Here is a 72,089-nt window from a genome sequence, read left to right on the forward strand (position 1 = left end):
GGGCGAGCACAGACACTTTGCGGGAGTTTAACTACTTTTAAAATGCGCTGATACAACCATGTCTCACTTTTGTTTGGATCAGTCAGCAAACGCTTTTTGGAAACCCCAAATTCTCCACACCTCCTACCTTTCGCGCTGCCCTAGTCTCGAAGCTGCCGACACCCCTCCTCAGGCCGCGTCGTCATGGGAGGCGGGTCTGCGTGCTGCTCCTCAAGCCGCGTCGTCAAGGGAGGCGGGTCTGCGTGCGGACGCACGGCGAGCGCGCAGAAGTCCTCGAGCCCCGCCCCCACGGGCCCGCCCGGAGGCTTAAACCGCAACCCCGCGGCTCGGGAGGGCGTTGATGCCCGCGCCAACACCAGGCCGCGCGTGGGCTCCGGAGCGCGGCATGGAGGGCCCGGCCTAGCTTGGGCCCGTGGCCCTATGTCTTCGGGCCGCAGCCGCCGGGCGGTGGGCGCCCGAGGGGCCGGGAGGCGAGCCGGGACCCACAGGAGGATGTGGGCATCCTGTCTGCAGCCAGCGTCCCCGAGGCCGCGCTCAGGCCATGATCACTCGGTGAAGCTGCGCCCGGACAGCGCGGCCGACTCCTTCTCGCGCTCTGAGGACCTGTGCGCGCTGCAGGACTCGGTGCCTCTGCCCTCCGTGCGGGCTTCCCTGAGGGAGGGCCTGCTGGACTTAACGCCGACTGCCGCCGCGGGTAGACTGGGCGCCGCTCCTGAGCACCCTCTGCCCCTGATCTGTATCCAGAGCTTCTTCCAGCCACGGCTTGTCGAGACAGGTTTGTACTTCCCGCTTCCAGGGGCCCTCGTGTGGGCGGTGAGAAGCGGGGTTTTAAATGGTTAACGGTGGAGGGTGGGCACTAGAACCGGTGCCCAGTGACCGGGTGTACGTGCACTGGACGGGGCGTGCGGCCTAGGACTCCTGCCAGCTCGGTGACCCCGGCCGAGTGCCTTAAGGCTTCAAGGTCTCAGTGTTCTCATCTGTAGCATGGGCTTCACAGGACCCAGCCTCTGTGGCGGTTACAAGGATGCACTGTGTTAATGCTTCTAGACTCTACAAAGTAGAACACTTAGCACAGTTTGGAGCATCGTTAATTGTTGCACAGATGTTACCTGGTCTGTTGAATGACTTTGCCTGGTACACACCAAAGCGATTAGGAAATGGATATATCCCAGCTTCATTTCCTTTCCATTCAAACAGGGCTCAGGAAAAAAAAAATTTTTTTCAATAGTTGTATCATATATAGTGGAAAGAGCACCGGTGTCAAGGCAGCTTAGGGTTTGAATTCCAGGGCTTATGCTCTCTGTGGCCCGGACAGGTTTCTTTTGCACTACAATCCCCACACTTGTGAAATGACATTAAAAACCACTCTTTCTGTGGGTTCTTAGAATTAATTAAGCAGGTTATGTGTGTAAAGTATCCTGGCACTTGAATGAATTGTCAGAACCAAGGGCTGCTGGAGACGATGCTTCTGCCCTAGGTAATCTTCCCTTCTACTGGGCAGCAAGTAAACACAAGCACAGGAGTCAGTGCTCTGGAAGAAGTGAGTTCTGCTGCTACAGAGCACAGAATCTCTTTTTTCTTTGATTCAATTTTTATTCTATATTGGAGGATAGTTGATTTACAATATTGTGTTAGTTTCAGGTGTACAGTAAAGTGATTCAGTTATACATATATCCATTCCTTTTCAGATTCTTTCCCCGTACAGTTTGTTACAGGATATGGAGTAGAGGTCCCTGTGCTATGCAGTAGGTCCTTGTTGATTATTTTATATATAGTCGTGTGTATATGTTAATGCCAAACTCCTAATGTATCCCTCCCCGCCATCTTTCCCCTTTGCAGAGCACAGAAACTTGGAAGGGAAAGTTCAGGGTAGGATTCTTGGAGGAAGTGCCATCCTTTCTAAGGATGTGTAGAAGCTCCTGGGGTGGCAGGAGAGAGCAGTGTGTGTTGAAGTTTGAGAAATGTAAGAAATTATGGCAAAACTAATGTACAGGACTGGAACTCAGGGTTTGGGAAAGAAATGAGAGTCGATACTGAAAACTTAGCGGGGCCCAACAGAAAGGCGCCTTGTTTGTCCTGTCAGAAGTTTGGATGTTTATCCTGAAGGCTGCGGGAAACACCAAAGAACAGTGATTTGGAATTCTGGTTTAGAGGCTCACTTGGACCTCCATGTGGAAGGCAGTTGATTGGGTGCTGGGTGAATTGTAATCTAAGGGTCCCACTTAAGTTATAAAAGGTGGGACCGGGTTTTGCAGATCTGAGAGAGAATGGGTGAGGCCTGGTGACCAGTTAGAAAAGGGAGGGCAGCAAGCGTGGGTGACAGTTTACAGCTGCATCTTTTTGAGAGATACAGAGCACAGTAGAAAGGGATTGGGGGTGGCGAGAGGATCTTCCTTCATCTTCAGTGCTTTAGAGGGGCCTGGTAGACAGGTCTGGGCCCAAGGTACAGATGTGGGCTTTTGGGAGGACAGGTGTTTGAAGGCATGGTAGAGACTTAGGTTATCCACAAGAATATCCAAAGAATCATAGGTCTGAGAGTTTTTTTAAGTGGGTATATTTGAGGATGTTTATAAGCTGAGAGAAAGTAGCCAACAGAGGAAGGGTGTAAAGATCTAGGAGAGGAAGTGATTGTTCATTTGTTTGTGAAAAGCTGAACACTTATCGTGTGCCTGGCCCGTTTCTAGGATCTGGGGTTCACACCATCTGTTATCTTTTCTGCAAGGACAGTTCAATTCATCCCCTGGTGAACAGAAGTCAGATTATTCTTTGCATCCCATTCAGATGTAAGAAATGTTTTGTACCTCTGAAGGGAAGCAAGCTGTATCATTTGGTCACCTGCTGATGATAATAGCATTGGCTGAGACCTGACCATTTACAATGAAGGCACTTCTGTAGGTAATAAGTTCCAGGAGGGCCCAAACTGAGTATGTCTGTTTCAGCATTTAGCATGGTTTAGCATCTGAGAGGCCGGTACATTATTGGCATATAGTAGACTTAAAAATGAATATTTGTGGATTGTCTGAATGAGTGGATGTGTGTGATTCACATCCTATTTGCAGGTCCTATGCCCTGCAATGGATTTTCAGTGTCAGGTTGTGACAGTATTTATGACGGGGATTGGCATTGTTCCCTATCTAATGGATAAAGATTACACATGAAAGGACTTTACACTGACATCCTAAAAGCCTCATAGGAATTACTTAACAAAAAAATAAAATTGGATTCTGTATAATTTCTAATTTGTAAGCTGGCCAGAACACTGGTATTTCAGCCAGTCCTCTGGTAGTTCCGATGACGTCCCCATGATCACCCAGGCATAATCAGAATGGCTTTAGGATTTGGGAGCCAAAATGTTCCTCAGTATTTACGGCTTTGCTAGTCCATTTAAGAAAATGGACTATTGAAAAAATAGCTTCAGACACAATATGGCATTTTATGATTTAGCATGAAATCTGAGAAATATAGAGGTTATCGGAAGCCTGCAATGGTAAAGTTCCCTCTGCTATTGAAGTTATTGTCTTTAAACAAAGATTCTACATCACTAATGCTATATATATATATTTTATGATATTCAGGTTAATTTCCAATTCTAAGGAAGTAATTGGTTGGTTGGTATGAGAGATGGTGTGGCTTCCAAAGGTGAAAAGTATTATTTTGTTGTAATTTCCGGCTACCTAAGGATGGGAGAGGCCCAGGACACTGCAGTCAGTATATTATGTGGAGCAGGTTATATTGTGGTTTATTTATGAACTTCTACATGTTTATTTTCTTCTTTGCGGTATGCGGGCCTCTCACTGTTGCGGCCTCTCCCGTTGAGGAGCACAGGCTCCGGACGCACAGGCTCAGCGGCCATGGCTCACGGGCCTAGCCACTCCGCGGCATGTGGGATCTTCCCGGACTGGGGCACGAACCCGTGTCCCCTGCATCGGCAGGCAGACTCTCAACCACTGCGCCACAAGGGAAGCCCACATGTTTATTTTCTATGCAAGTTTGTGTGCTCCTTTTTGAGTTTTGGTAGATAAGTGTTTTGTAACTTTGGAATACTTGGAGTTATATACATATATATATATATATATATATATATAAAACTTATATATATATATATTTTTTTAATGTAGTAGTTAAAGCCGTGGAGAGTGTACTAGTCTACCTAGTTCAAATTCTGGCTTTACCCTATGACTTCCCTGTGGCTTCCTCTGCTCACCTATTAAAAAGGAGGATAATAAGACTGCTGTGGTGAGTTACGTACTAAGTGCTATTTAAGCATTTGCTATAATGATTATGTATACTCGAAGGCAAGGAACTTGCCCCTTGATCGTCTCTGTATTCCTAGTGCTTAAGAATTCCTAGTGCTTTCCTAGTGCATTGTCTTAGGATAGAGATAGCTCAGTATAGTTCTTCTCACTATAAAGTACTGTTAACGTTGAAAGTCTTTGCTCGTGTACTAATAATCTATGACATATCTGCTGAGGACAAGGAAAGGAATAGTTTTAAAACTGCAATGGATAACAAAAGATTGTATGATGTAATGCCTTTATTATGTAATTATAAAACTAACAAATGATCATGGTAGAAAATTTGAAAAACTCCTAGACAAAAGAGAGGTCAGCAAAATTTGGAGTAACTTTCAGAGTGTAGAGTTGTCCATGAATATTAGTGCTTTCATATTTTCCAGGACTTTAAGTAGACTCTGCTTCTTAAGAGTCTATTCATGATATTTTACTTTAATGATGTTTTCATCATGGGGACACACACACACAGAAATCTGTCAAAAAAAAAGGCATGTAAATCACTGATGTTTCAGATAGCCACATGAAATAAAGTGAGAAAAGGTCAACAAGCTGAAAGAATGTGGAGTAGCATCTCCTTAATTGCTTACATAACTCTGATAATTACCTCTTTGTGGATAAAGTAATTAATGGGGAATCTAATTCAAGAAAAATGTATGAACTTCAAGCCTTCTCAAAGCCAAGTATTTCTTTCCACAAAAGGTTACTTTCCACGGCCATTCTTCCTTATTACCAGACAGGGAAAGTGTATTGTATGGCAAAGGGTCTTCCTGAAGGAGGGTGCTTCCCACACTGATTGTCATAAATGACTTCGGAATTACTGTTGCTGTATTACCAAAATCTTAAACTAGGATATTTTTGACAAATATGGTCCTTAGTTAATTTTTAGAGCTACAAACTGTCAGATGGCTCTGAAATGACAATTGTCTGGCTATTCAGGGTGATCACAATATGGTAATGACCTTGAGGTATCACTAAAAAGCAGGAAGGTGTGAGTCTTCCTTTGGTGCCAGAGTGAAATGCGAGTTGGAGTTGGAGTTGGAAAAGAGGCCCACAACCAAGTGATAGAGAAGGAAATGTGAGGTCATTGGTGAAAAACCAGGTTGAAGTTAAGGTGAAGAGGCATGAGGAAATGGTCAACGGTTACAGTATTACAAAGATCATCAAGAAGCATATCCATGAATGTAGTTTGTATTGCAATCTGCTGAAAAAGAGACAAATATCCTGGCCTGGCCTTCATGGAGATTATATTTTATTGATTCTGATAATAGATTATTGTTGAAAAGGGCCTCCTATAAATTATAACCATGCAAAGGCAGCAAGATAATTTATTTTTCTTTATGTATGTGTTTCATTCCTACTCACTTCTCTCTTAGGGGAAGAGAAAATCACACACAAAAAAATGTCAAGTCTCAGCTATTCCTTTTCAAAATATTTTTTTTCCAAATTCCAGTGGAGGCAATAGGTTAACTGTTAAGATTTGTAAGGCTCAAAAAGCTAGATTTTTACAAAGTGTAGCCAAATTTCATTCCATAAATAATAGCTTTGGAAAGAATATGTGGTGATGCAAAGTTGGAAAAAGCTGGTTTTCCTTCCGTGAATGGCTTCACTGTCTTGGGAGAAGAGGCAGAGGAGAAATCAAAGTAATTAAACATAGGGTGAGTTTTCCTGATAGGGGACTCTAGTGCTTTAAAATAGACTAGATAATCCTAGGGATGATCTGAGGGTAGAACAGACCAATGCCTCATTTCCAATCTGGTACCCTGGAAGAAAACAGTGTATTTCCTTTGAGGTCTTGAGAGGTTTTTCTTCTGCTTTGTTTTGGTTTTGGTTCATTTTGTAATCAACCTTATTAAGGTATCATTTACATACAATAAAATGCAGACATTTTTAGTCAAGGGTTCAGTGACTTTTAATTAATGTATACATTTGTTTAACTACCACCCCCATAAAGATAGATAACAATTCTAAAACCCTAGAAAGTTTCCTCCTAGGCTTTTGCAAAAGTATCCCCATCTCCCACCCCAAGGCCACCACGGATCTGTTTTTTATCTTTAGAGATGACTTTTGCCGAGTTTACAATTTCATGTAAGTTGAATAATACAGTAGGTGCCCTTCTGATCTGGCTTCACTTGCTCAGCATATGGTTTTTGAGATTCATTCACGTTGGGATGTTTTAAACCAGGACTTTAGCCTGGGTGGCTGATGTTGTCTGAAGGCACCTATAGGTACATCTGAGTCTCTGGCATTGTCACTGTCTGTTCTTGGCTCAGTATTTTCAACTTTACTAAGAAGCACAAGGTTGAAGTAAGGAAGATCATTGTCAGTATAATGGAGGTGAAGTGGGTTCTGTTATATAATATTCTCAGCAAAAATTGACCTGCTTGGAATCATTGTGTTGATAATCGACAAGGATTCTCTTCCTCCAAAAGCCTTGATACTATAAACCTTCTAAAGGACGCTGTCCTAGGACCCTTCTTTTAGTTTTCATATTTTGGGAAACATTTCTGGAAAATTCAAATGCTCACAACCTGAAAGAAGCAATTATTCACCTGAAGGCTAACTCTGCTAAAGTTGAGTTGTCTGACCTTTACATGCTGATAGAACCCAAATAGCCTTGCAAAACAATGCTCTCTTATTGGATATAAGCATATAGATTGTTTAAGGTGGACGTGTGTATGCAGTAAAGTGAAAAAACAAAGAATCTTTGAGTTTCCCTTGCTGGTTTTTTTTAGTTTTTCATTTAAGTTTCTATAGTGTATGCTAATGGCTCAGGGAAACCTCAGGTTAGTTTTAGGTCCACTCTTTACGTAAATGTTGAAGTACTCCATACCCACCTTTTTTCTACCTTCCTTCTTTTCTTCCATCTTTCCTTTCTAACTTCTTATAATCCATTATACTTAATCCTGCATTTGCTGAGGTGGCAATTAGTGTAGGAAAATACTGTGAAATTTTGCTGTTCAGAATGCCTGTTGACCAAATTCTATACTGAGAAAAGGTCTGAATTTACCCAGAGTAACCCTTTCTCAGCGTCTTTGAATAAACGCCATAGAAAGTGGGCTATATATAATATCCTGACAGGTATGTAGAACTCATAGCAATTGCCCTAAAGAGCTTACCTAGCGTAGATGCATATGAATGCATTTAATGATTGTTTTATTGGCAGCAGTGCCAACCTACACAGTCTGTTTGGTTTTATATCATTCTCATTACCTGCTGTTTACCACTGTATACATTGCTAATGGCGTGGTTTCTATGGCTTGTGAATTTCACGGCCAAATAATATGTAATTTATTGCACACTTCAGTGTAGAAGATGGAGACTCCATAACTTTTCGTGTGCTCTTTGCCCCTTTGGAAAGTATTACACTGAGATCAGGCAAAGTAATAAATTTATTTCAAATGTGCGTGATAGCTAAACATCAATTAGGACTGATGGGCAATATTTCTTCTTCCAGCAACATAACAGTTTTTAAAGACTAAGCCACTGAACGTGGAGTCACTGAACATGGGACTCAGTTCACTGGGATCCTTCTTAGAAAAATAAAGGACAACTTGAATTGGATTTGTGTGGCTTATTCAAGTAGTAACTAATCAGCTACATCTTGGTGAACTTAATTTGTCACAGTCGTTTGGTATTTTATTAACTCCCTTCCCCTTCTTCCCCCGACTCTCAGGAGAACGGATCATGAGTATCTTAAAACATATTAAGTCATCTTCCATCCCTGTTAATCTAACTACAAAAGCACACTTTCCTTATCCAATGTAACTTACTGTCTTTTAGAGTGGCTGGGGTTTTAATTCTCCACAAAATTTAAACCAGCAAAGAGAAACATTTTCAAGGAGCCACCACATGGTAGCGCTTTAGAAAGAAAACTTTAGAATTAAGGGCAACTATATCATTTTATAGCTAAAGCACCTGAGGCCTAAATTAGGAAGGTAACCATCAAGGTCAGGGAAGGGGTGGAAGATCAGGTTTCAAGCTGAGGAAGAGTCTACAGGGACTCAATCTGAGCAGGTCAGAAACTGAAAGGAGACCACAAATGTTCTGGGAAGGCTGGCATCTGGCCTCCAGTGTGGGGTTCAGACAGGGAGTGGGCCCGGTGGGAACTGCGCTTCTGCAGTAGGCAGAGAAGTCCACCTCCCCTCCGGAAAGTGCCACTGACATCAGGGAGTTGAGGGGAAAGAGCAATGAATTCCAGTCCACCTGAGAAAGCAGGCCAGTCTGATTAACTCTGAATTTAGGCTTATTTCAGATACTTCTTGAGAAAGAACTTGGACAAGAGCAAGTCCCACGCAGCCTCTTTTAAATCCATGCCCAGTATTTTCTGGTGGAGCTGCTTAAACCCTCCAAGTGACTCCAGTATTTTAATTTCACTCTGTATTTAATTCCGACAGTTCTGTGACTGATTATTTAATGGGCAAATAAGTAGGGTCACAAAAGAGTGTGAATGTATTTTACAGGATGAAGATGGGTGGAGTGGAGCAGTCTGGAACAGGACACCAATAAAAAGGGATCTTGGTAAAGAAGAACGTCTATTAGAAATGGAGAGGAATTCGCAAGGAAATTAGTGCCTGACACCACGCCCTTCTCTCTGCATGTTTAGAAGCTAGTTTCTAATTTTATTTTCATAGGAGATGTGCCTGTGATGAATTGTCTTTTACCTCCACACTATTTGTCACATGGACATATTGTGAAGTTTGTGTGAGAGAAAGCAAGTATTAGAATTTGTTTTGCACGGAGCTATAATCACTTCCTGGAACAATACAGGGTAGAAGGAAAAGGAAAGGAAGGTGGAAACAAAGGAGAAAGACAGCTAATGATGCTGGAGTCTCCCGCTGGGATTTGTGGTATCTCTTTTTGAAACTAGGTACAGAAAGTCAGAACTTGACTGATTGTTTCTTGTTCACGGTTTGTTTTCATTTTTGTTTTTTTTCTTGCTCTCTCATCAGTTACTCCAGCCAGTGCCATGTCAGTTTCAGTTTCAGTAAGCATGCCTGTCTTGTTTCCATTTGCATTATTCATGCAAACGTTGATTGAACTAATGACCCCGAGTTATCACGGAAATAAGTGGATAAAACTAAATAAAATCTAACAGCACAAAAGAGTAATAATAAAATATATCAAAAATTAGAATGCATTAAAACAAGTGGAAGAAGAAAAAGTAGTAAAAGAAATTTAAGATCTCAGCATTGCTTGAGAAGCAGTACAAGAGCTAATAAGTCATGGTACATGTGTAACTGCTACTTGTGTAAAAGTAACAAGCTAATATAAGGGAAAATGGAATTTGAAGAAATGTCAAAGGAAGAAATAAGAGCAAAAGGAACACAACAAGGTGGGACAAAGAGTAAACAAGGAGTAAACGGTCTGTAAGAAAATACATTTACTGTAAATACTCAAAGGACAAGGATTATTGAAACAAACAAAAAACCTAATTCTATGCCACCTACAAGAGACAAGAGTCAGGTTGAAAATGAAAGGATTCAAAAATTATGTCATAACAACAATAAGTAAAACTGAAGAAGATTTTTTAATGTTAACATAGATTTGAAAGCAAAATGTATCACTGGCGATAAGGCAGGATAATAAAACCCACTGTTACTTTACAAGGAATATATTATAAGTCTAAACTTCAATGCAATATATGAAGGGAAATTCCAAAAATCTAAGTAGAAATAGAAAAATCTAAATTACCTAGATCAGTAACATAGAACCACAACAACAAATCAGCAGATTATAGAAGATCTGAATACCATCATTAAGAACTTGGGCCTAAATTTACATAAAACACTGCACCAACCATGATGGAATATATATATTATGCAGAAATTTTTAGGTGCACATGGCACATTTATAAAATTGCCTATATTCTGGTTATAAAACAAGACTCCGAATAAGCAAGAAATTTAAAACTATATAACCAATATTTTACCAAATAGTTGGATATTTAAAACATACTTCTGATCATTATGTAGGTCAAAGATAAAGTCACAATGGGAATTAGAATTTTATTAATTGGATGGTAATGAAAATATGCCATAACAAAACCTGTGGGTTGCAAATAAAGCTGTGGTCACAGAGAAGTTTATGTATTCCAATTATACTTTCTAAATGTAAAATGGAAAGGAATAAAGCAACTAGAAGATAACCTATCACCCTGAGGTAGGCAGCTCCTGAACTGTACCTGGTGGAGAAGGCAGGGCAGAACTTCAGGAGGCCAGCTGAGAGCACGGTGAACACCATGTCAGGAGCAGTCTCCAAGAAAGAGAATTTAATGTACAAAGGGATGACTAAAATATATTTAAGAGCTAGCACCCTGACCCCTCTTAAGGATGACTTATGTTGCTGGGGAAAAAATAAGAAGTGCTCGATGTAGAAGGTGAATAGCTTTATAATTCCCAGGAGAATCTTTGTACCAGGACCACACAATGAAGAACTTGGAGTCCCCATGGCTAATCCAGCAGAGAGAAAAGGAGAAATAGAGATGCGAGAGAAAATAAAGGGAACTCTTGGTGCAATTCGGTGCTGCTGCAGGCCCAAGTCCAGGTATGTGCTCTCTATCTCCACATCTTAAATAAAAGCCACCATGTTCCTCAGTCTTTCAGGTACTTAGAATTTCTCTTTAGAACCTGAAAATGGGGTCAGGTTTCCTGTCTGCATTGCTAGAGTACAAAATAGAGGCAGGATGTTTGAAATAGTTCTCCATCTGGCAGAGGAGGCCTTGAAGCTGTGAGCCACTCGCTGCAAACCAGCAGGACATGAAGGATTCTTGAGATGATCTGAAGCTACTGGGAGGCCTTTGAGGAGTTAAATCCCATAGTAAATACTGTACCTTCAATGGCCCCTTCTCCCTCTCTGTCCAGTCTTCCTCCACTCCCGTGGGGGCCCAAAGGGGTTTAATGAGCACTCTTTGACTTGTACTTGGTGGTCCCAGAACTTGACGTGGGCTTGGAGACTTCCATGAAAAGTCTGCCTTCCATCTACTGGCTTGGGTTTCTTGGGCTCTCTGCTCCAGGCTAATCCCTTCAACCTGCTTTTTCCATTTCTGCCAATAATCCCCCTCTCCAGACCTTCCTAATGCTCTTCTGGAGCGGGAGGAGACTTACTGAGGGCAATGTTTATTTCTAGAGGGAGAGGTGACCACATGACTTCACACTGGTCGTCCCCTTGATTATTCAGTTTCTGTCTAGATTAGTCGTGGGTGTTTGTGCACCCCAGCCTCACCCCCAGGAGGCTTTAGAACACTGTCCTTATCTCAGCACTGAGCCTCTATCTAGCCTCCTTCCCTCTCTCTCCTTACCCATCTTTACCCACAGACTCGCAGGCTTTCTGGACCTCTGAGGAAGATAAGCACTTCACAGAACCTCTGCTACAGAACCAAACATATTGAAATGACTCTTTACCAAGATACTGAAACAACAGAAAAAGAATAGATGACGATTGTTTCTCCTGAGGGTTCAGTTACCTAGGGGGCCTTTAGCAATCTTTGATTGATAAATCTAACCTTTCCTTCCTTGGCAATAGTTGATCACACTGTAAGGAAAACAAGTTGGAGAATGGAAAAATAATATTTGGATTTCAATGAAATAATAAAGATGCAGGGGCTATCTTTGACTTTTGCAAGGTGAGAAGAGAGTTTACATTTTGATTATTTGATGGCAGGAATCCCTTTTAAAACAGGGCCAGTCTGCATGATGCATTTAAAAATCAACCTTTTCAAATATAGCCATAACCCCCACAAGATTTCTTGATTTCTCTGGGGTCTAATAAACCATCACATCTCACAGTGGTGCCCTGTATATTAAAGTGATAAACATAACCTGGAAGCACGGCAGTGGCTAAAAATATGGAGCTGGAAGCCATTCGTTGAAATGATGTTTTGCTTTTAATTCATTGCATAAAATGCTAATGTCCAAATTCAGGCAGGTTGATCTTATCAACCATCAAGAGCTTCAACCCTGCTAACAGCTAAGTATGCACTTTTAAACCCTACTTTGACTGCTCCAGAAACTTACTGGGTTTCGTTAATGCCTCTGTTACTATTTCCTTTGTGTCATTTTGTTTTTCTTTAAAAACACAGCTGTGTGATCTTGGGGAAGTTACATTATTTCCTTGAGACTTGGTTGCCTTCTCTGTGCATATCTGGGTATAATTTTAGTATTGCACAATAGAATTTTTGTTGAAAATGAAAATATTCTATATCTGTACTATGTAAAGCAGTATTCAGTAGCTACATGAAACTAATAAACATGTTTGAAATATGGCAAATGCAAATGAGGAACTGAATTTTTAATCTTATTTTTAAATTTGTTTAAATATAAATAATGCCACGTGGCTAGCATCTCTTGACAGTACAGATCTACAATATTTTAAGGACACTTTCCACTCAAAAACTCTACCATTCATTAACTCAACCTAAATATTTTTGCCCTCTGACAAACAAAAAATAATTTATGCTTCCCTTGAAATTATCTGTCAAGACCTTTATCAGTTTGGGGACATTATATTCTTAAAATTGACTTTGCTTTATGAAACTTTAATAATGTTGGAATTCCCTGCCCTTGGTACCACCTTTGTGATGATGGGAAATATTGCGGATAATCAAGGACCATTTCAAGAGATCATGGAGAGAAACCTCCTTCTGGATTTAATTTCATTATGAGGATGTCAAAATGCTAAATTACTTAAAATAAAACCCATACCGTTTTTATGCTAAGTTATATGCTACATGTAGCTGGAAAAATGTTAAAAAGATTTTTAAAGAACTGCGCATCTATTTTTGAAGCTGATTTGGCTGTTCAAGGCTTGCTAGCACTTTATCCATCTCAGTACTATTTCACTTAGTAAACAAATGCAGTTGCCATAATTGCTGCATATGTGTCTGTGTTCCCTTCTAGGCTGTATGTTTTTGAAGTTAGAAACTATATTTATATCACAGCCCCTATGTATAGCACAATATCCATTGCTAATTCAGATTGTGTTTTAAGATGAGACAAAATTTAAGACTTTTATTATAGTCATAAACATCTAGCAAACCAACCAGAAAATAAAAACTAATTTTCAGTTGGTTGACCAAGAACAAAAAAGAGAGGAATACCTAGTGCAAAATCATATCTCTAATATCTACTGTTGGATTTAGAGCACACACATGCTAAACTTATTTTAAAATATCTTCTCATCAAAGATTTGAGGTTAGACCTGAAAAAATCATATCAGAAGTGAAAATAATTATGTGGTCTGACCAGCGTGGATCACACAAAGTGTATACAATATATAAAGTACATAAACTATGAGGTCCTACTGTATAGCACAGGCAACTATATTCAAGACCTTGTAATAACCTGTAAAGGAAAAGGATCTGAAAAAAGAAATATATATATCTGAATCACTTGGCTGTACACCTGAAACACAACATTGTCAATCAACTATACTTCAAGTAAAACAAAACAAAACAAAGTAAGTGTAAAGGGAAGTATAGTTTTATAAATTCACCTCTGATATCCAATGGCCCAACTGAAAGACAACAGAAAGTACAACTTTCTAGGAGACAGGACATGGCCAGCAAACCAGGCCGTTACCCTCGGTAACGGTCATAACTGCCAAAAAATATACAGACTAGCCTGCATTCATGAATACATAGGAATTCTTCATTTATCTGGCATTATTAGGCAATGAGGTATTGTATGTTAGGAGAAGTTTTTTTTAAATGACAAATTGAAGAGGAGTTATTTTAACCTTCACTTGGTAATTTTTTCCTAAAATTAAGAAATGTATCCACTGGTGTATTTAATGTTCCCGTGATAAATCGGGGTCATCAGTTCAATCAACGTTTGCATGAATAATGAATAATGCAAATGGAAACAAGACAGGCATGCTTACTGAAACTGAAACTGACATGGCACTGGCTGGAGTAACTGATGAGAGAGCAAGAAAAAAAACAAAAATGAAAACAAACCGTGAACAAGAAACAATCAGTCAAGTTCTGACTTTCTGTACCTAGTTTCAAAAAGAGATACCACAAATCCCAGCGGGAGACTCCAGCATCATTAGCTGTCTTTCTCCTTTGTTTCCACCTTCCTTTCCTTTTCCTTCTACCCTGTATTGTTCCAGGAAGTGATTATAGCTCCGTGCAAAACAAATTCTAATACTTGCTTTCTCTCACACAAACTTCACAATATGTCCATGTGACAAATAGTGTGGAGGTAAAAGACAATTCATCACAGGCACATCTCCTATGAAAATAAAATTAGAAACTAGCTTCTAAACATGCAGAGAGAAGGGCGTGGTGTCAGGCACTAATTTCCTTGCGCATTCCTCTCCATTTCTAATAGACGTTCTTCTTTACCAAGATCCCTTTTTATTGGTGTCCTGTTCCAGACTGCTCCACTCCACCCATCTTCATCCTGTAAAATACATTCACACTCTTTTGTGACCCTACTTATTTGCCCATTAAATAATCAGTCACAGAACTGTCGGAATTAAATACAGAGTGAAATTAAAATACTGGAGGCACTTGGAGGGTTTAAGCAGCTCCACCAGAAAATACTGGGCATGGATTTAAAAGAGGCTGCGTGGGACTTGCTCTTGTCCAAGTTCTTTCTCAAGAAGTATCTGAAATAAGCCTAAATTCAGAGTTAATCAGACTGGCCTGCTTTCTCAGGTGGACTGGAATTCATTGCTCTTTCCCCTCAACTCCCTGATGTCAGTGGCACTTTCCGGAGGGGAGGTGGACTTCTCTGCCTACTGCAGAAGCGCAGTTCCCACCGGGCCCACTCCCTGTCTGAACCCCACACTGGAGGCCAGATGCCAGCCTTCCCAGAACATTTGTGGTCTCCTTTCAGTTTCTGACCTGCTCAGATTGAGTCCCTGTAGACTCTTCCTCAGCTTGAAACCTGATCTTCCACCCCTTCCCTGACCTTGATGGTTACCTTCCTAATTTAGGCCTCAGGTGCTTTAGCTATAAAATGATATAGTTGCCCTTAATTCTAAAGTTTTCTTTCTAAAGCGCTACCATGTGGTGGCTCCTTGAAAATGTTTCTCTTTGCTGGTTTAAATTTTGTGGAGAATTAAAACCCCAGCCACTCTAAAAGACAGTAAGTTACATTGGATAAGGAAAGTGTGCTTTTGTAGTTAGATTAACAGGGATGGAAGATGACTTAATATGTTTTAAGATACTCATGATCCGTTCTCCTGAGAGTCGGGGGAAGAAGGGGAAGGGAGTTAATAAAATACCAAACGACTGTGACAAATTAAGTTCACCAAGATGTAGCTGATTAGTTACTACTTGAATAAGCCACACAAATCCAATTCAAGTTGTCCTTTATTTTTCTAAGAAGGATCCCAGTGAACTGAGTCCCATGTTCAGTGACTCCACGTTCAGTGGCTTAGTCTTTAAAAACTGTTATGTTGCTGGAAGCAGAAATATTGCCCATCAGTCCTAATTGATGTTTAGCTATCACGCACATTTGAAATAAATTTATTACTTTGCCTGATCTCAGTGTAATACATTCCAAAGGGGCAAAGAGCACACGAAAAGTTATGGAGTCTCCATCTTCTACACTGAAGTGTGCAATAAATTACATATTATTTGGCCGTGAAATTCACAAGCCATAGAAACCACGCCATTAGCAATGTATACAGTGGTAAACAGCAGGTAATGAGAATGATATAAAACAAAAGACTGTGTATGTTGGCACTGCTGCCAATAAAACAATCATTAAATGCATTCATATGCATCTACGCTAGGTAAGCTCTTTAGGGCAATTGCTATGAGTTCTACATACCTGTCAGGATATTATATATAGCCCAGTTTCTATGGCGTTTATTCAAAGACTCTGAGAAAGGGTTACTCTGGGTGAATTCAGACCTTTTCTCAATATAGAATTTGGTCAACATGCATTCTGAACAGCAAAATTTCACAGTATTTTCCTACACTAATTGCCACCTCAGCAAATGCAGGATTAAGTATAATGGATTATAAGAAGTTAGAAAGGAAAGATGGAAGAAAAGAAGGAAGGTAGAAAAAAGGTGGGTATGGAGTACTTCAACATTTACGTAAAGAGTGGACCTAAAACTAACCTGAGGTTTCCCTGAGCCATTAGCATACACTATAGAAACTTAAATGAAAAACTAAAAAAAACCAGCAAGGGAAACTCAAAGATTCTTTGTTTTTTCACTTTACTGCATACACACGTCCACCTTAAACAATCTATATGCTTATATCCAATAAGAGAGCATTGTTTTGCAAGGCTATTTGGGTTCTATCAGCATGTAAAGGTCAGACAACTCAACTTTAGCAGAGTTAGCCTTCAGGTGAATAATTGCTTCTTTCAGGTTGTGAGCATTTGAATTTTCCAGAAATGTTTCCCAAAATATGAAAACTAAAAGAAGGGTCCTAGGACAGCGTCCTTTAGAAGGTTTATAGTATCAAGGCTTTTGGAGGAAGAGAATCCTTGTCGATTATCAACACAATGATTCCAAGCAGGTCAATTTTTGCTGAGAATATTATATAACAGAACCCACTTCACCTCCATTATACTGACAATGATCTTCCTTACTTCAACCTTGTGCTTCTTAGTAAAGTTGAAAATACTGAGCCAAGAACAGACAGTGACAATGCCAGAGACTCAGATGTACCTATAGGTGCCTTCAGACAACATCAGCCACCCAGGCTAAAGTCCTGGTTTAAAACATCCCAACGTGAATGAATCTCAAAAACCATATGCTGAGCAAGTGAAGCCAGATCAGAAGGGCACCTACTGTATTATTCAACTTACATGAAATTGTAAACTCGGCAAAAGTCATCTCTAAAGATAAAAAACAGATCCGTGGTGGCCTTGGGGTGGGAGATGGGGATACTTTTGCAAAAGCCTAGGAGGAAACTTTCTAGGGTTTTAGAATTGTTATCTATCTTTATGGGGGTGGTAGTTAAACAAATGTATACATTAATTAAAAGTCACTGAACCCTTGACTAAAAATGTCTGCATTTTATTGTATGTAAATGATACCTTAATAAGGTTGATTACAAAATGAACCAAAACCAAAACAAAGCAGAAGAAAAACCTCTCAAGACCTCAAAGGAAATACACTGTTTTCTTCCAGGGTACCAGATTGGAAATGAGGCATTGGTCTGTTCTACCCTCAGATCATCCCTAGGATTATCTAGTCTATTTTAAAGCACTAGAGTCCCCTATCAGGAAAACTCACCCTATGTTTAATTACTTTGATTTCTCCTCTGCCTCTTCTCCCAAGACAGTGAAGCCATTCACGGAAGGAAAACCAGCTTTTTCCAACTTTGCATCACCACATATTCTTTCCAAAGCTATTATTTATGGAATGAAATTTGGCTACACTTTGTAAAAATCTAGCTTTTTGAGCCTTACAAATCTTAACAGTTAACCTATTGCCTCCACTGGAATTTGGAAAAAAAATATTTTGAAAAGGAATAGCTGAGACTTGACATTTTTTTGTGTGTGATTTTCTCTTCCCCTAAGAGAGAAGTGAGTAGGAATGAAACACATACATAAAGAAAAATAAATTATCTTGCTGCCTTTGCATGGTTATAATTTATAGGAGGCCCTTTTCAACAATAATCTATTATCAGAATCAATAAAATATAATCTCCATGAAGGCCAGGCCAGGATATTTGTCTCTTTTTCAGCAGATTGCAATACAAACTACATTCATGGATATGCTTCTTGATGATCTTTGTAATACTGTAACCGTTGACCATTTCCTCATGCCTCTTCACCTTAACTTCAACCTGGTTTTTCACCAATGACCTCACATTTCCTTCTCTATCACTTGGTTGTGGGCCTCTTTTCCAACTCCAACTCCAACTCGCATTTCACTCTGGCACCAAAGGAAGACTCACACCTTCCTGCTTTTTAGTGATACCTCAAGGTCATTACCATATTGTGATCACCCTGAATAGCCAGACAATTGTCATTTCAGAGCCATCTGACAGTTTGTAGCTCTAAAAATTAACTAAGGACCATATTTGTCAAAAATATCCTAGTTTAAGATTTTGGTAATACAGCAACAGTAATTCCGAAGTCATTTATGACAATCAGTGTGGGAAGCACCCTCCTTCAGGAAGACCCTTTGCCATACAATACACTTTCCCTGTCTGGTAATAAGGAAGAATGGCCGTGGAAAGTAACCTTTTGTGGAAAGAAATACTTGGCTTTGAGAAGGCTTGAAGTTCATACATTTTTCTTGAATTAGATTCCCCATTAATTACTTTATCCACAAAGAGGTAATTATCAGAGTTATGTAAGCAATTAAGGAGATGCTACTCCACATTCTTTCAGCTTGTTGACCTTTTCTCACTTTATTTCATGTGGCTATCTGAAACATCAGTGATTTACATGCCTTTTTTTTTGACAGATTTCTGTGTGTGTGTGTCCCCATGATGAAAACATCATTAAAGTAAAATATCATGAATAGACTCTTAAGAAGCAGAGTCTACTTAAAGTCCTGGAAAATATGAAAGCACTAATATTCATGGACAACTCTACACTCTGAAAGTTACTCCAAATTTTGCTGACCTCTCTTTTGTCTAGGAGTTTTTCAAATTTTCTACCATGATCATTTGTTAGTTTTATAATTACATAATAAAGGCATTACATCATACAATCTTTTGTTATCCATTGCAGTTTTAAAACTATTCCTTTCCTTGTCCTCAGCAGATATGTCATAGATTATTAGTACACGAGCAAAGACTTTCAACGTTAACAGTACTTTATAGTGAGAAGAACTATACTGAGCTATCTCTATCCTAAGACAATGCACTAGGAAAGCACTAGGAATTCTTAAGCACTAGGAATACAGAGACGATCAAGGGGCAAGTTCCTTGCCTTCGAGTATACATAATCATTATAGCAAATGCTTAAATAGCACTTAGTACGTAACTCACCACAGCAGTCTTATTATCCTCCTTTTTAATAGGTGAGCAGAGGAAGCCACAGGGAAGTCATAGGGTAAAGCCAGAATTTGAACTAGGTAGACTAGTACACTCTCCACGGCTTTAACTACTACATTAAAAAAATATATATATATATAAGTTTTATATATATATATATATATATATATATGTATATAACTCCAAGTATTCCAAAGTTACAAAACACTTATCTACCAAAACTCAAAAAGGAGCACACAAACTTGCATAGAAAATAAACATGTGGGCTTCCCTTGTGGCGCAGTGGTTGAGAGTCTGCCTGCCGATGCAGGGGACACGGGTTCGTGCCCCAGTCCGGGAAGATCCCACATGCCGCGGAGTGGCTAGGCCCGTGAGCCATGGCCGCTGAGCCTGTGCGTCCGGAGCCTGTGCTCCTCAACGGGAGAGGCCGCAACAGTGAGAGGCCCGCATACCGCAAAGAAGAAAATAAACATGTAGAAGTTCATAAATAAACCACAATATAACCTGCTCCACATAATATACTGACTGCAGTGTCCTGGGCCTCTCCCATCCTTAGGTAGCCGGAAATTACAACAAAATAATACTTTTCACCTTTGGAAGCCACACCATCTCTCATACCAACCAACCAATTACTTCCTTAGAATTGGAAATTAACCTGAATATCATAAAATATATATATATAGCATTAGTGATGTAGAATCTTTGTTTAAAGACAATAACTTCAATAGCAGAGGGAACTTTACCATTGCAGGCTTCAGATAACCTCTATATTTCTCAGATTTCATGCTAAATCATAAAATGCCATATTGTGTCTGAAGCTATTTTTTCAATAGTCCATTTTCTTAAATGGACGAGCAAAGCCGTAAATACTGAGGAACATTTTGGCTCCCAAATCCTAAAGCCATTCTGATTATGCCTGGGTGATCATGGGGACGTCATCGGAACTACCAGAGGACTGGCTGAAATACCAGTGTTCTGGCCAGCTTACAAATTAAAAATTATACAGAATCCAATTTTATTTTTTTGTTAAGTAATTCCTATGAGGCTTTTGAGATGTCACTGTAAAGTCCTTTCATGTGTAATCTTTATCCATTAGATAGGGAACAATGCCAATCCCCATCATAAATACTGTCACAACCTGACACTGAAAATCCATTGCAGGGCATAGGACCTGCAAATAGGAGGTGAATCACACACATCCACTCATTCAGACAATCCACAAATATTCATTTTTAAGTCTACTATATGCCAATAATGTACCGGCCTCTCAGATGCTAAACCATGCTAAATGCTGAAACAGACATACTCAGTTCGGGCCCTCCTGGAACTTATTACCTACAGAAGTGCCTTCGTTGTAAATGGTCAGGTCTCAGCCAATGCTATTATCATCAGCAGGTGACCAAATGATACAGCTTGCTTCCCTTCCGAGGTACAAAACAGTTCTTACACCTGAATGGGATGCAAAGAATAATCTGACTTCTGTTCACCAGGGCATGAATTGAACTGTCCTTGCAGAAGAGGTAACAGATGGTGTGAACCCCACATCCTAGAAACGGGCCAGGCACACGACAAGTGTTCAGCTTTTCAAAAACAAATGAACAATCACTTCCTCTCCTAGATCTTTACACCCTTCCTCTGTTGGCTACTTTCTCTCAGCTTATAAACATCCTCAAATATACTCACTTAAAAAAACTCTCAGACCTATGATCCTTTGGATATTCTTGTGGTTAACCTAAGTCTCTACCATGCCTTCAAACACCTGTCCTCCCAAAAGCCCACATCTGTACCTTGGGCCCAGACCTGTCTACCAGGCCCCTCTAAAGCACTGAAGATGAAGGAAGATCCTCTCACCACCCCCAATCCCTTTCTACTGTGCTCTGTATCTCTCAAAAAGATGCAGCTGTAAACTGTCACCCACGCTTGCTGCCCTCCCTTTTCTAACTGGTCACCAGGCCTCACCCATTCTCTCTCAGATCTGCAAAACCCGGTCCCACCTTTTATAACTTAAGTGGGACCCTTAGATTACAATTCACCCTGCACCCAATCAACTGCCTTCCACATGGAGGTCCAAGTGAGTCTCTAAACCAGAATTCCATTTCACTGTTCTTTGGTGTTTCCTGCAGCCTTCAGGATAAACATCCAAACATCTGACAGGACAAACAAGGCGCCTTTTTGTTGGGCCCCACTAAGTTTTCAGTATTAACTCTCATTTCTTTCCCAAACCCTGAGTTCCAGCCCTGTACATTAGTTTTGCCATATTTTCTTACATTTCTCAAACTTCAACACACACTGCTTTCTCCTGCCACCCCAGGAGCTTCTACATATCCTTAGAGAGGACAGCCCTTCCTCCAAGAATCCTACCCTGAACTTTCCCTTCCAAGTTTCTGTGCTCTGCAAAGGGGAAAGATGGCGGGGAGGGATACATTAGGAGTTTGGCATTAACATATACACACGACTATATATAAAATCATCAACAAGGACCTACTGCATAGCACAGGGACCTCTACTCCATATCCTGTAACAAACTGTACGGGAAAAGAATCTGAAAAGGAATGGATATATGTATAACTGAATCACTTTACTGTACACCTGAAAGTAACACAATATTGTAAATCAACTATCCTCCAATATAGAATAAAAATTAAATCAAAGAAAAAAGAGATTCTGTGCTCTGTAGCAGCAGAACTCACTTCTTCCAGAGCACTGACTCCTGTGCTTGTGTTTACTTTTTGCCCAGCAGAAGGGAAGATTACCTAGGGCAGAAGCATCGTCTCCAGCAGCCCTTGGTTCTGACATCTCATTCAAGTGCCAGGATACTTTACACACATAACCTGCTTAATTAATTCTAAGAACCCACAGAAAGAGTGGTTTTTAATGTCATTTTACAAGTGTGGGGATTGTAGTGCAAAAGAAACCTGTCCAGGCCACAGAGAGCATAAGCCCTGGAATTCAAACCCTAAGCTGCCTTGACACCGGTGCTCTTTTCACTATATATGATACACCTATTGAAAAAAATTTTTTTTTCCTGAGCCCTGTTTGAATGGAAAGGAAATGAAGCTGGGATATATCCATTTCCTAATCGCTTTGGTGTGTACCAGGCAAAGTCATTCAACAGACCAGGTAACATCTGTGCAACAATTAACGATGCTCCAAACTGTGCTAAGTGTTCTACTTTGTAGAGTCTAGAAGCATTAACACAGTGCATCCTTGTAACCGCCACAGAGGCTGGGTCCTGTGAAGCCCATGCTACAGATGAGAACACTGAGACCTTGAAGCCTTAAGGCACTCGGCCGGGGTCACCGAGCTGGCAGGAGTCCTAGGCCGCACGCCCCGTCCAGTGCACGTACACCCGGTCACTGGGCACCGGTTCCAGTGCCCACCCTCCACCGTTAACCATTTAAAACCCCGCTTCTCACCGCCCACACGAGGGCCCCTGGAAGCGGGAAGTACAAACCTGTCTCGACAAGCCGTGGCTGGAAGAAGCTCTGGATACAGATCAGGGGCAGAGGGTGCTCAGGAGCGGCGCCCAGTCTACCCGCGGAGGCAGTCGGCGTTAAGTCCAGCAGGCCCTCCCTCAGGGAAGCCCGCACGGAGGGCAGAGGCACCGAGTCCTGCAGCGCGCACAGGTCCTCAGAGCGCGAGAAGGAGTCGGCCGCGCTGTCCGGGCGCAGCTTCACCGAGTGTTCACGGCCTGAGCGCGGCCTCGGGGACGCTGGCTGCAGACAGGATGCCCACACCCGCCTGGGGGCCCCGGCTCGCCTCCCGGCCCCTCGGGCGCCCACCGCCCAGCGGCTGCGGCCCGAAGATATAGGGCCACGGGCCCAAGCTAGGCCGGGCCCTCCATGCCTCGCTCCGGAGCCCACGCGCGGCCTGGTGTTGGCGCGGGCATCAACGCCCTCCCGAGCCGCGCGGTTGCGGTTTAAGCCTCCCGGCGGGCCCGTGGGGGCGGGGCTCGAGGACTTCTGCGAGCTCGCCGTGCGTCCGCACGCAGACCCGCCTCTCCTGACGACGCGGCCTGAGGAGCGGTGTCGGCAGCTTCGAGACTAGGGGAGCGTGAAAGGTAGGAGGTGTGGAGAATTTGGGGTTTCCAAAAAGCGTTTGCTGACTGATCCAAACAAAAGTGAGACATGGTTGTATCAGCACATTTTAAAAGTAGTTAAACTCCCGCTAAGTGTCTGTGCTCGCCCCGCCCAGAAGAGAGCGTGAACTCCGTGAGGGACACAGGAAAGGCTGAGTGAACGTCTGCCTGTGGTCCCTTACCTGGTGCACGGGTGTGTGAATTTCTGCGGAGAGCTCTTAATTTCTGTCGTTTCTGCTGGCTTGACACGGTGGTTGGCAAACGGTGACGTGTTCCGTGCATTCAGGACATGATCGTGGTTCCTAATAATCACTTTTTTTGTACTGACACCTCCACAGAGAATTTACTACTGAATATCCACTTTGCAGAAGAGAAAGTGAGGCGTAGGAAGTGAAGTGACTGAGTAAGAGGAAGGACTCAGACAATTGGTGTTAGTAAATTAACCCTGCAAGGAGGCCATTAGCCTGCGGTGGCTCTAGCGATGCGGTCGCCCACTTAAACCAACCCAAATCTAAGCCTGTCAGCGCCTCAGGGTGACGAACACCGCTGAGGACACCCAGTCACAAACCACCAACTAGGCGTTAAAGCCATAGCAAATCACTCGTTTCCTTGCTTTGCTTCTGCCCTTTTAAAATAAACATCTCTGCAGCTCCTGTGGCTGGAGTGCTCCTCACCTCTTCCGCTTTGTGGTGCGTGAATTGAATCTATTTTTGCGCACATAAAGTGTTAAAATTTTAAATATGCCTCAGTTTGTCTTCTAGGATTGGCCGTAGAAGTTGGATTTGTGTCCAGTTTCTAGAGCAATGGTCGTCCTCTGGTCAGGCCTTAGGCGTTACGTGTACAATGTTCCTCTTCTACCACCACCTTCTGGATGCCTCCACCCACTACCAGCTCCCACTCATCAGTTCCCCTAGATGTGGTCAGCAATGGCTTTTACATGCAGCGTGCTCACATTATAACATCGCAGACACTCCTCCGTCCTCCAGCCAGTGTGTGAAGTGAAACATTACCATTCCTGTTGAAGAGTCTCTGGTGTGACCACTTTCCCAAGCACAGCAATTCCCCAGCTGACCCTGGGTAACCACTCTTCTGAACTTGGTCTCCATCAGTGGCATGGATGTCTTTCTATGTAGGCTACATGTTTAAGTATTCTTAAACTGCATATCGTATTTTATTTTGTTTTCTCTTGTTACTTGCTTTATTTAGCGTTATCTTTGCAAGGTTCATCCATGCTGACACGTAAAGATCTGTCTAGTTCATGTACTTTCCTCGCTACGTAGGATTCCCATGTAGGGAAATCCAATAATTTATATGTGCATTTTCCTGTTGATGGACATTTAAATTGTTTCGAATTTTAAGTAAGATTTCTTTTTTAAAAAAATTTTATATCTTTTTTAAAGGTTACTTTACATTTACAGTTATTACCAAATATTGGCTATATTCCCTGTGTTCTACAATACATCCTTGAGCCTGTCGTACACCCAGTAGTTTACATCTCTCACTTCCCCACCCCTGTATTGCCCCCTCCTCCCCCTCCGCACTGGCAACCATTAGTTTGTTCTCTATATCGGTGACTCTCCTTCTTTTTTGTTATATTCGTTCAATTGTTGTATGTTTTAGATTCCATTTATAGGTGATATCCTACAGTGTTTCAGAGTTCAAAAGACTCTCACGACAGAAGCCAAAAGGTAAGAGCCATTTTACATTGACAAAAAGCATTTTAACTATGTAGAAGCAGAAAATGAAAAGAATAAACTTTGCATTACATTTAATAAAAGCTTAGGGAGATCTCTGTGGTATATTAGTGAACTTATTTGTGGAAATTTAGCCATGTACATTGTGTTGGAGAGGCACCAAGAGTTCAAGAACTCTCACAATTTGAGTACACAATTGCCTTACTTGTAGGCATGGTGGCAGCCATTTACATAACAATGATTTGGAGGATGTTGTGTTAGTCAGTTCTTGCTGTGATAATGCTTTGGAACAAATCGACCCAAAACTCAGTTCCATAAACAAGAATTTATTTTTCTTGGACCTATTGGCTAGCTGCAGTGGCCCTCTTTTAGACCTCTAGATGGCTGGTTTTGCTCCGTGTTTTGGGTCAGTTTGAGGTCTGTAACACACATCTTCCTCTGGAGCCCAACTGTGAGGCCGCAGCTCCCAGGCCCTGTCTTCTCACAAAGTTCACTGAAACATAAGAGGTGAGCCCAACTGCACAAGCCCATTTAAGGCCTCTGCTGCTCATTGAAGGCCATCATGTTTGCTCACACTTCATTGGCCAAAACATGTCACAGATCTAAGCTGTATTTAGAATATGTATATTTGTTTAAAGTTGGGTGCCCTCACAGAAGAATATTGCATTTTGGACAGTGTTACCTTAGCATTTTCATTGGCATTTGCAAACGTGATAAACGCCGTGTGCACTTTTTCACCTTTGAGAACTTTCTGAAATTGTGGGACCATTTCTATTGGAAAAGAGGAAGGTACACTTTAGAACTCAACTCTAGTTACGGCATTGTTGGGAGAAGAATTACTGAGATAAGGTCAATACAAGTGAAAGATTTGGGATCACATATTCATCATTAACATTAGCATTCTACAGAACATTCCTGGAGAATTGTGATGCTTGCTTTATGTGATTTCTATCATAAATCATTAGAATTTGACCAAGACACTTCAGTGAAACATACATCATACAGCACATCGCATTTTAGTTTTTCCTACCACTCCACAACTTATCATCAATACTTCACCATAACTCAGAAAGAGAAACTGAGTGAGTTCATTGTTAGCAGACGGGCTTCACAAGCAATACTAGTGGAAGTTCTTCAAATGATAGCAGACAGTAACTCAAGCCATAAGAACAAAACAAAGAATGCTGACTAGAGCAGTTGTGTAGGGAATTATCAAAGATACTGTAATTTCAAATTTCTTCTCCTTTCTTCTCTTAACTAATTTAAAAAGTAAGTGCCTAAACAATATGACTATATTTGGATTGTTCTCTATATAACATAAAGAAATATCATATCTTTGATGATATGGCACAACGAAGGCAGTGAGAACAAAGCTGTGTTAGAATAAAAATGACAGTAGATCATAAGCTGAATCCGCAGGAAGAAAGGAAGAGAACCAGAAATGGTAAATAGATTAACCCGACAAACTCAAAAATATTTATTTGCTCAACTTTCTTCTCTAAGCTCTTTGAAAAAATAAGCTTGTGAGAAGTAATTATTATAATAATATGTTGTTAAGTATGTAACATATATAAATGTAATAAAAACAAAAAAGAGGGGAAGGCATACAGCTCTATAAACGTACAGTTTCTGTTTCTATCTGGAATGAACCTAGTAAAAATCTGAAGAGATTCTGAGATGTATTACATAAGCCCTAGTGCAGCCATTACTCAAACAATGTGGTTAAAAATCATTAAAGGAATTACATGTTACAGTAGAAAATATCTACTTACTATAAAAGGAAACTGGAGGAACAATAACAAAAAAGCAAAAACATGAGACATGTAGAAAACCAAAGGTAAAATGATAGACATAAATAAATCCTACCATATCAATAATAAAAACTAAATGTAAATGAATTAATACAATCAAAAGGCAGATATTGTCGAACTGGGTATTAAAAACTGTTTTCTATAGGAGACACTGCTTGGATTCAAAAGTCTAATGTGTACAAAGTAAAAGGATGAAAAAATATACATCATGCAAATAGCAACCGTAAGCATTGCTGAAGTGGCTATACTAATACCAGAAAAAATAGACTTTAAAACAAACAAAAAAGTTACTAGCTATGAAAAGGGACATTTTATGATAAAGAAAGGGAAGATACAAAAATCTTTACCATATTTGCCCTGAATAAGGTAAAACCAAAATAAACAAAGAAGAAAATACCAAAATCCATGAAGAATTGAAGGAAGAAATAGATAATTGCACAACATTAGGTAGAGGCTTCAGTACTCCACAGTCAAAAATGGATAGAACAGTTAGGCAGGAGATCAACAACGATATAGAAGACTTGGACAAGACTATGAATTAACAAGACCTAATAAATGTTTACAGAACACTCAACCAAACAGTAAAATACTCATCCTGCTCAACTACATGTGAAACGTTTTCCAGCATAGATGACATGCTAGGCTGTAAGAGGAGAGATTGAAACCCACATACATTGCTGGTGGGAATGTAAAATGGTGCGGCCATGTTACAAAACAGCTTGAGAGTTCCTGCAAGTGTTAAACATAGAGTTACCCTATGACCCAGCAGTTCCACTACTAAATATATACCTAAGAGAAATAAAAACTTATGTCTGCACGAAAGCTTGTACGTGAATGTTCATAGAAGCATATTTCTAAAAACAAAAGGTGGAAATAATTCAAATGACAACCGGATAAATGAATAAACAAAATGTGGAATATCCATACAATAGAATAGCATTCAGCTATAGAAAGGAATGATCTATTGATCCATGTTACAACATGGATGAACCATGAAAGCATTATGTAAAGTAAAAGCAGCCACTCACAAAAGATCACATATTGTACGGTCCCATTTATATGAAATGCCCAGAATAGCAAATCTGTAGAGACAGGAAGTAGATGAGTGGTTGCCTAGGGCTGAGAGGGTTGAGGAGATTGAAAAAAGCTTGTTAATGTGTAATGGGTTTTTTGTGGGGGGACAGAAATCTAAAATTGGATTGTTGTGATGCTTACACAAGTCTTTTAGTGGTTACACTGAGAACCACTGAATTGTATACATTAAAGTGTTGAAATTATGGTATGTAAATTACATCCCAATAAAGCTGTTAAAATTATGATAATTTATAAATGTGAAAATTCATCAAAAATGACAAATTCTTTAAAAATGCAAGCTAACAAGACTAACCCAAGAAAGAAAACATATCTCAAAAACCTATATCTACTGCAAAAGTTGTTTGTATAATTAAGTACCTTTACAGAAAATGATTTCCAGGGATAAATGGCTTTCCAAGTAAATTCTTCCAAATATTTAGGGAAGAAATATTGGTAATCTTACATAAAAATCTTCCAGGAAACAGAAAAGTATATATTGCTCAAAATATTTATAAGGCCAACATAAGCTTCAGGTCAAAACTAAAAAGAATATTACAAGAATAGAATCACAGGCCAGTTTCTCTTTTGAACATGCATGCAAAATGTGTAAACAGAAGCACAAACTGTATCCATGGTATGTACAACAATCATATATCACAATCAAAGTAGCTTTATTCTAGTAATGCAAGGTTGGTTTAATGTTCAAACATGAAACTGATCCCAGGAATGAATTAGAGTGGGAAAAAAAGTCATTTAAAACAGAAGTCTTGGGACTTCCCTGGTGGTCCAGTGGTTAGAACTTGGCGCTTTCACTGCTGGGGCCCTGGGGTCCAATTCCCGGTCAGGGAACTAAGATCCTGCAAGCCATGAGGCAGGGCCCCCCCCACCAAAAAAAAGGAAAAAAAGAAGACTTAACCAGGAGAAGCACAAGATCGAATAAACATAACAGATAACACCTTATGAAAAGTAGGTGAAGATTATGGAATATTCTAAAATTTTAAAACAAAAAGAAACATTTAAAGATTCAAGAGGATGTGACAAATACTGTACATAGGCAAAAAATAAAATAAAATAAAATATACGGATGATGGGAGCCCAAAAATCCAGATGCCCATGTCCTGTCTCTGAAGATTCTCATTCAATGGGTTATGGATTTCCTCTTATGTTTAAAAACCTACAGGTGTTATAAAGCAGAAACTAACACACCATTGTAAAGCAATTATACTCCAATAAAGATGTTAAAACACAACCAAACAAACCTACAGGTGATTCTGATATGATGCACAGACAATGTAAAGCTTCTGCTTTACAGGAAATAATACCAGATTATTTTGTTATTTTATAGTTATAGTAACAGGTTGTACTGTTGACCGGTAAGTCTGATGTCAAAATGCACTCCCCACTAGGGATATAAGAGGAACTAATAGTCTGTACGGCTGCTTGGTGGCAGCATGCATGTATTGCAAGGGCAATTATTGTAGGAATCCAAATGAGTGGAACATTTTAGAATTGGAAGACTACATACAGATCATCTAGTCAAGCTTCCAACTATGATAGTTGTGAAAACTAAGGCCCATATAAAAGAAATGATTTATCTCCAAAGAGCGTTAGTGAAAGAGTATGAAATTAAAAATATCTCTGAACTTTTAATTTAGTGCTGTTTTTATTAATCTCATGTATTAGCTTAAACTTCAGTGTGACAGATTTGGGATTGAATTCTTGCTCAGATTTACTGATTGCGTGCCTTTTAGTAAGTTACTAAAACACTTTTTTACAAAAAAATAGATTTATTTATTTATTTTTGGCTGCGTTGGCTCTTCCTTGCCATGCGCGGGCTTTCTCTAGTTGGCGGTGAGCGGGGGCTACTCTTTGTTACGGTGCGCGGGCTTCTCATTGTGGTGGCTTCTCTTTGTTGCTGAGCACGGGGTCTAGGTGTGTGGGCTTCAGTAGTTGTGGTTCACGGGCTCTAGAGTGCAGGCTCAGTAGTTGTGGCGCATGCTCTTAGTTGCTCCGTGGCATGTGGGAGCTTCCCGGACCAGGGCTCAAACCCGCGTCCCCTGCACTGGCAGGCAGATTCTTAACCGCTGCACCACCAGGGAAGCCCTACTAAAACACTTTTAACTTCGCTTTTCACATATGTAAAATGGTGAGCCTTGGCTGATATAGAATATGAGATAACCTAGCACTGTTCTTAACACATACACGTAGTTAACATTGTTTGGCTCTCATCCCTCTTAAACAGCCTCTATCCTCTTAACAATGAAAGTGTGTTTCAGCTAGCAAAGCACCCCAGAGCTGACCACATTCTGGCAAGAGATACAGGATTCTTTTTCTTGCTGGTGGTTCTTTATACCTGATATTTGAACTGCACTGAAACATGAACATTTCTTGTTTATACTATATTAATGGATTTGATAGATGAATTTTAAAAAGTAATATGCAGAAAAAAAGTAATATGCAGGAATTGAGCTGCCTTACTCTCAAGAAATATAATTCGATAGTGGTGGCTAAAACGATAAACAGTGTTTGGACAGGGAGTCCATATTGGATGTGAACTACCTGTACTCCCATTCGTCTATTAAGAATAAATAGAATCCTTTCAAAATCTGTTTTAAAGCGCAGTTATTTCCTTCTGACTCATTTAAGTTACCTGCAAGAAACAGACAATCTCCTGAATCCTTGCTTAAAAGGCTTTTAATATAAAGCAGATAATTTTTTGCAACATTTCCCAAACTTTTCATTATCAAATTGGCTGAGGCTTCTCAACGATTATCACTTCACAACAATATCTCCCTTTTCACCTTTTTTAAAAGAATTGGCCTCGTAGATGTGCCCTTAAAACAGAGCTTCACTCTCAACTTATTTTAAATTTTGTATTCAAACAGTATGAAGAAAACAGGATCAGGGAGTTCAGCCATAAAAGTGAATGGATTACTGATACATGCTACATCATGGATGCAACTAAGTGAAAGAAGTCAGGCACGAAAGGCTCTATATTGTATGGTTCCATTTATATGAAATGTCGAGCAGCGGCAAATCCACACACACGGAAAATATTATACATTAGTGGTTTCCAGGGGTTTGGAAGAGAGGGAAATAGGGAATGACTCCTCAAAATGGGTGTATGTTTCCTCTTGGGGTGATGAAAATGTTTTGTAGTTGGACAGTGGTGGTAGTTGCACAACATTGTGACAGTAGTAAATTCCACTGAATGCTCCAGTGAATTGTAAAATGATCAAAATGGTGGATTTTGTGTTATGTTCATTTTACTACAATAAAAAGGAGAAAGAATTAGGGAAAGACTTGGAGTTTGGGAAACTAAGGTGAACTGGTCAAGAAAAAGACAGCTCTACCGTTCAGTGTTCTCTCAGCTCTCCCAGTGCATTAATCCTCAGCAAAAAGTAGCCTGAACTTGTCGATGATAGTCATTCAACACAGTCCAGGGAAAAGTAAATAAAATAAAACCCAAGTCTTCTTCTTTAGCACGTCTATGAAAGGTTAACTTGCTGCTCAGCCACGTGGACATTCATGAAATCGTTTCACTTTAGGTGTCCTCTACTTCAGTACTTTACTCACAGCTCATTCACACATGTAGGCAACAGCATTCCTTAATTGGATGGAATCTGCAGTGCTGGTTGTGATCGGTCTCATGAAAAGAAAAGGGAAGGCGGAAAAAGCCTCCACATTGACTTGGTGGTCTTGACGAAATGGATGCAGAAGACAGCTTGAGTGTCAAACTGGAAACTGTTATTTTCCTTTTCCTTTTCTTTTTATCTTTCCTATCAGGTCTTCTGCCCACTTCCCACCCCCTTCTCTCAAACAGGAAAGACACCAATTAGCTGCTTTTTTGTGTTTTTGGTAAAACACCTATTGTTTTGCGTTTCTTGTTGTTCGGTGAACATTATTGTTTTTACTGCCAAATGAGCTTCAGTGGTTGATGTAGGGGGTCTCTTGGAAACTTAACGTTTTCCAGTTTAAGTGGAAAAGCGTTTTTGTTTGAATTGGCTTTTACTGGGTGCTTCAAGGTTTGCTCTTGGCTCTTTGAAGGGGGACTAAATAGCACTGTGTTTCCTTTGAGGTTCCAATGAAGAAAGGATCCTATGTCCTGGGCACTTTTTGTTGATTTTGCTGTGTGTCCTCTCTAATAGCCAGAGGCAGATTCCAGGAAAATGACATATAAATGAATATAAGTAATCTAATATTTTTACAATTTGCTTTGGCCATACTCCTGGTCTTATTCTACTTGTAGCAGATGGCTTTAAAGAGCATTAGCTATGTATATATTAAAAATAATATCAATGTACCAATATTAAATATTATATTGATGTATAAATGTAATATACTAATATTTATATTAGTGTATAACAATTATGTATTATATTAATATATATTTTTGCCTAGCATATATTATATACAAAATATATGAGTAATGAAATGTATTTCTATGGTTAATATGTTCATAATATTAATATGATATATCCTGTAATATTGATTATAAAACAATTATATCATAATATAGAAATATATAATTATTATTATCTGATATAATACACTATAGTTAATATATTCTATATGACACAATATATAATGTATTAGTATAATTGTATTATATCGTATAAATATAATACATATATAAAACTATGTATCTTTTAGTTATACATTACACATACGAGTATGTATAGCTATTTATAATTTTATTTACATAGGAATCTGGTCATCATAACAATTGATGTAAAAATATGCAATATTTTCAATCAAATGGGCCTTAACCTCACTACCTACACATAACTACTTTTAAAATCTTGAACCCTGTCTAACTCATGCTTCCATATCTCTCAACCTGCTTTTCTACACATGCACGTAGACACACATTTATACACGATATATATGTATACTACCAGTTTTCAGTTCAATGTATATAAATATATAATGTATAATGATATTCCTGTGTATGTATACAAATATAAATCAAAGGTATGTGTATAGGTATGTATTTCATATGTTTATATAAATATATCATACAAATAATGTATGTGTATATAAATACATGACTGTATACATACATACACAGAAATACACTTATTTAAACAAAAGGGACCTAAATAAACATAGTTCTCTAAGAATAAAAGGTTATGTCTCACTCTTTCAATAACAGTTTATAGTTTTCTACTGTATGTGCTTCTATAATTGTTATGAACATTTCCCATTTTTGTTGAATGTTAAGTTGTTTTAATTTTTGGCCTTTTTTTGTTTTTTGTTTGTTTTTTTGGTACGTAGGCCTCTCACTGTTGTGGCCTCTCCTGTTGCGGAGCACAGGCTCCGGACGCGCAGGCTCAGCGGCCATGGCTCACGGGCCCAGCCGCTCCACGGCATGTGGGATCTTCCCGGACCGGGGCACGAACCCGTGTCCCCTGCATCGGCAGGCAGACTCTCAACCACTGCGCCACCAGGTAAGCCCAGTTTTTTGCCATTATTAATGAAGTTCTGAAAAATATGGTGGGCAAGATTACTTGAAAAACTCTCCTAAAAGAAAAGGGTTAGGTATGCTAGGTTAAATGTACACAACTTATTTTTAAGTGCGTGGTTGATTTTGGAAGTGTGCAGTCGAAATTTCCAGTACCCATGAAGGAAGGGTGGTCCATGTGTGAGAGTGATAGCTCTATTAAGAGTGGATTGAAGATCTTGATAGCTTAGAACAGAAGCTGGAAATCCTGTTTTTATGGAGCCAAATGGCAAATATTTTAGGCTTTGTAGACCAAAGAGGCAAAATTGAGGATATTATTTAGGTACTTAGGTAACCTTTTAAAATGTTACCAGTTAAAACGTGAAAATTATTCATAGCTCATAGGCCATAAAAAATAGGCAGCTGTCTGGATTTGGAATACAGGCCGTAGTTGAATGACACACCTGGTATAGAGACTTGTTTTTAAATGGCCATGACCACATGGGAGGCAGGAGGTAAGACTCCATCCCTACTAGATGGGAAGTTAGAACTAAACCTATCTATCCCTGGCTTCACGTTTAATGAAAGGGTGTGCCAGGAGAAAAACATATCTGCTGGCAAAGGGAGACTAAGACCAAATTCTCTTGGCCTCTGCTCTGGGTAGGAAACAGGTAGGAAATCTTGAGAATTCTGAACCGCAGATCTGTGTTCACAGTGTTTGGGTTGCAAATTTATTTGCGGTCTTGCAAACAGAAGCTAAGAAATTAACTTAAAATGCTCCCAAATCGGTGGTATTCTAAACACAAAACTAAACCCTTTCTGGAGAGGTAGACCTTCAACACAGGCCTATAGCGTTCCCACAGATAAAGTTTAGCTAAACGTGAGCTCATGATCTAAATTTACACAATAATGAAGAAATCAGCTACAAGTGGAGAGAATCAGCAAAAACAATCAATAGCAGAATTAGATTCGCAAGGCCATCCATCAGATGTTGGAATAATCAGGTGCCAGGCAGAAAATATACATAAAACTAGAACTGAAACAAGGAGCAAGGATGTTTTAAAAGACTGGGTAGGATCTTTCAAACATTTTTAAAGTACATGTCATTGATAAAGCTAAAAACTCGAAGGTCGTGTAATACAGCAGATTAATCGTGGAGAAGAATGAAATTATGCTGTTTTTAAAAATATGGCAGATCAGATTTCCTGCCTAATTATATAAGTTGATTTATCTTAAAAAATACACAGTATTTTAAAGCCTTATTGGCTGTAACATGAGTTAAGGGTATTTCAAAGGGCTTCTCTGCAAAGAGAAGTGAGAAGTAGCAAAACACAGAAAGTCGAGGGGAAAAAATGTCAATATATACATGGCTATAGGGTGAACTAAGCCTTAGGCCAGCAACTATGAGGAGGAGCTGACCCTTAGATACGTACAACTAAGCTGGAACCTTCAAAAAGTTCAACTATTTATAAGTAAAAAGATTTATTAAAATTAATAACCAAGTGTTTTAATTGACATCAGAAGAGTAAAACAATAAACCCTGAGAACATAGAAAAATAGACAATAAAGATATGAGCAGAACTTAATAAAACAGAAAAAAGTGTAAAATTGAGGTGATTTAGTAAGTCAGAAGAATATTCTTTGAAAAGCTTTAAAAAAACAAACTTTGATTAAGCAAAACAAAAACGTAAGTAAACAATATACAGAAAGAATCAGGACAATGTTATAGCAGAGAGTACAAACAGAGAATATATGAAATGCCAGTAAATTTGAACATTTCTGTAAAGTGGACAATTTCCTAGCTCCTAAAGTTTACCAAAACTGACACGAGGAAATTTGTAGCTGGAGTTCTTGCACCAGTAAAGGAATTAAGTCAATAGTTTACAGTCTTTCACCAAGAAAATACCAGACCCGGCCAGATCATTTGGGAGGTGAATTCTATCCAACTTCTGTTAAACAGATAACATCAATATTAACAAAGAAAAACTTCTAGGGAGTAGCAAAGGAAGAATGCTCCTTTATTCATCTTATGAAGTCTATATAATCCTAATACTGAAAATAGATTAGGACTGTAAGGAAAAAGAAATTTACAGGTCAAATTTACTTGTAAATATAAAAGGAAAACTTTTAAACTATGATATTAGCTACCCAAGTTCACTAGAGTAAGAAAAAGCACGAGCAAGTTAGGTCATCCAATGTAGTTTAATGTCAAGAATATATATCAATAGATTGAAATCACCACATTTTATTTCTTTCATCTGTCTCTTTAAAAACTTGATAAGTACTTACATTGATCTCTCTTGTACTAGGCACTGTGCTAAGTCACTTACATATTTACTCCTTTAAACCTTCTATATCATCCCTGGGGGAAAGTTCTATTTTGCTTCCATTTCTTAGCTAAGACTCTAACCCCCAGGAAAGTAAAGCAACATTTGTAAGTTTTTGTGGATGGTCAGTGACGGGACCAGTACAGGAACATCCAAAGTCTGTGCTTGGAAACAGTGCCCCATGTTGACACTCACATTACAGATGAAAGGAAAGGAACCATGCACTTACATTATAGATTAATACCCACATAACAGGTTAAAGGAAAAAGAAACATGTGCTTCTCTCAAAAGTTGTAAAGAAGGCATATCCATTTCTAAATATATTTCCCAATTTCTTTTGCTTGTTTTCTGACCTTTGTAGTGCATTTTGCCATGAGGAAAATTTTAATTCTTATATAATTAAATGTATCCTTTTTTTCTTTGTATCTTAGAAAGGTATTCCCCATGAATAATTTATTTCAAGTCTCCCAGGTTTCTGATACTTTTACACTTTCATTATTTTTTAACTTTTAACTGGTTGCTGTATCTAGAATTTAGTAATTCTATGATAGCCATATTTTCCCACTTTTGTTGAATAATTTTTGCTGCTGATCCAAAACGTGAATTTTATTTTAATCTCAATTCCCTTATGCTCTTGCATCTAATTTTAAGATGCTTCCTATTCCACTGGTTGTTTTGTCTATCTAAAACAAAATGCTACCTTAAAAATAATGTAATTATAATATAATAAGTGTCATTAATAAACAATACAATATATAATAAATAGCGTAATGTAAAATAACAAAATATAATTTACCATATAACAAGGTCAAAGGAGAGCAAAAGTATACAATCACTTGAAATATCCCCCAAAAGATATTTTGTAAAATTCAATATTCATTTGTAATTTAAAAGAAAGAGTAAAATAGGGATTGATGAATGCTTCCAAAATAAGAAGAAATTATATGTCTAAAACAGAAAGAGGTAAGTGATAGACTTTAGTAACACTGGCAATAAATGCAGGACCAGATGAGGATGCCTGATATAATGTTAAAGAAAAAGTATTATGTAACATTGTGTTTGCAGCACTGATGAGTTCAGTGAAAAGAGAATCTCATAGAAAAGAGTATCTCGTTCTTCTTAATGTATGTACACTTGTCCACTGCATGAACATAACAGCTTATTTAACCAATATGTTACTGATCTGCATCTGGATTTCTAGGTTTTCATGGAATTTTATTATGCACAGTTGTTTCAAACACTAGGACTTCCTCTTATGTTTATATCTTTTGAAAGAAACACTATCTCCACCGATGATTTATCTGTGCTGGCTGCTAGCTGACTTTGGGTACTTCTCAGTTCTTCCCTTTACCTTCCTAGTCAATGTGAAAAGGGAAGGCAAGAAGGTCTCCTGTTTCGAGACTGTAAAGATAGGTCTTGGTGATAAAGTCTTGGTGGTAAAGGCTAAAAGTATTAACCCAGAACAAATGTTTTTCCAGCTGTAACTGTGTGTGATTCCCTTGGCTTGATTCCGTAGAGGATGTAAGACAAGACTGTAGAATCTGCCCTCACAGTGCTTCCAGTAGGATGAGCTAAGTCAAGTATGGTGGCATATCTAATTCAAGACAAAATATCACGTCTCCTTTTCTCTCCTGGCAAAACTTGGTGGAGTGAATGTAGAAGTCACTGTATGCTTTAAATTAAAGCAACACAATAAATCTTGTATTGGAAGGTGATTATTCTGGTCTCTTTGTGGAGACGAATTGGAAATTGTCTAGAAGAAGGAAAATGAGGTTAACCAAAGTTAAACTCATAAAAAATTGAGAATTAATTAAATATCTGTGGTCTATGTTTCTCTTTGATCATAACTTCTCCCAATTTATAGACCTCTTTGATACCTGATTAATCCTTGTCAAAGATGCAGTTAACAATGATTATTACTGTGTATTAGGTTTTGCCTGGGCCCTGAAGAAACTATCCTAAATCACCAGCTATGATTGTCACTTGATTTCCTCACAGAGAACAATCAGAACTCCTTGTCTTAAGTGGCTTGGGATGAGAAACTAGTTAGTCTCTTAGATACTGTTAGAGGACCCTACAGAGCCCATTGGTGAAAGTTTGGAAAACACTGGGCTTCTTAAAATTGATTCTTGTAGTGCTTCAGGAAAGATCACTGAACCAAAAGGATAACGGTGTTTCTGGTTCTGTTGTTAGTGTTCTCCATGGAAACATTGCTGAAGCTTCTGCACTCAATTTCCTTCCCCATGTGTGAATGTCACTGAAAATATCCAACTCCATTCTATCCCCATATAACTTCAGAAACTAAGCAAAATGAAGACTCAAAATTCATTTCAAATAATGAAATGAATATATAACGTAGAATGGAACTGGGAAAATACCTGGTTTAAATTCTGGAAAGTACCAACTATACAATTCTGGGTAAGTTGCTTCATCTTGCTTAGTCTAATTTAATGCCCATCTCACAGGATGTTATGATGATTAATTTAATATCTTTGTATAACGTACAGTGTTATGTAATTTCTTCCTGTTTTTCTTGAGTAAATTCATATCCTTAAGCAACTCACTGTAAACAATAGTTACTTACTTGCTTAAATTACTCTTATCTTCTATTATCAGCTGAATTGTGCCCTGCTCAAGTTAATATGTGGAAGTCTTAACCCCCAATACCTCGTAATATGACTGTATTTGGAGATAAGGCCCTTAAATAGGTAACTGAGGTCAAATGAGGTCAAATGGGTGGGCTTTAATCCAATATGACTGGTGTCCTTATAAAAAGAAAATATTAGGACACAGACATGCACAGAGAGAAGACCATGTGAAGACAAAAGGAAAACATGGCATCTACAAACCAAGAAGAGATACTTGAGAAGAAATCAATCCTGCTGACACCTTATGTCAGATTTCTAGCCTCTAGACCTGTGAGTGAGTAAATTTCTGTTGTTTAACCTCCTCAGTCTCTGGTACTTTGTCATGGCAGCTCTAGGAAACTAATACAACTTTTTATGGCCTCCTTGTCTCATGTTGAAAGTTCAATATTTGGCATCATAGCTAGGAAACAAAAATATCATCTACATTCCTTGTTGTAGTCTTTCTTCCCCATTCTCATTGCTAGTAATTTCCATATTTGGGTCTGTTTTCGGTGCCTTGTAAACAGAGCGTTACGCTCATTTCTGGTCTTACTGCTAATATACAGTAAATGTGCAGATACTGAATAGATTTTGGAGAAGTGCAGCATATAGTTGGCACATGTGTGTATGTGTGTGTATTCATATAATTTATACTTTTTCTCTATTTTCTTCCTTTGGTGAGCTAAGATTCTCTGCTTTTGTGACTAGTACTCCTGAATACTAATCCCTGAATTTAATTCACCAAAAATTGCCAAAAATAATAATAATATGGGGAAAGAGAGAGTGATAGAGGGAGAAGAACAAACAATCAGGCAAGGGCAGTACTGTGAATTATTAGGGTCTTATTAATAAGATTATGTTAGTCTAGCGGAAATGACCGTAAATATCATCAGTGAGCCCAGTTGGTCTTTACTGACTGCTAGACACATCCCTGAGTTCTGTTCTTAGTCTCCAACTGTGTGATTACTACTGTCTGGAAGTATTATTTGAACAACTAAAGTCACTTAATGGAAAAGGAATATGTCTTTAAAGAATCAACAGTAAGTTTTCTATCTGATTACAAAGGAATGTTGACTGTCTGGAAACCTCAGTCATATCTGTAAGCAGGAAAGCATTGGCTATTAAAAGTGGATGATATAAAGAGATGAGCAGAAACTTTGGCGATAGGTATACCTGGATTTAATTCTCACTCCTACCGCTTAGCAGCTGGATAGCCTCAGGCAAGTTTCATACCTCCCTGAAATTCACTTAATTCAGTCTGTAAAATGGCATAATAACTTATTATAGCATCCTTTTAGGAATTTTAAATCAGTTATTGAAATAAAAGTACACAATATATAGACAAGTATGGATTCCTCAACAGGTGTTTGACTTTTCATTTCTCCATTATCCCACCCGCATCAAATAAAGAAAAATACTTTTTAAAATTTACGAATATTTCATTGTTCTAAAGTTAAAGCCATAAAAATAGAAATAATCAAATGGCCTACTATCATACCGTTAGAAGAAAAAAAAAGTGTTCATGAGAGTTCCATATTAGAATACAAATTTTCCTTAGGCACCTGTTTATGTATGCTATTCTGCTCTTTACAATAAATAATTAAATGTAAAAGACTTAATTCCTCACTTTTAAGACCTTATTAGTTTACAAATTACATATTGACCTATGCTAAATTTTATACCGACCCATGCTAATGAATTCAGTACAGAAAACAAAAAACACTGCATTCAAGCAAACTACATATATATATATATATATATTACTTAAATGCATTTATATCCTACCATGTCTCATAAAGCATTGTGGTAACTCACCGGAATACAGACAATCAAATATAATGGCAAAAGCACTTAATATAAACAGGGCCAAGGAAACATAGACAGAAGATGAAGAAAAGATGAGGGAAATGTGAACAGGAGGAAGTGTAGTTAATCGAGTTGTATATTTTGACCTTGAGATTCTCTGTGTGGGGACTTCCCTGGTGGCACAGTGGTTGGGAATCCTCCTGCCAGTGCAGGGGACATGGGTTTGGGCCCTGGTCTGGGAAGATCCCACATGCCACGGAGCAACTAAGCCCGTGCGCCAGAACTACTGAGCTTGTGCTCTAGGGCCAATGAGCCACAACTACTGAAGCCCGCGTGCCACAACTACTGAAACCCCAGCGCCTAGAGCCCGTGCTCCGCAACGAGAGAAGCCACAGCAATGAGGAGCCCGCACACCACAATGTAGAGTAGCCCCCACTCGCCCCAACTAGAGAAAGCCCATGTGCAGCAACAAAGACCCAACACAGCCAAAAATAAATAAATTTATTGGAAAAAAAAAGATTCTCTGTGGATAAAACATGTAAATAATTGGTTACAAAGCCACATTATTTGAAGGTGCCAGACTGCACATTAACAGTCTGACACAAAGAGACAGCACAGGAAAACTATTCAAAGATAAAGATTTTTAAATCTTTGCAGTTTGAAACCTTTTAGAGCAAGTATAATGAGCTCGACACACATTTCAACACTCCACATGTTAATCACATGTTCAAAGCATGTCTCAAAGTCATTGGAAATAGTTGCTGTCTCTGTCTCTGATATGTAAAACAGATCTGTGATGTGTAAAACTCAGGAGGTATTGATACCCACTTTTTGGCATCTGAACAGGAAACAGTTGTTTCGCAGTGATAATAAAGAATGAAGTAAATGCAACAGTGAAATAAAAGACAAAGTACTGAGGGAATGTGTTAACAAAACGAATCCAACTAAATTCTGGTGACCTGGGGCCTACGATTGTACACACTGCATGGAAATACCCCAGCCTAAGTACTGGCATAGGAGGAAGGGTACTGCTAGGCCCATCACCGTATAATCCTTTTAAATGTCCCTTTCAAGGTTGTCTCCACTCAGCACTGAGTATAGGAAATCTTCCCATCCGGCAGAAACACTGGCTGCGCAATGATTGACCAAGAAATTAACACACTAATGAATAAATGATGCTAATTTATTTCTATCCCTGACAACGGGAAACAGCACACACTCTGTGTCAATGATATGTCCTCTTTCCCACTTTTCTAAATGGTCAAGTATGTTTTTCCCTTCATTGCTTTATATCATGTGTGGCAGGCATGATGGGAAATGGCTACCAATGGTTCTGTTATTGATTTCTACCTTCATTTCACTGTGGCTAAAGAAGATACTTTGTATGATTTCAGTTTCTTAAAAATGTATTGGTACTTGTATTGTGGCGTAACATATGGTCTTTCCTGGAGAATGTTCCATGTGTACTTGAGAAAAATGTGTATTCTGCTGTTGTTGAGTGGAGTGATCTATATATGGCTGTTAGGTTTAGTTGGTTAAATGTGTTATTCAGTCCCCCTACCTCTCTACCGATCTTCTGTCTAGATGTGTTATCCATTATTGAAAGCAAAGTATTGATCTCCAACTATAATTTTAGAACTATCTATTTCTTCCTTCAATTCTGTCAATGTCTGCGTCACATATTTGGGGGATGTTTGGTACATATATGTTTATAGTTGTTATATCTTCTTGATAGATTGAACTTGTTATCAACATATAGTGGCCTCCTTTTCCTCTTGTGATAGTTTTTGATTTAAAGTTTATTTTGTGTGATATTAACGTAGCCATCCCAGATCTACGTTCCTTCCTTCCTTCCTTCCTTCCTTCCTTCCTTCCTTCCTTCCTTCCTTCCTTCCTTCCTTTTTCTCTCTCTCTCTTTCTTTCTTTTTGTTACTATTTGCATGGGATATTTTATTCTGTGCTTTAACTTTCAACCAACTTGTGTCTCTTGAAATCAAGTGAGTTTTGTGCGGACAGCATATACTCGGATTATGGATGTTTTTAAAGTCCATTCTGCCAATATTTATCTTTTTATTGGAGAGCTTAATCCACTTTTTCAAAAATTACTGATGAGGAAGAACTTAATTCTGTCTGTTTCCTGGTTGTTTTCTGTATGTCTTATGCATTTTTTGCCCTTCATTTACTCCATTACTGACTTCTGTGCTTAGCCGATTTTGTTGTAGTGAACTCTTGATTCCTTTTTCATTTCTTTTTGCATATAGTCTATTGATATTTTCTTTGTGGTTATCAAGAAGATTACATTCACCCTTCTAAAGTTCAACCAGTATCATTTGAATTGGAACCAACTTCAATAGCACACAGAAACTCTGTTCCTCTACAGTTCCATTCCTCCTCCTTACATTATTGTTGTCACAAATTACACCTTTATATTTTGTGAGCCCAATAACATGGATTTATGATTATTTTATGCATTTGTTTTTTCAATCATGTAAGAAATAAAAAGTAGAGTTACAAGCCAGTAGCGCAATACTGGCTTTAGTATCTGCCCATGTGTTTATCTTTACTGGAGATTTCTATTTCTTTATACAGCTTCGAGTTGCTGTCTAGTGTCCTTTCATTTCAACCTGAAGGTTCAATTTAGCATTTGTCATAGGGCAGTGTTAGGAAGTTGTAAAACAAACGCCCTCAGCCTTTGTTCATCTGGGAATGTGTTAATTTCTCCCTAAGTTTTGAAACCAGTTTGGCCAAATATAGAATTCTTGGTGGACAATTTTTTTCTTTCAGCACTTTAAATATGTCTGGCTTCTTCCGTGGTTTCAGATAGGAAATTAGCTATGAATCTTTTTGAGGATCACTGCTTTGTAACAAATTTGTTTTTTCTTTCTCCTTTGGGAGTAAGGATTCTTTCTCTGTCTTTCGGCATCTGAGAGTTTGATTATACTGTTTCTTGTTGTGGCGTTCCTTGAGTTTCTCTTAGTCCTGAAATCAGGCAAAGATTTACAGCAACCAAACACATACTGAACCCGGGAAGAGGCAATTTGAAAATGGCAGGAAAGCTTTGTGGCATTTTTACTTGCCCTTGCCCCATCTACTGTTAGTGTGGTGATGGTCTTAAAGTGCTGGGGTCTTAATGCAGTGATAGTCTTAAAGTAGCAGCAGACCATTCCTAGTATGGGACCCTCAATCCTGCTTCAGGAGGGAGCAGAAGAGCCCATACTCTCGGATTATTATGTGTATCTGTTCTAACCTGTCTGGGAGCTACCTGAAGGACTGACACAAGATGCTTATCCCTGTCTTAGCTAACCTGGAACACAGTCTGGAAAAGCAGTGGTCATTGCTCAAGAAAAGTGCAAGGTGAACTAACAAAGCACAGATGGCTGGGGCAGAAGACTGTGCATTGAAATACAATAGACCACATAAGATGCAGGAGCAAAAGTTGGGGGAGATTCTTTGGGAACTTAGAACATACAAAAAGTACACATGTGTCCAGAGAAATTAAGAAAGCCACATGCATACTCAAGATCAGATGCATGTTCTGAAAACGCCAGAGGAGTCTCTAAGCTTTTACCATGGGCTGAGCCCTGACCTCAGTGCAGGTCAGCTAAATGTTGAAGGAGTGATCCAGCAATCTGCACAATGGGGAGAGGTGTGTGGTTTTGAGTGTGCATGTGGATGTGCTTGTGTATATTTGTTTTTGTTTGTCTTAGGTGCAGGAATTCAAGGACATCTCTGTCAAAACATTAGCTAAACATGAACTAAAGGAACAGAGACTTCAGTGCCTACATACGATAAGGAGTACAGTCATTGCAAAACTAGTTTGGAAAGGTTCCTAAACAAACAGACTACTACAGCCTTCAACAATCAAAAGCCCAGAAGACCCTGGGAAAGTGGGAGAATCTGATTTCCATAGACACCACATTACAATATTTGAAAGCCAAATGTTCAACCAAGAAACTCACAAGGTATACGAAGACATGGAAAAGTATGGTCCATTTAAGAAAACAAATTAATTGATGAAACCATCCCTAAGGAAGTCCAGACTTTTCTCCATTGCATATTCTTGCCTCCTTTGTCATAGATTGATTGACCATAAGTGCATGGGTTTCTTTCTGGGCTCTCTATTCTGTTCCAGTGATGGATGTTTTTGTGCCGGTACCATACTGTTTTGATTACTGTAGGTTTGTAGCACAGTCTGAAGCCAGGGAGCATGATTCCTCCAGTTGTGTTCTTCTTTCTCAAGACTGTTTTAGCTATTCAGGATCTTTTGTGTTTCCATACAAACTTTAAAATTATTTGTTCTAGGTCTGTGGAAAATGCCCTTGATATGTTGATACAGACTGCATTGAATGCGTAGATGTCCTTGGGTATGATGGTCATTTTAACAATATTAATTCTTCCAATCCGTGACCATGGTATATCTTTCCAGCTGTTTGTGTCATCTTTCATTTCTTTTATGAGTGTCATATAGTTTCCTGGGTACAGGTCTTTTACCTCCTTAGGCAGGTTTATTCTTATGTATTTTATTCTTTTTTATGCGATTGTAAATGGGATTGTTTCCTTAATTTCTCTTTCTGATAGTTCACTGTGAGTGTATAGAAATACAAAATTTATATATAGAAATCTATTGTATCCTGCAAATTTACCAAGTTCATGTTTGAGCTCGAATAGGTTTTTGATGGTGTCTTTCAGATTTTCTATGTATCATGCCATCTGCAAACAGTGACAGTTTTACTTTTTCCTTTCCATTTTGGAGTCCTTTTATTTATTTACTTTTTCTTGTCTGATTGCTGTGGCTAGGACTTCCAAAACTCTGTTCAATAAAAGTGGTGAGAGTGGGCATCCTTGTCTTGTTCCTGATCTTAGGGGAAATGCTTTCAGCTTTTCACCATTGAGTATGTTAGCTATGGGCTTGTCATATATGGCCTTTATTATGTTGAGGTATGTTCCCTCTGTGCCCACTTTCTGGAGAGTTTTTACCATGAATGGATATTGAATTTTTTCAAAAGCTTTTTCTGCATCTATTGAGATGATCGTATGGTTTTTAGTCTTCAATTTGTTACTGTGATGATAAGAGACCTAAGACAGCTACAGAGGCTAAGTGACCTTTCCTTCCCTGAATGGGTAGGTATCCTTGTTCTGCCTTCTAATTGAGTTAGTATCTGAGTAAAGAACTGCCAGGTGTCATTTAGTTCACAATACACTGCTGTGGCAGTACAGAAATGAATTTGCCTAAGTCATTTGGCTTTTCTCAATTATAGTAAATGAATAGACTGAATGAATACTTCAACTTAAGGAAATGTTCTTAAAAATATATTAATGTAGGCAACTTCAGTGGAGAACTGAAAACAAAACAAAACATTCAGGTAAAGGGCTGAAATAAAAGTACACTCAGTTGTATCCAGTTTCCTCTTGTAAATCTCTCTTTTTAATTTGAGTGGACAGTCACTTGAGAATATCTGACTTGGGGCTAAGGAAATCTAAGCCTTCTTGGCCACACTGTATTCTCTTATGTCATTTACTAAAGACACCAGTTGGGCTGCTGAAGAAAGCGTGGGAAAAATCAATCCCTCACATCCAAAGGGCGGCTCTTGAAAGTATGTGTGTTGTTGTAGTTATTTTGCTCTTCTGGCCTCAGAAGTTCTAATCTTAACCTTAGCCCCTCATGGAGAGAGACTTTGTAAACCAATTCCCACATTACTCATTATGTGACCGTTGAAAAAGAGCAACCCAGCTCTTTTCCTGTGCTTTCAACCAGTTATCTTCTTCAAAAATCTGTTTGGATTGTTATACCTTAATCTTGCCTGGCAAGGGACTTATGGGAAGGTTCTTATTGTTTGAAAGTTTGGTGCCAGTATCTGCAAAGAAAGAAGAAAGATGTGTTTATCAAACATCCCAATAGTGAAGGTGTGTGAAAGCAACTTTTGAAAAAGTTAATCTGTCAGAGTTTAGCCGTATTATTACATTTTATTTTATTCATTGAAAATAAATAATTATCAATGAATCCTTTCTAGATTTTCTAGTTTCCCAAAGTTCCCTGTATTCACATTCTAAGAGGAAAAATGGTATTTTAAGTCACTGCTCTCCACCTTATATTATTTATAATCACTCCTCGTGACTTCTTCCTTCCAAGAAACGTGATCCTGAGAAGTGTCCTTTGTTTGTCTTTGTGGAATAAGTGATGAGGATGCATCCTGGAGACCTGTGAGATGTTCAACTTGTGGCATAATGAAACTAGGATGGAGAGTTCTGGAAAGATCTGGAAAGGTGGCTGGTAGAGTGTGGCCAGATGTGGGAGAAGAGAGACATACAGAGAGAGGGAGAGGAAATTTTCAGAGGGAGAAAATGAAACAAATAATTAAATAAGTTTTGTTGTGTGGTGTGGGACGCAAGCCTTTCTCTCCCCCTTTCCTTCACAATGTCTTTGTTAAAGACTGTGTTTTTCATTAGTTTTACTGAGATAGGATTTGCCCTTTTGTTTGGATACTGAGAATGGACCCATGGGAACAGTTACATTTGGGTTATCTCTGACTATCTTTAACGAAGAACATAAATATTGGCCACACTATCTATGCACATGCTATCACCATGCCTTTTTTGTTCTCTGTTCATATATCTAAGTCCTCTTCTTTCTTTAAGGTCAATCTCAAATCTCATGTGAAATGTACATTTATTGATAGATTCAACCCATAATGAACTGTCCCTTCTTTGTCCTCCTTAGGCTCTGATTATTTATAAAAACTCACTTTTGAACTTAGAAACTGTCCAATATGATATATTAGTTATTTCACCACCATATGTTATATCCTCAACACAATTATACGCTTTTGTGGGGCTGGGATCATACATTCTGTAATTTTTCTCAGTACTTACACTTACTTTGATAAAAAGCGCATTCATTCATCTAAACATCATTTATTGGGTGTTAATTAAATATCTCAACTCAGTAAATATTGTTTCAATGAATGCATGCATGAATGAGGGAGTATGCAATAGGTAGCCTAATGTACCGCCCAATGTGAGAAAACCAAAAACGTAAACACAAAAGCAAGCCAAAAAGTGGACCAGGACTTTCTGTAAAATATCCTGCTTTTTGTTGGATGATGCCATGAAAATCAAGATGCTCCTGAACGGTCTTAATAGCTGACGAAGAATAGTAAACAATTGAAATTCTCTCAGGCTTCTTCAACCCTATCTCTGGACACGTTTATACCTCTCAGGAATGGTATTAAAAGAAGAGATTAATAAAGCTTTTATAGATGAGCTGATAAATCTCTAAATATTTAAGTCTTCATTGCCTGCTAGGTTTTCTCCATTTTCGGTTTCCAAAAGATTTCAATAAACCACAGGATAATTAAAAATTAGACATTATCTTTCTTACCTTGACGTTTTTTGATGGTAAACACCTTTTTATTGTCTCCATAGTGCTGCCCGATTTCCACCAGTACAGTACTTAAGTGAATTTTGCTCTGGATGGTGGACTATATAAGATGTAAACGAATTGTTTGTATATGTTTTAGAATTCTTCAAAAGGGCCTGGCCATGGAAATGCATTGAATATTACTTAAATAACTAAAGTAACTTCCTCAGAATTATTATTCTATTCTGGTTAGGATACTATCTGCTCTGGTTTGTTAAAATTTCGCTTTAGAGTGGTTTTAATTTTGTTTCTGATAGGGTCCTAGGATTTATTGCCACGCCCATCCTGCATCTGTTTTTCTTTGAATTACTCTCCTTGCAGTTTCTGATTCATACAGGGCCTTACAGGTTAGTGACAACCTGGCCATCACAACGCTGGGAAGGACAGGCCTACTTTTCAGAGGTGTTGATGTTTTCCGTACCTGAAGGTTTTCAAGAGATATCAGTCTTCCTCACCACCTCCCTTGGCCCTCTTAATGGACTAAGCAGTTCCTCATGAAATTTCTGTAGGATATCTGTACCAACTTCTCAATATTGTTCCATCCTGAGTCTAAATTCCTGGCCTCAAGGTAATGTTAGATTCCTAGCTCCAGCCCCTATTTACATAAGGCCTATACTAAGGAACGGAACCCACAGACATCAGTCCGCTCTTCTTTCTCTGGATTTAATTTCTCTGTTACTTTCTGAAACATGCAGGTGTTCCTTTCTTTCTTTTAATCTCAGCTATGTGCTTTTAACTTTTTCAAAATTGACCCAGAATTTACATGTGTCTCCAGTAAGAGTACATTAAATTGAGCTTAGTCTGCTATTCTACTGGCATATTTGAGATCCAGATAATTTGCTACTTAACTGGATTCAATGACCTGTATATTTCAGGCATCTAAAACTCACCATGTTCCAAATTTCCCTCCTTATAGTTAGTAATTTTCTTGGGAATCTGGATGAGATTAAATGGAATAAAGTTAGTGAGTGGTCCAGGAATGCCTGAAAGTTTGTTTGTCAGAGTGGCCAGGGAAAGTTAAGCAAGGAAGAAAAGCAAATGAAAAACAGAATCCCATTATTATGGCTGAGTTTACTCCCAGGATTCCATGCAGAGCTCTCTGTAGAGCTGGGTTGGGTTATAACTTATGCCAGAGCTCTACGTGGGGCTGACACCATTTCATGCCAAGCTCTCAGTTCTGGGCTAAGGTCATCTCTGGTCCACTCTGTGGAGTGGAAACTTCGGAGGAATGGCCAATGTGTTCTGCGGCGTAGGAAGAGGGAAATTGTGAATGTGACTTTCTAAATTGTGGAGGAACTAACCACTGTAAATATGCCTTGAACTATGTTGTTTAATTTGACCAGTCAGATCAATGACATTCCCCTTGAATGAAATGCTGCTACATATATGAGCAGAAAAACAAAACTGGTGTAAGGAATAGATAGCTAGTGGAAAGCAGCCGCATAGCACAGGGCGATCCGCTCGGTGCTTTGTGACCACCTAGAGGGGTGGGATAGGGAGGGTGGGAGGGAGAGAGATGCAAGAGGGAAGAGATATGGGGACATATGTATAACTGATTTACTTTGTTATAAAGCAGAAACTAACACACCATTGTAAAGCAATTATACTCCAATAAAGATGTTAAAAAAAAAAACTGGTATAAGGAGATGGAGAGACTGGGAGTCTTATTTTCCCACCAATTAACTTTGCCTCTGACCATGACCTTCCCTTTGAGTCTCCTAGACCTTGGGGATGATCACAACCCCTTGGGTTGGGTGACGGCAACCCCATCTTCACTAGAACCTCTATAGTTAACTTTTGATTTTTCCCACTCCGTCTATCCATCCCATGTATGCAGTCAGACATTTGATCTTGGACTTTTCCTGACAAAATGTGCTTGAATATAACCATTTCTTTTCACTCCCACTGCTACTATTGTCACTGCCTTAACTAGGGCTTTATCTTTAAGTTCTTTATATAAATATATAAATATCTATATATAAATATACAAATAAAATATAATATTAATTCTGATGATTTTAAAGTCTTTTCTTGAGAAAGACTTTTCCTGATAAAGATACACAATATCTTATATAAATATTTTTGTATTATCTGTTCTTAGAATTTTAGTCATATGATTCTATCTCTTGGTTTGTCTAGAACTTTTTGATTGAATGCTGGCTATTTTATTTGGCTTTTTTTGTTTTTCTCAGTGGAAACGTTGTTTTGCTTCCAAATATTTTATTCTACCTGGAAGTAGCAAATCTTCAAATTACAGTTTTTTAAATGCTTTCAAATATCAATACTATAGGTGTCACAAAATCTAGAAAAATGACATTTAAAAATGAACTACTGCCAGATGTGTCTCTATAAAACTTTCCCCCCACTCTTTTAGCTATATATTCTTTAACTGCCTCCTCATACGACAGCTTATGTATTTTCGAAATAAAATTTTAAGAAATAAACTTTGTAGTGTATAGACATAGATTTCTTGTAACATGGTTGATTAGAATTTGCTTCTAGTTATTAATAGTTTAGAAAAGTTTATTTCAGCTTCACAATTTATTATTGATAATGTCACATTAATTTTCATTGTTAACTTTGAGAAAACCTCTATGGATTACTTCCTCATAAATATTTACTATTATAAATGCATTACTGATTTCAGTACTGCTATAGGTTTGTGCATTACAGGGATTCTGATAAAATACTCATTCACACCATTCCATTACACACATTGTTGATGGGGTATATTCTTTTATTTATTTATTTATTTATTTATTTTTGGCTGTGTTGGGTCTTCGTTGCTGTGCGCAGGCTTTCTCTACTTGCAGGAAGTGGGGGCTACTCTTTGTTGCGGTACACAGGCTTCTCATTGCGGTGGCTTCTCGTTGCAGAGCACGAGCGCTAGGCACGCAGGCTTCAGTAGTTGTGGCTCGCAGGCTCAGTAGTCGTGGCTCACGGGCTCTAGAGCGCAGGCTCCGTAGTTGTGGCACACCGGCTTAGTTGCTCCGTGGAATGTGGGATCTTCCCGGACCAGGGCTCGAACCCTTGTCCCCTGCATTGGCAGGTGGCTTCTTAACCACGGCGCCATCAGGGAAGCCCCTGGAGTATATCCTTGACAGAAGAAAATTTCCCGTTTTGACTAAGCATTGATGAGAACTGAATCTTTGACTTATCTTTCACATGCCTGATGATTGAAATAATTTTCCACAGAATAGCTTCTGGTTTTGTACTTTTCAGTTCTTTTTTTCTTCTTCAAACGCACATGCTTTGAGAGCTGTGAAGTGCAAGACATGGCTATATTGTAAGGTGGTTTTTGTCCTTATGCTTCTGTGTCTTGTGCTAGTTAAGTCAGTAGAGTAGTCAGTATGAGTACTGGAAGTTATTCCTGTAATGGGATAGTATATAGTCAATTACATATGGTGGTGTCTGAAAATCACATAATAGCCTCACTTAAAACATCTCCTTAGGGCTTCCCTGGTGGCGCAGTGGTTGAGAGTCCACCTGCCGATGCAGGGGACACGGGTTCGTGCCCCGGTCCGGGAAGATCCCACATGCCGCGGAGCGGCTAGGCCCGTGAGCCATGGCCGCTGAGCCTGTGCGTCCAGAGCCTGTGCTCCACAACGGGAGAGGCCACAACAGTGAGAGGTCCGCGTACCACAGAACAAAAGAAAATCTCCTTAGCCAGATTTCAAAAAAGCCTGTGGCCATTCCAATATGATCCAACATAGTGGAATATGATAGAAGGAAAATTGGCAAAGAAAGAGACGCTGGTCTTACCTGATGGAAGTGAAAATATCTCACTTTTGACAATTTTGCAAAAACCTATAATTACATGAATTAATTTCAGGGTTCTTCATAGGACCTAAAAAGGAACCCATAGAGTTGTGGAACAACAATAGAAGCTTCTGTGATGAGAAGCCCGGGCACCGCAACAAAGAGTAGCCCCCGCTCGCCGCAACTGGAGAAAGTCTGCACGCAGCATTGAAGACCCAGCGCAGCCAAAATAAAAATAAAAAAATAAAAATAAATAAATTTATTTTAAAAAAAGTAATACTCAGGTTTGAGGCATGAGAAATATGATGAGGAGAAATTAGCTAATCCTTTCAGAACTTTTAAAATATCAAACTCAGTCTCTAAGATTTTAGCATTATATACAACATCGGTTACTTATTAGTGGTTTGGGAAGGCCAATTTAAAATTTTCTGATCTTACTGTATTGAAATTCACGGCCCTAATGTTTTCCACATTGACTGTATGAATGATGAAGTAAAGTCAATCATGTATTTCCTTTCCAACTAGGCAGAAAACAAAATTTTGAAAAGTGTTTGGACTACTGACTTTTGATTTCTTCTAAGGCAAGTGTATAGGTAATTTTTATTCCCTGATTAGGAGAAAAATGGTGGAAGAGGGCAGGGTTAAGAATGAAGATTTCAAGAGCGTGAGAGTTAGACGACCAACCAGAGTTCCTAAGGTTCGGTGCCTGTAACTGTCGCCGCCGCTTAAGCCTGCCAAAGCAGTGGTACGGCTGCTGCCCTCGTGTTTGCTACCTCTAGAAACATTCTTGCCAGTAGTGGCGGCAGCGGGACTCAATTACCCCCTTTTCTCACTCTCTCCAGAAGCTCCAGATGGCGTCTTCTGTGGGCAACGTGGCCGACAGCACAGAACCAACGAAACGTATGCTTTCCTTCCAAGGGTTAGCTGAGTTGGCACATCGAGAGTATCAGGCAGGAAATTTTGAGGCAGCTGAGAAACACTGCATGCAGCTGTGGAGACAAGAGCCAGACAATACTGGAGTACTTTTATTACTTTCATCTCTACACTTCCAGTGTCGAAGGCTGGACAGATCTGCCCACTTTAGTACTCTGGCAATTAAACAGAACCCTCTTCTGGCAGAAGCCTATTCGAATTTGGGGAATGTGTACAAGGAAAGAGGGCAGTTGCAGGAAGCAATTGAGCATTATCGGCATGCATTGCATCTCAAACCAGATTTCATCGATGGCTATATTAACCTGGCAGCCGCTTTGGTAGCAGCAGGCGACATGGAAGGGGCAGTACAAGCTTACGTCTCTGCTCTTCAGTGCAATCCTGATTTGTACTGTGTTCGCAGTGACCTGGGGAACCTGCTCAAAGCCCTGGGTCGCTTGGAAGGAGCCAAGGCATGTTATTTGAAAGCAATGGAGACGCAACCGAACTTTGCAGTAGCTTGGAGTAATCTTGGCTGTGTTTTCAATGCACAAGGGGAGATTTGGCTTGCAATTCATCACTTTGAAAAGGCTGTCACCCTTGACCCCAGTTTTCTGGATGCTTATATCAATTTAGGAAATGTCTTGCAAGACGCACGGATTTTTGACAGAGCTGTGGCAGCTTACCTTTGTGCCCTAAGCTTGAGCCCAAATCATGCTGTGGTACATGCCAACCTGGCTTGTGTATACTATGAGCAAGGCCTGATAGATCTGGCAATAGACACCTACAGGCGAGCTATTGAATTGCAACCACATTTCCCTGATGCTTACTGCTACCTAGCCAACGCTCTGGAAGAGAAGGGCAGTGTTGCCGAAGCAGAAGATTGTTATAATACAGCTCTGCGGCTGTGTCCCACCCATGCAGACTCTCTGAATAACCTAGCCAATATCAAAGGAGACCAGGGGAACATTGAAGAGGCAGTTCGCTTGTATTGTAAAGCATTAGAAGTCTTCCCAGAGTTTGCTGTTGCCCATTCAAATTTAGCAAGTGTATTGCAGCAGCAGGGAAAACTGCAGGAAGCTCTGATGCATTATAAGGAGGCTGTTCGAATCAGTCCTACCTTTGCTGATGCCTACTGTAACATGGGAAACACTCTAAAGGAGATGCAGGATGTTCAGGGAGCCTTGCAGTGTTATACTCGTGCCATTCAGATTAACCCTGCACTTGCGGATGCCCACAGCAATCTGGCTTCCATTCACAAGTATTCAGGGAATATTCCAGAAGCAATTGCTTCTTATCGCACTGCTCTGAAGCTTGAACCTGATTTTCCTGACGCTTATTGTGATTTGGCTCATTGCCTGCAGATTGTCTGTGATTGGACAGACTATGATGAGCGAATGAAGAAGTTGGTCAGCATTGTGGCTGACCAGCTGGAGAAGAATAGGTTGCCTTCTGTGCAGCCTCATCATAGTATGCTCTATCCTCTTTCTCATGGCTTCAGGAAGGCTATTGCTGAGAGCCACGGGAACCTCTGCTTGGATGAGATCAGTGTCCTTCATAAACCACCGTACGAACATCCAAAAGACTTGAAGCTCAGTGATGGTCGACTGCGTGTAGGATACGTGAGTTCTGACTTTGGGAATCATCCTACTTCTCATCTTATGCAGTCTATTCCAGGCATGCACAATCCTGATAAATTTGAGGTATTCTGTTATGCCCTGAGCCCAGATGATGGCACAAACTTCCGAGCGAAGGTGATGGCAGAAGCCCATCATTTCATTGATCTTTCTCAGATTCCATGCAATGGGAAAGCAGCTGATCGCATCCATCAAGATGGTATACACATCCTTGTAAATATGAATGGTTATACCAGGGGTGCTCGAAATGAACTCTTTGCTCTCAGGCCAGCTCCTATTCAGGCAATGTGGCTGGGCTACCCTGGGACCAGTGGCGTGCTTTTCATGGATTATATCATCACAGATCAGGAAACTTCACCTGCTGAAGTTGCTGAGCAGTATTCTGAGAAACTGGCTTATATGCCCCATACTTTCTTTATTGGTGATCATGCTAATATGTTCCCTCACCTGAAGAAGAAAGCAGTCATCGATTTTCAGTCCAATGGGCACATTTATGACAATCGGATTGTGCTGAATGGCATCGACCTCAAAGCATTTCTTGATAGTCTCCCAGATGTGCAGATTGTCAAGATGAAATGTCCTGATGGAGGAGACAATGCAGACAGCAGTAATACAGCTCTTAATATGCCTGTCATTCCTATGAATACTATTGCAGAGGCAGTTATTGAAATGATTAACAGAGGACAAATTCAGATAACAATTAATGGATTCAGTCTTAGCAATGGACTGGCAACTACCCAGATCAACATTAAGGCTGCCACTGGAGAGGAGGTTCCCCGTACCATTATTGTAACCACACGTTCTCAGTACGGGTTACCGGAAGATGCCATTGTGTACTGTAACTTTAATCAGTTGTATAAAATTGACCCATCTACTTTGCAGATGTGGGCAAATATTCTGAAGCGTGTTCCCAATAGTGTACTGTGGCTGTTGCGTTTTCCAGCAGTAGGAGAACCTAATATTCAACAGTATGCACAAAACATGGGCCTTCCCCAGAACCGTATCATTTTTTCACCTGTTGCTCCTAAAGAGGAACATGTTCGGAGAGGCCAGCTGGCTGATGTCTGCTTGGACACTCCACTCTGTAATGGACACACCACAGGGATGGATGTCCTTTGGTCAGGGACACCCATGGTGACTATGCCAGGAGAGACTCTTGCTTCCCGAGTTGCAGCTTCCCAGCTCACTTGTTTAGGCTGTCTTGAGCTTATTGCTCAAAATAGACAAGAATATGAAGACATAGCTGTGAAACTGGGAACTGATCTAGAATACCTGAAGAAACTTCGTGGCAAAGTCTGGAAGCAGAGAACATCTAGCCCTCTGTTCAACACCAAACAATACACAATGGACCTAGAGCGGCTCTATCTACAGATGTGGGAGCATTACGCAGCTGGCAACAAACCTGATCACATGATTAAGCCTGTTGAAGTCACTGAGTCGGCCTAAATAAGGACTGTGTGCACAGGAGAATTACCCTGTACCTGAGCCTCAACCTTCTGGGGGAAAGGGAACTACTTTTTCCTTATCTGTACAATACCATGCTGCAGATGGGTGACAGACAATGATAAGAAATAGCACAGCCAGACTTGCTTCCTGCATGATCATGATCATGATAGGGAGAGACACAAGAGATGGGAAACTGCTGTTCCACAAGGAGTCTCCATAGAATTTTGCAGCAGCCAGGTGTCTGGAAGGTCTGGAAGGTAAGTGTGGAAGGTCTGATCTCCCTTGGTCTTCCATGGGATGGATGGTTAGTGTGGAAGGGAGATAGAGATTGCCCAGCCGTTCTGTGATTATCATGGATTGATTGAGTCTTCTGGATTAATATTTTTCTTTATATTTGGGGTATTGGAGCTTTTAAAAATGTTTGGTTTCAGGTATTTTTATTCATGTGAAGTGTATATGATTCTCTTGAGATAAGGTTTTAAGCTATAATATTCCTTGTTTTAGTTTCTGAACTCTACAGATAAATGGGGACTTTGCTGGTGTAGTCTTTTTATAGGTTTTATAAACCACTTGAGCCTATATCAGTCATTTTAGTTTCTGACATAATGTTTGGAACGATCAGTGCCTTGTTGGTTTATAGATGATGGCTTAAATTCTTTTCCTGGTCCGTTTCCTTCTTCCCCTCCCCCCACTTTAAAAATTCTCCTGTAACTTGGCTAACAAAAAACCAAGTCTGATTCAAAACCTCCCAGAGCGTTTCTCTTAAACGCATCATCTGGTGCCAAATGAAGATCCTTAGGAGTGATTATTAATTCTGAAGGGCACAGTTGTGGTACTGTCACTGATGATAACGACAATGGATTTTTGGCCCAGAGTTTTGACCTATTTCACCAGTGTTTTACCGTTGACTGCCCCTCTATGCTGCTTCCAGAAGTGATAGTGTGTGTTAAGATTTTTACTTTCATTTCTAAAGTTTGTTTTTTTTTTTAGTGAGTCCTGTTCTTCCTTTTTCTTTCAGCAGAACTGAAATCCCAGGTAAGTATAAGTATTCAAATATTTGATCAGTAAGTCACAGTTATCTCCAGTACATTAAATAACTTTCATCAAAAAACATGTTATAGGTAAAAAGCTCTGAAGGACCAGCTATGTATATGATAATTATGTTTCAGACCTTCTAGGGTATTATATATAATAACTTGTCTTCTGGACGTGGTCTTGAAGTCTTTATGGATCCAGCCTCAGTAGTAGTGAACTGCACTGCTACTTGGTTTGGAGTACAAATTAGACTTTAGCCCTCCTGGAGGTTGAGTTTTTGGTATTGAAAACCATAGGAGTGAAATTATTGTATTTCAACAAAGGATCGAGGGCTTGAGGCTTAAACAAGGCAACATATGTGTGGGAAGCAGTCAGCCTTGAGAGCAGGTAAGGACATGCCAGGCATGAGGCCGCTGCTCGAAGGGACTGTCCCTACTTGTTCCCCTCCTTATTCCATTCCATGGGAGATAAATCACCAGGGCCCAGAGATCAGAAAGAATGTAAAATGAGACAAGCAAAGCTGTCTCCCCCCTGCACATGCAGGTTATTTTTGATGCTTCTGGGTTTATGGGTTTCCTCCCAGGGAAGTTAACCTTGAGCCGAGACGGTCTGTAGGTAATGTAAACCACCATCTGGCAGCCTTCCGATTTCTAGTCTATATAATCTGCAACTGTAGCATAATACAATTTGCCTTGCAACCATCAGTTGTCTTGGTCCTTCTGACCCCATCCGTCGTTGCTACTTTCAGTTCCTTACCCCTTCCCTTGTGACCCTGGGCGGTGAGATCCTCTTTCTCCGGCTGGTCCGCGGCAAGTGGCACTCGAACAGGGACCTGAAGCGTGAAGGCAATTAAAAGAAAAAGAAAGTGCAGGTAAGAGAACCCTTATGCAAAATATGTGTGGCCACCAGTAAAAGTGAAACTAATAGAGGCATAAGGCAATAGTCAGAAGTAAAATAAGATGGGGCCAAAGGGCTCAAAGGAGTGTGAATTATTTGCTCAGGTTTTACTTTCGATGCTTAAAGCTCGGGGTAATAAAGTTTCTACCTCACAGTTGACTGAATTTTTACATCATATCCATGGTGTATCTCCCTGGTTTCCTGATGGCGGCTCTGTTGACATAGAAATCTGGCAGAAAGTTGGAGAAGATTTAAAAAATTATTAAGAGTCTCGAGGGCCTACTCATACTCCTGTTGTTACATATAGTTTGTGGAATCTGATAAAAATATGTTTAGCTGCTTCTCATGATAGTGTTGATTTGAATGTAAAGTCAGAAAAACATAAGCCTCTGACAGAAGGAGAGACTGTATTATCAGCTACTGTGTCGCCACTTCCTAAACCGAAAGAGCTAATTAATTTAAATAGTTTAGATGAAGAGGAACATTTTGACTTAACAGATGAGGCTTGTAAACATAAAAGAGAGAACTATCCTGAGGATGGTTTTCTAATGGCTGTGATAGATAAGTCAGTGAAAAAGCTGCAGGTTAATAAGGACTGTCTTGCTCAAAAATCTACATCTGTAAAAATGCTGAGTCCCTTGCAGCGCGCTGTACAAGGAGCCATAAAACGAGGAGAAGATCCTATTTTCTGTTGTCCCGTCATAGAAAGACCTGGTCCTAATAATCCTCAACAAGCTACTAGGGAGCATCAGGCTCTCCCTTTGAAAGTTTTGAAAGATTGAAAATCTGCCTGTGCTCAATATGGGCCCACTGCTCCTTTTACTGCTGCTATGGTTGACAGGAGAAGCTCTTCCCCCCGCTGATTGGAAGTCTATTGCACGAGCTTGTTTAAATGGTGGAGATTATTTAATATGGAAGTTTGATTTTTATGAACGGGCTGCTGAACAAGCAGAAAAGAATGCTGCCCATAATATTCCAGTTGATTATCATATGCTGATTGGGGAAGGACAGTATCTTTCTTTGCAAGATCAATTAACTTATCCCTTTGTTGCTTATCCTCAAATAAATCATTTGGCATTACAAGCCTGGAGGAAATGACCTTCTACACACAAAACTGAGGATCTTTCAACAATTAGACAGGGACCTGATGAACCATATGCTGATTTTGTAGATAGGTTGTCACAGGCAGTGGGGAGACTCCTTGTGGACGGACTCACTGGTACAATTGTAGTTAAGCAACTTGCTTTTGAGAATGCTAATAATGTGTCTCAGGCTGCGATTCGACCTTGGAGAAAACGGGGAACATTGGAGGATTATATTCGCCTTTGTGCAGACATTGGGCCTACTTATATACAGGGTGCTGCTGTGGCTGCAGCATTAACTAAAGTGGGGTTTAAAAACAATCAAAAGAAAACGAAGACTTGTTTTAAATGCGGAAAGGCAGGTCATTTTGCTAGCGAATGTAGATCTTTTAATTCTAACCCTAGTCCTTCCTTCCCTACTCAGAAACCTCCAGATGGTCAGAAAATCCCTGGTTTATGCCCTAAATGCAATAGGGGAAAACATTGGGCACAAGATTGTTGCTCGGTGGCCCACAAGGATGGGCCACCACTGTCGGGAAACTCCTCCCGGGGCCTTCCCTGGCCCCAACAAATAATAAGGGCAATGTCTGTGTATCCTCCTCAAATTATCAATCAGACATTAACCAAAAACAGAAACATACAATATCCTCGCTCTCCAGAGCAACACCAGGAAGCGCAGGACTGGAGCTCAGTACCTCCGCCCGATATGCATTAACTCCTGAAATGGGTCCTCAGGCCCTCTCTACGGGCATCTGTGGACCTTTACCCAAGGGTTTGATGGGACTATTATTGGGAAGAAGTAGTGTCACCATGAAAGGTTTAACTATTATGCCAGGAGTCACAGATTCTGACTATGAAGGAGAAATAAAAGTCATGGCACAAACTATTAAAAATACAACAATTATTTCTCCTGGTGATAAAATTGCACAATTGCTACTTTTGCCCTTTGTACTTCATGGACAAATTTTACAACATCAAAAGAGAGAAACAAAGGCTTTTGGATCGTCTAATGCTGCCTACTGGATTCAGAAGATAGGGAAAGAACGTCCAGAAATGAAATGAACCATTAATGGAAAGGTTTTTTCAGGTTTGTTAGACACTGGAGCTGATGTCTCTGTTATGACGCAGATACACTGGCCTAAACGTTGGCCCATTAGTCCTACTATTACAGAACTTCACGGAATAGGACAAAGTTCTTCTCCTATGCAAAGTAGTCAGTTATTATTATGGCAAGATAGTGAGGGCCATTCAGGATACTTCCAGCCTTATGTTTTGCCTGGGCTGCCTTTAAACCTCTGGGGCCGAGATATATTAAAAGAAATGGGAGTATTACTTTATAGTCCCAAATTCTCAAGTCTCTAATATGATGTTGGATCAAGGATTTCTTCCCACAAAAGGGCTGGGAACAAATCAACAAGGAACTGTCCATCCTATTGATGTGAAAATAAAAAATGATAGACAAGGTTTGGGTTTTTCTTAGGAGCCTTGGATTCTCCTCCACTCACTGCTGATCCAATTACTTGGCTGACTGATGACCCTGTATGGGTGGACCAATGGCCCCTCACAAAGGAGAAATTAGAAGCTGCAGAACAATCAGTACTGGAACAATTAGGGCATTTAGAAATTTCCAGTAGTCCTTGGAATACTCCTATTTTTATTATCAAGAAAAAATCTGGAAAATATAGGTTATTACAGGATCTAAGAGCTGTTAATAAAACTATGCTAATAATGGGAGCTCTTCAACCAGGCCTACCCTCTCCAACAGCCATACCACATAATTATCATCTTTTAGTTATAGAGTTAAAAGATTGTTTTTTCACTATTCCTTTGTTTCCTGAAGATAGAAAACATTTTGCTTTTAGCTTGCCTTCCTTAAATTTTAAGGAAGCCATGAGGAGATTTCAATGGAAAGTATTGCCTCAGGGCATGGCAAATAGTCCTACATTATGCCAAAAATATGTGGCTCAGGCCTTGACTCCTGTGAGAAAAAGGTTTCCATCGTTATATCTCATACATTATATGGATGATATACTTTTAGCCACTGATAATATTTCTTTATTAGAGACTGCTTTTCAATTTTTACAACAGTCCTTACAATCATTTGGCTTGGTCACTGCCTCAAAAAAATTCAAAGACAATCTCCATTTTTATATTTGGGAAAATATATTGATAACACTACTATTAGGCCTCAAAAACTGCAAATTCGAGTTGATAATTTAAAAACATTAAATGCTTTACAAAAATTACTTGGAGATATTAATTGGCTAAGGCCTTCCTTAAAACTTACTACTGCTCAATTACAGCCTTTGTTTGATATTCTTAAAGGTGACTCAGATCCTTCTTCTTCACGCTCTATGACTCCAGAAGGATTTCAAGCTTTACAAATAGTCAATAGATCTATCAGTTCTACACAATTAACTAGAATTCATACTCACCTTCCAATTTTCTTAATAATTTGTCCAACTCCTCATGTGCCTACTGCCATCTTATGGCAAACTGTTGGAATTATTGAATAGATTCATATGAAAACTACACCCTCTAAAGTTATTAACCCTTATTATGAACTTATTAATAATTTAGTAATGCAAGGTAGAACTAGATGCTTACAACCTATAAGTATAGAACCTTCTCAAATTATTATCCCTTATTCAGTTAGTCAACAAAATTGGCTTTTTCAACATAGTAATGAATGGGGTCTTGCTCTTGCAGGATTTTCAGGTACCTTGGAACGCCATTACCCTGCTGATAAATTGATCCAGTTCAGCAAACTTAACTCATATCTTTCCTTCTATAATTAGGCAACAGCCTGTTCCTCATGTACCTTTGGTTTTTACGGACGGTTCTTCTTCAGGAGTGGCTACTGTAATCATTGACGACGGAACAAACCTCATTAAAGAAACTTCCTTGACTTCAGCTCAACGTGTTGAACTGTATGCTGTCATTATGTCTTTTAAACATTTGCCTTCTATGTCTTTAATTTGTTTTCTGATAGTAAATATCTTATTAGCTTATGATTTCTTCTGCAGACTGCGACCATAGGACATACTAATAACCCTGAATTATCATCCTCTTTTCGTTTGCTTCAACAGCTTATTCGTTCCCATGATGGTCCCGTTGCAGGTCTGTATATCCGTGCTCATTCTAACTTGCCTGGTCCATTGACTAAACTTAATGCGACTGCAGATGTTTTAACTCGATCTAAACGTGATCTTTATCCTGTACATTTTCCTCCCAAGAATAGAGTTGAAGTTACTCCTCCTCCTCAATCTCTTTTCCCTAAAGCAGGACAGGTCCCAATTTACCGTACTCCTCCTTTCCGTTCGTCATGCTGTCAAGAATGGCTAATGTACTGCATTCATTATCTTCATACTCTTGATACTCATGGTCCATGTCCTGGACACCCTCATATTATGGTAAGTTATGATCAAACTGCTTCACAAGCAGCACAGCCGTTGCACGCTTTACACCGTCAGTCGGCGGCTACATTACACGCACAATTTTCCCTTACTCGTGAAGCCGCCCGACAAATTGTTAAGCAATGCCCACAATGCTTACCTCACCTTCCTGTTCCACATTATGTTGTTAATCCTCGTGGATTATTACCTAGACATTTATGGCAAATGGATGTTACTCATATCCCGTCTTTTGGGAAATTACAGTTTGTTCGTGTCACTATCGATACTTACTCTGGTTTCCTCTGTGCTACAGCACAGACCAGAGAAGCTACTAAACATGTTATCATTTATTACACTGTTTTGCTTTCATGAACCTTCCCAAAATTATTAAAACAGATAATGGGCCCGCTGCTTTTGCAACATTTTGTAATTCATTACAGAATTACCCATATTACAGGCATTCCATATAACCCTCAAGGACAAGGTATTATAGAACGTGCAAATAGATCTTTAAAGCTAACTATTGAAAAAATAAAAAGGGGGGAATTGTATAGAACAACGCCACATAACCTTATAAATCATGCTCTGTTTATTTTAAATGTTCTCACTGTTGACAAATTTGGCTGTTCTGCAGGGGAAAGGTTGGTGGCTGAGCCAAGATTGGCCTCTCAATCTCCGGAGGTCCTCTGGAAAGATCCGTTAACCAGCACTTGGCGTGGTCCTGATCCTGTGTTGATTTGGGGACGTGGTCACGTGTGTATCTTTCCCAGATCAGCGCCTGGACCTTGCTGGCTTCCTGAGCGCTTAGTCAAGCAAATAGATGGCTCGCCACAGCTCACAACTAGTTCAGAAGATGAAGAAGCTCTGCATCTCTCTCGAAAATTTGACAGTGTTGATTCAGAAAGAGAAGAGGAAGAGAAGACCACTTGCCAGGACGACTCAAAGGAGTGATGTTCCAACTTGGGGACAAATTAAACAACTGGTTTCATGAGCTCAAGAGTCAGTGAAACAATAGAATAATCCTGTTACACCTGTAACTTTATTTTTGGTTATGTTGGCAACCATTTCACGTGTTCCCTCTGTTAATGCAGCAACTTACTGGGCCTATGTACCTGATCCTCCACTATTACAACCCATATCTTGGTCTGAAGCAGAGTTTCCTGTATTTTACAATGATAACTGTTTATGGGCCTCTTATTGGGAATATAAAACAAACCAATATGTCTGTAAATTATACTAACTGGTTTAGTACCCATCCTGTCTTTCTTAGCCCATTGAATCTGGAAACTGGATGTGTAAAGGCTATTAGTTATGAGCATACAGATGTTTATGAGGGAACGGATCAATCAATTAGTTTGTCCGGCTCTCCAGGCATCCTTCGTTTTACAGGAACCAACATTACTCTTACATGCCCGGCTACCAACCGACGAGAGGATCTTAAGGATACCATCATTTGGTATAAAATGGGCAACCTATTAATATTAGAGGTCGAATCTCATACACCTCACCACTTAGGGATTCCGCTATTACTATAGCCAAGGTTACAGGTGAAGATTCAGGAAATTATTTCTGTATGAAGCGTTTACTTGGAGGACAAGGGATACTTATAGCTGGACATAAGGTTACTATTCTTAAGAGAAAATCAAAAAATCAATTTCCTCCCTTTATGACCGTTAACTTTCCTGGATCCAATTTTGAACATTGCAATGCATCTTGGAATAATAACCAAATATGGTGTACTATAGATTATACCAAGATGTCATTTCTTATCTCTTCTATTCCCATCATAGATAGGTTTATCACATTTCAAAAGAACTGGGATATATGGAAACTAGCTCTAACTTATTCCAATACACCTGTTAGAACTTGTGTTGCTCCTCCATATACACTTTTGTGTGGTTCTATTAACATTGGTAATTCTTCCAAAGGGGGATATAATATTAGCTGTGTTAATTGTATTTTTAGCAGTTGTATGTTCCCTTCTGCAGGAACGCAATCTGTGCTTATACTAAAGCAACCCATATATGTTGTGGTGCCTGTACATCTGAGAGAACCTTGGTATGAAGATACTGGAGTACAGGCATGGGTGGAACTCTCTAAAGCCTTGCAGAGAAGGAGACGCTTTCTTGGGTGGCTAATAGTAAGTTTACTTGCCTCGGCTGCTCTGTCTGCTACCGCGGCTACTGCCGGTCTTGTTCTTTCACGGAGTATTCATCATGCTCACTTTGCTAATCAGTTATCTCAACATACCAGTCTTGCTTTATCTTTACAAAGTCACATAGATTTACAGATTAATAACAAGTTAGATGAATTTAAAAATGCAATTTTGGGGATGGGAGATCAGACGGCAGCATTAAAATTGAGGATGCGTTTAGCTTGTCATGCAAAGTATACATGGATGTGTGTTACTCCTTAAAAGTACAATGACTTTATTTGGGAATGGGAAAAAGTAAAAATGCATCTGCTGAGTGTTTGGTCAGATAAATATTAGTCTTGATCTTAAGAAATTAAATGCTGAAATTCAGGATATACAAAATGCACATCTTGATGATAGTTCGCCAGAAGATGTAATTCAAACTTCACTGGATCATTTAAAGTGGTTAAACCCTCAGTCTTGGATTACCGGAAGGTTGTCAGGATTTATTACCCTGGCCATAATTTGTCTATTATTTATAGTAATCTTCTCATGTCTGTTTCGTATCCTCATGCAACAGTACACTACTCTCGGCACTAAACTTCATGGAATTATTTTGCAGCAAAAGTTAAAAAATAAAAAAGGGGGACCTGTGGGAAGCAGTCAGCCTTGAGAGCAGGCTACAGACATGCCAGCCATGCCGCCACTGCTCGAAAGGACTGTCCCTACTTGTTCCCCTCCTTGTTCCATTCCATGGGAGATAAATCACCAGGGCCCAGAGATCAGAAAGAATGTAAAATGAGACAAGCAAAGCTGTCTCCCCCCTGCACATGCAGGTTATTTTTGATGCTTCTGGGTTTATGGGTTTCCTCCCAGAGAAGTTAACCTTGAGCCGAGACAGTCTGTAGGTTAATGTAAACCACCATCTGGCAGCCTTCCCTTTTCTAGTCTAGATAATCTGCAACTGTAGCATAATAAAATTTGCCTTGCAGCCATCAGTTGTCTTGGTCCTTCTGACCCCATTCGTCGGTGCTACTTCAGTTCCTTACCCCTTCCCTTCTGACCCTGGGCGGTGAAATCCTCTTTCTCCGTCTGGTCCCCAGCACACATGAATATATGTTTTTGTCTTGCTGTACTGCACCTGTGCTGTCTAGTAACAGATATTTTGTCTGCTAGTAGTGTTCTAGATTATGTCTTTCCAAAGCGCTGAGGCAGTGCACCTATTCTGTAGTTGCAGCTGATGCCTGAATGTATCCTAGCTGACAAATTATTGATTAATAAGAACTTGAATTTCTGAAAGATTTGTACTGTTAACCAAAATCTGAGCAAGGAGTCTCAAATGTAATTCTTAGCCAGAATTACATGTTAATGAACCATTTAACAGTGTAAATCAAGGAACATCAGTGTAAGGATTTCTTTTAATTTATTTTTTACCTGCTTGAAATATCAGTTAAAGTTTGCCAGCTTGGTTGCAGATGAACGGACGTTGGAAGTTCACCAAACTACTTAATGTGGGATAGGATAATAGACTTCCAGCGCCCTCAAGGCTGTGACCTTGCAGCCATTTTACATAGCACATCCTCCTCCTATAAGGATGAACTTTTCCCTGGCCCGAAAAGTGGCAGCTCTGTTGAAGCTTTGCTTATTGTAACAGGCTTCTGTTTCCAGGTTACATGTCTGTGGAAGACTTAATTCTGAATAGAGATATAGATATTACTGGAAACTAATTGTTTTTTCTATTATACTCTGCTTTATCAAAAAAGTAAAACATTTAAATTGTGCTACAGAAATTCAGATGTTGTCTTGCAATCTTTAAACAATAAATGAATGAATTGCCCTTAAAAAAAAAAAAGAAAAGAATTAAGCAGTTAAGCTGTTGGTCCCACATCAGACAAATTATCCTTATACCTCCTGTCAATATTGTTAACAGAGACTGTTATTTTATTAATCCTTATGATCCCGTGAATCTTTCTTTCATGTGTCAGGGCACAGCAGGTGAGAGAGTGGATTTGTTAAGCTGGGTGGGTTTATCCTTCTTTTATGCGTTCATTCAATTTTATGTTCATTTACTTATTGTACACACATGGCAATAGAAGCTGCTAAAGCAATCATTGCTATTCTGCAAAACAACAAGGCACAGAAGCAGATGTCTTATTTCTGAGATTTCTCCCCCCAGGATTGTTATGATTAAAGATCCTTTCCCCCCACTCCCTGGAGAGGACAAGGGGCTACTCTCTGGAGGTTTTTTAATGACTTGGGGAAAGGCTCAAATATCCCCCCACTATGGTAATCCACCCCAGGGGCAAACCACACAAGAATATAGAAAAATGCAAACACATGTCTAACGATAGAAAGCATATCAGTGAAGGGGTGGAATGTGTGGATAAAAAGGGGCTTTATGAATGAGGCATAAAAACACTTGCAAGTGATGGATATGTTCCTTTTCTTGATTGTGTTGGCAGTTCCTTGGGTATATGCATATTTCAGAACTTAAATTGTCTTTAAGTTTGTGCAGTGTACTGTGTCCATTCTATTTAACAGAGCCATTAAAAAAAGGCTAAGAACAGACGTGTGTCTCAACAAATAAATGTAGCAAAGAACAGAAAAGTCAAGTACAGTATGATCTCTGTCAGTTGAATTTTCCTATATTTTATTTCCCTCAAAAAATATATCCCGGTTCTTAAAAGAGATGGGACTCTTAATAAAAGGTTAAAAAAAAAAAGGATTCACTGGTATTTCAGCAATAGTTTTTGATATCCCTCTAGCAACATGTTGTAGGAAAGGAGAAAATAAAACTTACCTTACATCTACCCAGAACCTCTATGGCTTCATTGTGCTTGAGGATCCCAGCCCCACTGTAACCCATCAGAGGCTCTAGTACATGTCTCTGGTTGCACTGATACCCAATGGCAACAGTGGTATCTGGTGATAAGTGGTTTGCCTGTGGCTGCTGGTGACTCTGGTGAGATACCTTCTCAACGCTTCATGCACAGTGAGACTGTGCAAACATAGCAAGAGCAGGAGGGAAAGAAAATTGGAAGTTCTCTGTGGAGATTGAAAGATTTTGTTGGTGTCACTATGGTAAACATGACATATACAGAAATCATCTTTTTTCAAAGATAAATGCAGTTCTAATGATTGTAGCATCTCTTAAATGCTTAAAAGACCCCTAAACTATTGCTACCAAATTTCTTGGGCTTAGGAAACCTCTCTGGATTGAATAAAGAAGAATTGTTAACCATTGGCAGAAGGTCATCATTTATATAATATGATCTCATATCCCAAGGGAGATTCTCTTAATTTATTATGTTTAATTGATATTTCCAGTGATTCCAAAAAGAGAGATACATAAAAGTGCCCTCATTCTCAAGTAATTAGGAGATTAGGCAACTGTACTAGTAATCTTAAACCTCATATTTGAAATGCTTCCAGATTTAAGCCTTTTGAAGTGCTGTGTTTTCTCTACTTTAAAAAAAAAATCAGTATTTAATTTTCTTTGAATCACAACTGTCCTACAGGGGATGAATATGCTAGAACAGATAAGTATCTATTTTCAAAGGGCTTTCTACTTCAAGTTTAATAGTCTCCCAAAGTTTATATAAGAGAGTCCCAAGCTGTTGCAAAGGTTTGACAAGCATGTTTCTCCACAGTTCTGGGATTTATGTTAGGTAGCTTTTCGTTCAGATAAAGAAAATTTACTGAGTTCCTAAATAACCAGTGATTCAGGTTCTTATTAATATTCTTAGTGGTAGTAAACACTCTTTCTTGCTGTTCTGCCTTAGAATTCTTCATTCATTTTCTTCTTCAGGGACTACTTGGCCATTTTAAAGGCACATCGAGTTTGTTCTTTATCATTTGAATTTGTATTATCACTTTTCTCGTTTTTTGTCTCTATACCGCTTGATTCACTTTGGCATGTTTACAGTTTGTTCATTTGGTAACATCAGGCTGCATCTTAAGGAAGGGCATGTAAATAAACCAAAGATAATTGTGTGTGCAGTAAGCTTAGGCTGTTTGCACACTTGTATCCAGCCATTTTATGTATTTTTATTGGTCACGCTTCAAAGATTTGCTAACATGGTTGAACTTTTACTGAGTAGAAACCTCTGGCTGCCTAAATCATTCACCTGATACTCCTGATTCTCAGAGGTAGAGAGAAGGTTTTTACAGGTCCAGCACCAGGTTGACCTCCCTCACCCCACCCCTCCACCCCCCCCTCCCCCGCAGGGCCTCTGAGCTCTACTGCATGAAGCCAGTGCTGAGCAGGCACCTAGAAATGGACAGTCTCCCAGCAGGGAGAGTTATGGCTGGAAAGTACCCCCTTCCTCATGACTGACATCAATTATCCTGACCCTCCACACTACATTATTCCTCATTCATGTGCTTACTATGAAGTGATTTTCCTGTGTATGGGCCCCAAATACTCCAGAACTCTGCTTCCATAAAATAGTCATAGGTTGCAGTGCTCCTCTCATAAAAAATAGTATTTTAGATGGGAACAGCCAAAGAGTTCACATAATCTCTGCAGCTAAGGCTATAAAACACAGGCAAGCAGGATACATCTTTAGGGATTATGTTTTTAAACAGTTTCAAGACATATCTGGCCTTTACTTCTCCAAATATGAATTATTTTCAGGCAAATTTCAAATTGTATGACATCTTATGGATTCCATTTTGTAATTACCTACACTTTACCCCATGGATTGACACATTTTACTGAAACCCAGAATTCTTGTTTAGTTTCTAATAAACCTCATGCAACAATAGCTACCTTCAAACTCCTCCTGCCAGGAGAGTTCTGGGGATGTGCTGTTCTTGGTTTCTTTCTCGATTATTAGTGTTGTTACTTTATGTCTCACCAGTCCATGAGGAGGAGCCTAGACCTGTACTTAGAGACCCTGATTCTTGGGCTTCTTAGTTGGGTGAATTGCTTTAATATCTCTGGAATTTAGTTTCCTCATCTACAAAATGGGAATCAGAACACCAGGCCTGCCTAACATATAGGATTATTTTGAAGGTCAAGGGAAACAATGCACTTACAGAGGTTTTGAAGATGGTCGTGTGCCGTAGGAGCACACACTATCATTACTACTACTTTATTATATTATTCTTCCTCCTGTTTCTACCACACTGCTAATAATAACACTGGGTGAGGTGCTGTCCGGAAAATATGCTCATCATCTTGAGTGAGTCTGACCTGCTTTGCACAAGATGATATGACATTTTATATGTCTTCGTTTTTGTTGAGGAATTAGTTTCCACTTGAATTTTTATGTATCAATACCTATAAATGACTGTGGAATGAAGCCTGATTAGAGAACAAAAAGGAAAATGGTATTTAAATTCAAGGAGCAAAGAGAATCAAAATCAAGAAATGTATAAAGGGTTCAAACCTGCTAGAAGAATTCTATATTTTTATTGTCTATTTATATCAGACAATGGTCCTAGATGAGATTAGTCATCTGATATATTTATTGTGATTTCAACGCTCAAAGGGATCCACTCAGCCTCTGTTTATCAGTGGAAGAGAAAGTGCACACTGGGCGGAACCCTTTGTGAGGCTCCATCCGTGAAAATCATAACATTGCTCAAACACCATGTACACTCCAAATCTTCGTAACACCTTTTGTTCGATGTAAACAGTTTCCTGGCAATGCTTGCCTGAAATTTCTGAGCAGCTTGACCCTCCAGTTTAGCCCTGGAGGACATCATTAATCACTCTATTATAAAAAAAAAAAAAGCAGAGATAATATGTGTGTCTATACAGTATGCATGCTGTGTAATAACCAAGGGCACAGGGTAGTTTACAGGCTGGTGATGGGGAAGCTCTGCTTGCACACAGCTCCACATCAGCCCCACACGTGGGCTCTTTGATGACCTGCCACCACAACATCATATATGTGGCCTCACACGGGAAACTCTGCCTTCACATTTAGCACCTGTTTCCCCAGCCACAGATTATGAAAGAGAGAGCTAAGCCTCAGCGGGTGGGTTTCATCGAGACAGACACGAAGCTGATGATCAAATAAGTCTGCAACACCTGAGCTTAACAGGACAGGTTACCTGAGGAGCAGGCAGTGGGAAGAGGTAACCAGCTCAGGGTTAACCTGCTGTCGGGGGCTCGAGACAAGTGAGACCACAGGGAGGCCTGATGGAAGCCGCTGCTCAGCCATGACAAGGAATGAGGACCTTCCTTTAAGAACTGATTAGTGGTTTGTCCCTGTGAGGACCTGTAAGTGATTCGGAGCTCTGGCCACAACTGTTCACCTGGGATCGGTGACCAGTGTAGTGTATGCAGCTCCATGGACCATTTCCTTTCCCATTGTTGGGCAATAACATGACCTGAGGGGGATCTGTTGTTTTTCTCGCAGAATTTAAAAAAATATTTCATAAAAAGGATTTGGCTTTACAAAAAGTGAAGGAAGTATTGCTTACTCTATATCGTGACTTGCTTGAGAATCGAGGAATAAGAATGTTTGCCGTATGAGAAGCTGACATCTGCAAACAGCCTCCCCACTTCCACCCCCCTCCCCAAATCTACCAGCTTCTGGCCAGTCCAGAATTCCACTGGCGCTCTCGTACAGGCCCTTTTTCATTGCCGAATCCCAGACACCCGTTCAATTATTAAAGAATGGCCTGTTATATTTAGTACAGAGGTGGCTGATATTGCTGCCAGTTGTCGAATTTCGGTTTCCTGTGGTTGATTTTCATGCATGAGGAACACACAGATGCTGGGCAGGTGCCAGGGCTCCATCAATCTCCCCAGGCTGCCTCGACCTCAGGATATGTAAGAGTAGCAGATAAATTGGAAGATCAATGACTTGTCCCTCCTGCCTCACGAGCTGCTATTGAGAAATTAATATGAGGATCACTATAAATAAAAGATAAAAGATGATATGGCTTACCATGTAAAATATTCAGGCTGGACACAATGTGCCAGAGGAATCTAAACCAAAAGCAAAGTAAATTAGCCCAGTAAGGGCCTTCCACCACCTTGCTGGAAATCCAGTCTGAGAAAGAGAGATGGTGCTGGAATGTGGCAAGGATCTCTTACTAGAGAAAGACTTAACAAAATAGTTTTCGTTCTCTTTTCTGTGTCAGAGTGTCTCAGGGCTAGAAGAAATGGCAGAAATTATTCATCCCTAGACACCTTATTTTACGTGAGGAAACTGAGGACCAGAGAGTTAAGTGGTTTGCTCAAATATTTGCAGCTAGCCAGTGACGGAGCTGCTAATGGACCCGAGTTCCAATGCTCAATCCTTTTTATCAAGCTATCTCCTATCACAAAGTCTCTTCATAAAGCTATCATTTTTGTGCTCTCTAGGCCTTCCCTTAGAAGAGCGCTAATTTGTAATCATGCCAGAAACAGTGAAAGATGAGGGTATTTCTTAATATGCACTCAAGACCAAAGATCTACGTGCAGCGTGATAATAACTTTAGACAGATATTTGCAGAGCACCTTTGCTTCTGAAGCATAACAGAGGTCATTACCCACCTTTCTCCTGGGGAAGAGGAAACGGAACAGATGATCAGACTCAAAAAGATATGTGGAGCCCAAGAAGGACTTTGGGAAAGAAAAGAAAAATGCCGCTTGTATTAGGAGAACACTGGCTGAGGCCTTAAGGGGAGCAACTTGACCTCGAAATGGGAGCTGAAGTTGAAGAGTCATGGCTTAATTTCGTTTGATTCTAAAAGCCTGAATTCAACTGCTGGCTCTGGTGCACGATGGGTGTGCATTAATCTGCATGGCTCAACCCCAAAGTGACTGAGTCCTGGGATGTGCAGCTGTAAATTGGACTCCACCCCTACTGACAGCGTGAGATAGGGGACACGGGGCTGCTGTGGTGGCCGCACCGCACAGCTGAGTTATGTCTCCACCTTGACTTGCGGTTCCTTCTGGCTGCTTCTCAGGACAACTAGGTGGGATTTAGAGTCCTTAAAATGCAATTATGCATCTATTGGCCTTGACTCTAGGTTCTACCCACGAACTCATTTGTCATTGGAAAAGAGCATTTCTCATCTCCTACGTCATTTAAGCCTCTCTTTAGATCCGTCCTCATTCTCACCTGTTAATAATCAGAAGTAAGCTACATGAAACATTCAAGTCAGGCTCCATCTCTTGAAGACAAATGCACTTAAAAAAATAGTGGGATGCAGATTTTATTTAAAGCCAAGTCACCTACTGGGTGACAAAGGCTGATTGTCTCTTCAGGAGGTTAAAAAGAAATCAGCAATCTCAAACTCTTGCTTTTCCTTAAAAAAGAACAAAAAAACAAACTTCTATCAGAGCTATTTCTTAAGACCCA

At 39.6% G+C, this 72,089-nt stretch overlaps 2 protein-coding genes across 4 annotated transcripts; both read left to right on the forward strand.

Moving 5' to 3' along the window:
• Positions 1-317: 317 nt before the first annotated feature.
• Positions 318-19,214, forward strand: LOC307183369 (centrosomal protein of 78 kDa-like). 2 transcript variants are annotated; one of them, XR_013827458.1, is made up of 3 exons: positions 318-775; positions 10,692-10,835; positions 18,678-19,214. XR_013827458.1 is itself a non-coding variant. In XM_079915778.1 (2 exons), exons 1-2 carry the CDS (start codon positions 421-423, stop codon positions 10,769-10,771), a joined length of 435 nt encoding a protein of 144 aa, XP_079771904.1. In that variant the 5' UTR covers positions 318-420; the 3' UTR covers positions 10,772-10,968. The 2 variants fall into 2 exon arrangements, 1 of the variants encoding a protein (XP_079771904.1); XM_079915778.1 differs by lacking the exon at positions 18,678-19,214 and having other exon boundaries at positions 10,692-10,968.
• A 32,885-nt stretch (positions 19,215-52,099) lies between these two features.
• Positions 52,100-61,211, forward strand: LOC307183561 (UDP-N-acetylglucosamine--peptide N-acetylglucosaminyltransferase 110 kDa subunit-like; the record flags this gene model as incomplete). Of its 2 annotated transcripts, none has more annotated exons than XM_079916256.1 (3): positions 52,100-55,497; positions 56,231-56,275; positions 57,024-61,211. In XM_079916256.1, one exon carries the CDS (start codon positions 52,100-52,102, stop codon positions 55,238-55,240), a length of 3,141 nt encoding a protein of 1,046 aa, XP_079772382.1. In that variant the 3' UTR covers positions 55,241-55,497; positions 56,231-56,275; positions 57,024-61,211. The 2 variants fall into 2 exon arrangements, with proteins under 2 accessions (XP_079772382.1, XP_079772383.1); XM_079916257.1 differs by having other exon boundaries at positions 56,259-56,275.
• Positions 61,212-72,089: the final 10,878 nt, after the last annotated feature.

The sequence above is a fragment of the Stenella coeruleoalba genome, assembly GCF_951394435.1.
Source record: "Stenella coeruleoalba genome assembly, chromosome: 3".
Classification (NCBI taxonomy): domain Eukaryota; kingdom Metazoa; phylum Chordata; class Mammalia; order Artiodactyla; family Delphinidae; genus Stenella; species Stenella coeruleoalba.

What these genes read in the sequence shown, in the direction of transcription:
- LOC307183369 (XM_079915778.1), top strand. Translation starts at nt 421, where the DNA reads ATGTCTTCGGGCCGCAGCCGCCGGGCGGTGGGCGCCCGAGGGGCCGGG. An exon ending in GCCACGGCTTGTCGAGACAG is followed by an intron (nt 776 to 10,691) that starts GTTTGTACTTCC and finishes TATAATTCCCAG; the next exon opens with GAGAATCTTTGTACCAGGAC.